Below are 71,555 nucleotides of genomic sequence, written 5' to 3'. Positions count from 1 at the left end.
GAATTTTGTAGTCCACGTTTAGTAGTGAGATGGGTCGCCAATTTTTGATTTCTTCCCTCTCCCCCTTCTTGTAGATAAGGGTGATGATGCCTTTCCTCATGGAGTCTGACATGCTGCCTGCCAGAAGCATACCCCCGTACACTTCCAGCAGGTCTGGGCCTATCCAGTCCCACAGAGCCGAGTACAACTCCGTTGCTTCCGGGCGTCTTACTCTCGAAGGAATGGACGGCCTTTGTCAGTTCGTCCAGAGTTAGCGGGTGATCCAGACTCTCCCGCTTGCTGTTGTCTAGAACCTCCGTGATAGACGACAAGAAGGACTGGGAGGCCTCGCTGTCTGTGGGCTTTGCGTCGTACAGTGCGGCATAAAAGGATTTGCAGATCCTCAGTATGTCGGGCTGTGAGGACGTGACCGAGCCGTCCTCTTCCTTCAGGCTGCTGATCACAGAGCTCTCTCTCTCTGCACCTTTTTGGAAGAAGAAAAGCGAGCAAGTCTCGTCCTGCTCCACGGAGCGGACTCTGGACCGGAAGATGATCTTGGAGGCCTCGGAGTGTAAGAGCGAGGCTTGCTGGTCCTTCACCCTGAGTTCCTCCCCGACATCGATTCTCATCGACTGCAGCAGGAGAAGATTCTGCATGCTTTTCTGGAGTCGGGATGTTTCCCTCTGCCTCTCTCTCGCCTTCTGAACACGAGGATGAAGAACCTTTTGATATTCGCCTTGATTGCTTCCCACCAGTGCATTGGGGAATCAAAGAGGGGCTTTACGGTTCTCCAACCTTTGTAATCCCTCTTCAGTTCCTCAATGTTTCCCGGGGTTAACAGTTTCATGTTCAGCTTCCATATCCCCCGGCCCACTCATCATCTTGTAGGAGACAGTTGGCCAGGAGGAGGCAGTGGTCAGAGAAGAACACCGGTGTGACCTTGGTGGATCTGACCTTGAGCGTCGGGGGCGCAAACAGGAAGTCTATCCTGGAACGGACGGAGCCGTCTGGTCTGGACCAGGTGTATTGACGCGCTGCTCCGTCTGCAGGGTTGCTGAAGACGTCGCACAGCTTGGCGTCTTTCACCGCTTCCATCAGGAGTTTGGACGTGGTGTCCAGTTTGCTGTCGGCTCTGCCGGATCGTCCAGCCGCATCGATGATGCAGTTGAAGTCACCGCCGAGAACGACCGGCATGGATGTTGCCAGCAGCACCGGGAGCTGCTGGAAGACGGCCAGCCGCTCGTTCTTCAGAGCCGGGGCGTACACATTGATCAGCCGGAGCGGAGCGTTTTTGTACATTACGTCTGCTACGAGGAGACGACCCCCCACCACCTCCTTCGGTGATGGTGAAGTTGCCTCCCCGCAGCAGAATCCCCAGGCCGGAGGCACGGCAATCGTCGCCTCCCGACCAGATCGACAGCCCGTGGGCCCAGCGCTGCGAGCATTGCCGGTAATTGCTGAGGTGCAGCAGGCCGCACTCCTGTAAGATCAGCAGGTCACTCTTGACCTTGGCCAGGTAGTCCAAGGTCGACACACATCGCGTAGTGCATTTAATGCTACGCACGTTAATGGATGCGACAGTTTAAAGTCTCACCCGACAGTCCGTTTGCTGTTTCCAGCTCTTGGCCGTGTCCCTGCATCCAGGTGATCTGTGCAAAGTGTTCCACGCTCCCTGAGCTGAGGTACGAGTTCTGTTCTGCCTCAGAGAGGGGGTCGTCGTTCCGCCGGGGTGACATCGGCGGCCTGGTGTCGGGTGAAGAGTCCGTGCGATCCTCGATCGGTTGGGGCTCCTCGTTGTTGCTGCCCCCGGTTTCCCGGAGCTGGTCTTCACTCTCTGCGGTGCTGCTCCCGGTGTCCCGGAGCTGGTGTGCGCTGGGCACTTCGCTGCTGCTGGCGTCCCGGAGCTGGAGGGCGCTGGAGGCGTTGTCGCTCCCAGTGTTCTGGAGCTGGCGGGTTGCGATCGCGTCGTTGTCGCCTTGGACGTTTTGACGCTTTTGGTGAGAAGCCTGACTTGCTTCGCGCCTGTCGTCCCTCCTCGTCAGACGCGGGATAGTCTCTGTAGTCCGACTGTGACTCTCGTCTTTTACCCCTGGTTGCAATGTCTGCAGGAGCTCGTTTCCTTTCCTCTGGCTTCTTCTTTCCGTTCATCCTGCTCACGAGCTGCCATTCTTCCTCTGCTGCCACCTCGCCCATGGACTCTGTCATCTGGTGGGGAGGCTCGGAGCTGGGTGTCGGGGTCTGGCAGTTTTCGGCTTGACCCTTTCCTCGCTCCTTGTCTTCCTGGGTCGGGGTCTTCTCTGAGGGGGTCACGGCCGGGCGAGGACTCTTGGCCTTCTTTGGGGCAACCTTGCTTGTTGCCCCCTCCTCCTCCTCCGCTGTGTTGCTCTTGGCCGCCTGCGCGTAGCTGAAGCTGCGTTTGGGGCAGGCCCTGTAGAGATGGCCATCCTCCCCGCACAGGTTGCAGCGCTTGCTCTCCAGACGGTTGCAGTGCAGGAGGCCGCCACGTGGCCGGATTTGCCGCAGGTGCGACAGACTCTGGGTTGCCCCACGTACATGATGTACCCTCGACTTCCTCCGATGGTGAAGCTGGAGGGAGGGTGGAGGATGTTGCCGTGGGCGTCCACTCTCAACGTTGCCGTGACCTCCCTCTTGCTGGTCCAGATCCCGAAACGGTCGTTGACGTCAACGCTGTTCTCCGCCCGGTTGATGTATCTGGCGAGGAACGTCAGCACGTCGACGACCGGGACGTGTGGGTTGTATATCGGACCAGTTCCGATTCCTGTGTGTTCGGAGGGTGAACAGCGGCTCCGCAGTGAGAATCGCCAGCGGTCCTTCGCTCCCCTTCTTGAACGCCTGAAGAAACTTCTGGCATCCAGCGATGGTCTTAAAGGTGACATCAAAGTATCCGCTTCGAGGGAAATCCTGCAGGCAGAAGATGTCCGTTGCTTCGAATCCACAGCACTTGAACAGAACTCATTTCACCAAAACGCACAATCCATCGGCGTTACTCTTTCAACTGTCTTTACCGTCACCCTGACTGTGTTTGGCGCACCATGGCCGAGTGCCCGGGTGCCCGTCACTGCCATTGCAGTATTGATGTAGTTCTATGCAAATTTAGGGGCGAAGCCAGCACACTAAACGACCAATCGCAGTAAAGTCCGCACTCTGTGAGCTCATTAGGTCGCAGCCAGCGTTCTGATCTGCTCAGATACAAACACACTTGATCTTAGCCAAAAGGCCGAGAAGCGATAACCGGTAAACTCCCGCTCCTGCTCCAGTCTTCCTCTGCCTCTCTCTACTTCTTCAATCTGTTGTCGGGTGACTGAGCTTAGGTGACTGTAAGGAGTTGCACAACACCAGGTTATAGTCCAACAGATTTATTTGGAATCACAAGCTTTCGGAGTTTTGCTCCTTCGTCAGGTGAAGTGAAGAGATGCATATAGGCACAGCATATATAGTCAGAGAACAGTGCCTGGTGATTACAGGTAATCTTTCTAACTGCCCTTTATCCCACCTCGGCAGAGAGATAATCACCGGATGGTCTTCAAACAGGTTAGTCAGGGAAACGTTACATCCAAGAATACTGAGGTGGGGTCACAAGGGGTCAAATGTAGCAGATGCTGGGGTTTGTATTAAAAACAAATAACTTTTTTGCTGGAAATCGCAGCAGGTCCGGCCGCATCTGTGCATGGAGAACAAGCCAACAACGACTTGAGTCTGAATGACTCTACGTCAGGTGGGGTTACATGTAGCGTGACACGAACCCATGATCCCGGTTGAGGCCGTCCTCATGGGTGCGGAACTTGGCTATCAATTTCTGCTCGACGATCTTGAAGGTCGCCTTGGAGAACGCTTACCCGAAGATCGGAGGCTGAATGTCCTTGACTGCTGAAGTGTTCCCCAACTGGGAGGGAACCCTCCTGCCTGGCGATTGTTGCGCGGTGTCCGTTCATCCGTTGTCGCAGTGTCTGCATGGTCTCGCCAATGTACCATGCTCCGGGGCATCCTTTCCTGCAACGTATGAGGTAGACAACGTTGGCCGAGTCACAGGATTATGAACCATGTACCTGGTGGGTGGTGTCCTCTCGTGTGATGGTGGTATCTGTGTCGATGATCTGGCATGTCTTGCAGAGGTTGCCGTGGCAGGGTTGTGTGGTGTCGTGGTCGCTGTTCTCCTGAAAGCTGGGTAATTTGCTGCGAACGATGGTCTGTTTGAGCTTAGGTGGCTGTTTGAAGGCGAGTAGTGGAGGCGTGGGGATGGCCTTAGCGAGGTGTTCGTCATCGATGACATGTTGAAGGCTGCGGAGAACATGGCGTAGTTTCTCCGCTCCGGGTGAGTACTGGACGACGAAGGGTACTCTGTTGGTTGTGTCCTGTTTGTCTTCTGAGGAGGTCGATGCGATTTTTCGCCGTGGCCCGTCGGAACTGTCGATCAACGGGTCGAGCATCATATCCCGTTCTTACGAGGGCGTCTTTCAGCGTCTGTCGGTGTCCATCGCGTTCCTCCTCGTCTGAGCAGATCCTGTGTATTCGCAGGGCCTGTCCATAGGGGATGGCCTCTTTGACGTGGTTAGGGTGGAAGCTGGAGAAGTGGAGAATCGTGAGGTTGTTCGTGGTCTTGCGGTGGAGTGAAGTGCTGAGGTGCCCGTCTTTGATGGAGATTCGTGTGTCCAAGAATGAAACCGATTCTGAGGAGTGGTCCATGGTGAGTTTGATGGTGGGATGGAACTTGTTGATGTTATCGTGTAGTCTCTTCAGTGATTCTTCGCCGTGGGTCCATAAGAAGAAAATGTCGTCGATGTATCTAGTGTATAGCATTGGTTGGAGGTCCTGTGCAGTGAAGAAGTCGTGCTCGAACTTGTGCATGAAAATGTTGGCGTATTGGGGTGCGACTTTGGTCCCCATGGCTGTTCCGTGTGTTTGGATAAAGAACTGGTTGTCGAAGGTGAAGACATTTTGATCCAGGATGAAGCGGATGAGTTGTAGGATGGCGTCTGGAGATTGGCTGTTGTTGGTGTTGAGTACTGAGGCTGTCGCAGCGATGCCGTCATCGTGGGGGATACTGGTGTAGAGTGCCGAGACGTCCATCGTGGTGGGGAGTGTTCCTGGTTCAACTGGTCCGTGGGTGCTGAGTTTTTGTGGGAAGTCTGTAGTGTCGCGACAGAAGCTGGGGGTTCCCTGTACGATGGGTTTCAGGATGCCCTTGACGTATCCAGAGAGGTTCTCACACAGGGTTCCATTGCCTGATACGATAGGACGTCCAGGTGTGTTGGCTTTGTGTATCTTTGGGAGGCAGTAGAAGTCTCCCACGCGGGGAGTACGTGGGATGAGAGTGCGTTGGATGCTTTGAAGGTCTGGATCGAAGGTCTTGATCAGTTTGTTGAGCTGGTGGGTGTGTTCTTTGGTCCGATCTGCGGGTAACTGTCTGTAGTGTTCCTGGTTGTCCAGTTGTCGGTATGCTTCTTTGCAATAGTCCGTTCTGTTCTGTATGACGATGGCTCCTCCTTTGTCCGCTGGTTTGATGACGATGTTGCGGTTGGTCTTGAGAGCATCGATGGCGTTGCGTTGTGCTCGGGTGACATTCTGGACTGTCTTGTGAGTGTGACTGATGAATCTGGCGTTGACGCATCTCCTGCCAGCTTGAGCATACATGTCAAGCTTAGGGCAGCGACCCTCCGGAGTGGTCCAATTTGACTCTTTGGTTGCTGTACCGCGGATCCCTCTGTCTGCTGTTCCGGATCGTTGATTGTCTCATTGGGTTCACTGCTGACATCTTGGGAATTGTGGAAGAATTCCCGGAGCCTTGTTCTCCTGATGAATTCCTCTGTGTCCGCCGCGAGACCGATGGGGTCCATTTTGGAGGTGGGGCAGAAATTGAGCCCTCGGCTGAGAATTTCGATTTCGTCTGGTTGAAGGGTGTGGTCGGACAAGTTGACGATGGACTTCCCTGTGGTTGCAACCGTGGTACCGGGGGAGGCTTGGTTGCTGCTGGTGGTGATGCCAAGTTTCTCAAGCTTCCTGCTCTTGGTTTCCATGTAGGCAGCGTAGTTCCGTTGCCTCGTCTGTTTGGCGGTGTCTCATAGCTAGTCTGCTGTGTCCTGAGCACAGGTTGAGATTATGGACTCTCTTGGTTTCGAGGTTGCGGCGTCTGCTGTAGAGCTGGTAACGAGATGGTTGCAGAGTGTGCGAGAGGTACGAAGGCAGAGTCTCTCAGCGTAGTCTGTGTTGTATGTCGACTTGAGTGGGTTCGTGATCTGTAGTCCTTTCGGGATCTTGTCTGCTTTCTTGCAGCTCTGTAGAAACTTGATGTCTGTGTCGATATGCGCGATCTTCTTGGAGATCCTCTCCACTTTGAGCCGGCAGTTTGTGGTGTCGATAGTGCCCATGATGTGGAGATGCCGGTGATGGACTGGGGTGGACAAATGTAAGGAGAGGCACAACACCCGGTTATAGTCCAACAGCTTTATTTGGAATCACAAGCTTTTGGAGCTTTGCTCCTTCGTCAGGTGAAGTGAAGAGATGCATATAGGCACAGCATATATAGTCAGAGAACAATGCCTGGTGATTACAGATAATCTTTCTCACTGCCCTTTATCACACCTCGGCAGAGGGATAATCACAGCAATGAAAGGAGTGAATGGTGTTCAAACAGGTTAGTCAGGAAAACAGTACATCCGAGAATACTGAGGTGGGGTCACAAGGGGTCAAATGTAGCAGATGCTGGGGTTTGTATTAAAAACAGATAACTTTTTTGCTGGAAATTGCAGCAGGTCCGGCCGCATCTGTGTATGGAGAACAAGTCAACTACGACTTGAGTCTGGATGACTCTACGTCAGGTGGGGTTACATGTAGCGTGACATGAACCCAAGATCCCGGTTGAGGCCGTCCTCATGGGTGCGGAACTTGGCCATCAATTTCTGCTCAACGATTTTGCGTTGTCGTGTGTCTCGAAGGCCGCCTTGGAGAACGCTTACCCGAAGATCGGAGGCTGAATGTCCTTGACTGCTGAAGTGTTCCCCAACTGGGAGGGAACCATCCATCACTTTTTGTTTCGTGCCTATGGTTTGGACCTCAAATAATGGCATTCCTTCCTGGTGTCCTATCATGGGGACTCCTATCACCATCCCTGCAGCAGTACTTCCACGGGGGCCCGTACATTCCTCGTTGAACCAGACCCTGCTGAGTTTCAGTAGTTCACAGTCACTGATAGCAGGAACATTCTGCTTTATCAGACCCCGGATTTGAGTATTGTTGATCCAAGTGGGTACTTCACGTTTTGCCAGCATTAAATTTTCTCTCCGCTGGTCCAGCATCCAATTGCCATATGTCATGCACAGTGTTTGTTGTTGGGTTCCGTTCGCCGCCTTTTTGGCTGTGTTAATAAGTTGATTAATAGTCCGTGCATGTCCTTCTAAGACCTTCACCTGTTGTGTTTGGATCCCTATACTTTCCTGTCCTGCCTGTGACTCTTGTCTTCGATTATTGTACAGTTCCTCCAATAACGTTTTGACTTGCTGGGTTAAGATTTTAACCTTGGAGTTCAAATTAGTTATATCTAGAGTATTTACAGTGGCCATTCCTGCTCCATTGACTGTCCCTGCATCATTCAGTAACCCTCTCTTCCTCCTTTCCCTAGCTGTCCTTGTTTCATTTCCCTGCTTCCCTCCTATCTCTCCCTTGAGCAACATTGAAGTCAAGTCCTGATACAATCTTTTGGTTCCCTCCGGGCACCAATCGGGTAATTGTACATCGATTGTATTCAGTACTGTAGGTATTAATTCATATTGTATATTATCATAAACGATTTTGGTCGTGTTTCTTAATATTACTCCTCCCTTGGGTCCCGGCCCATGTTCGGGGCACTCCCAAACGAACCGGGGTCGTAGGGATCGGGGTGGTGGTCTGAACAATGAGTGAGGTAGTTGGCTCGGGGGTAACAGGTGCCTGACACCTGAACCACTAGCTTTCCTTGGTGTTTACACGAGCACGTTGGTTTTAAGCTCTTCCGTGGATTACTGATTAGGTTTCTTACAGTTGAATTGCTGCTACATCCCACCATAATCTGTAAGGAGGTGCTTGTCTTGCTTATGTTGCAACACAGTTGTTTATCTATCTTAGTACAATTCATCTCATGCTCTGAACTAACAGGAGTTGCCCCCGATCAAACCCTGTGGGTGCCCCCTGTGTTCTGCGTAGCGATCCATACTATAGCCTTAACATCTTTTCCCGTACAAGCAATACACACAAAGTTCAGTTGCCGTCTCATAGCAGGTTTTTCCTTGGCTGCTACAACTGCACTCGTTGCCATTGGTAGGTGCATGGAAACCTGCATCGTTGTCTTGGGCACAGTTCTGACTGTTCCGTCCATCTGCGGTAATAGTTACATCTGAGTTCTCAGCGAGGATGATCCAGCCAAACACCAGACCACAGTGCCCCAGAAGGGCGGGTACTGGGATTTCCATGAGCAATAATCAGTTACCTAGAAAGATCAGGGTAGCAACTGCTCTTATTTACAGTTCTATCTTTTCTGATACCCGACGCAACCGTTTGGGTTGTCCTGGACTGGGCGGGGGCAGAGGACCACAGTCCTGTCTGTTCTCTGGTGCCCTCCCACATCATGGAATTGGTTAAATCGTTTCGGCCCTTTCCATCTTTGGGACGACACATTTTCCCTCTTTCAGCACCACACCTTGATGGAAAGTTAGACCTTTTCTATGGTGACTGTAGGGGTCAGGATAGGGTTTTCCCAACTGCATAGCCTTTAAGTCTAGACCTGTACCTTGACTTTCCTTTAGATCTATTACTGTTTTGGAGGATACCTTGACAGCCGAGAGAATTTCTGTTGGTATATTTGTACTCCCTGGTAGGGGGTCTCATGGGTAGCCATCAATGGCTCCTTGCTTTGCTGTCTCGTCATCCGTCTGGTTCCCTAGCGGAGTAGTTCTCACATGAGCTTTTAACCTTTTTGATTATATACTGCCCTTGGTTCGTCAAAGATAACCTTGAGGAGTGGGCCGGTTGTTAGTGGTTTTCCATCTGCCGAAGTAAAACCTCTGGCTTGCCAAATGGGCAAAAAGTCTGTCAAACTGTTGCAGGTGTAACTACTGTCCGAATGGATTTCCATCAGTGGAGGAAATGATTCGGGGTGCATTACTACGTAGGCAATGGCACTTAATTCGACTATTTGTGCTCCTTTGTGTCCTTCCAATTTTAGAGGGGTCCGTTCTAGAACTCTTTTCCCATCCTCAGTCATAGTTACCACCCCAAATCCAGTACATTGTTGTCCATTAACCACAGTTGATGAACCATCCACATAGACATGGGTTTTGATTTCCTGGTCACCATCCTGTATTTCCGGGTCGTCTGTTATGGTAGAAGGAACAAAAGTAAAAGTTTTCATGCAGCATACGCGCGCGTCATACGTCCCCATGGGTATTAACCAATCAACACAAGTTTCGCACATTCTTCAAATACATCGGTTTGCTGGGTCATAAGCCAAATTATATCTTCTCATGAAGTCAATACCAATTATTGCCGATTCCCCCCTGCATCTGTGGCACCGACATGCTTAAATTTGAAACTTCCTAATTGAATCTCCAATGGCTTAGTGATTGTAGCGGTCTGCCCATGACCGGTGAAGCCGCTTAGGAGAATGTCTTGATTAGTTAAGTCGTTGGGCGAGAGAGGGTGCTGGTTTCCCAGACACGTTCTGGATCCGCCTGTGTCCCATTAAAAATGTGGTATCGCGACCTCTTACGACACCTGAGACTATAAGCCGTCCATGATTGTCGCATCCTGCCTTGCTCACGACCTCCGAGGTTGGACTCCGTCATTGTTGGCCCCCGGGCTCGAGTGCCGGTTGCTCGTGGAAGGGTGCCATTCTCCCGGAGCATCCCACAGCGCCGGACCGGTTACTTTTTGCCAATGTTCCATCTTTCCACAGTTATAACAGGGTCCCCTTAGTGGTCCATATCCCCTATCTCCCTGGTTTGCTACCGGATACCTTGGAGATCCCTCAGTCCTCCATGTTGGCAGGTCATTTCTATCTGGGCCTGAGCGGAAAGTGCGGATATTATCTTTTGGTTGGGGAGAGGATTGATTTTGATCGTCCTGCCAAGCCCTGGTCACACGCCTTAAAATCCAGGCCTCGTTGAGTGTCGTCGGTAAGGGTCGAAGAGCTTACATGCCCTTTTACCGGAATCGGAGGCATGGGAAATGAGGGACTTAAACCAGTGGCACGAGGACCATCATCCAGATCGTCGCGGTTCAATGTTCCCATCAGGTTACAGAAAACCACCCACAAGCGTTCCGCATAAGCGCAGGGGTGTTCTTGGTCACCCTGTTTAAAGTTTGCTAGTTCCAGAACGGGATCCTTGCTGTTAACTCCTGCCGCCTCCTTAATGGCGATCCACATTTCAACTACGGTGCCCTGCCCTGTTCTCTGGGTTTGGGGCATGGTCCCAAACACAGTCACTAGTTTCCTCAGCTCTCCCTCATCCAGTCCCCGAGTCTCAGAGGCCTGGAGAACCGCGGCCTTCCATAATTCAAAATTAATCTTGCCATTGAACTTGGGTACGTTTTTGGCAATATCATTCAACTGGGAGAGAGTAAAAGGGGTGGAATAATTGATGGGTCCGTTGGGCACAGCGTCGACCGCTTGACCGTCTGTCCGTTCCTGTGTCCGAACAGTGACCATTGGGTTCATGGGTAGTGGGAGTGGCGGCTCCTCTGGGGCAGTAGGACCTTTATTATTTCTATAGGGTGGCGGGGGATCGTACCATGACTGGTCAGGGGGGCCGTCGTCCCCTTCTCCTGATCGGTCCCTCTCGTAGTTCTGGGCCGCCTTGGCCAGACTTGAGTAGTCGATACCCTCTCCGTTGGAGAAAGCGCATGTTATGCCTCTGTGTGAGGATAATTGTGACTTTAATACTTCTACTTCTTGACAGTGGGTATGATCCGTTTTATCGTATTTTTCCCACTGGTGAGACTGTGGTATGACCTTGAGGGCTGTTTTCAAATCCCGACATTTTCCCTCTAGGGCACAGCGGTCCCTTGTGGACTCGTCTAGTTGCTCCTGTATTCGGTGTAATTTTTGATTACTTGCTTCGACTGCAGTCGTACTAGAGGCCATGTGGAGAGTGTGCAATTTTTTATCACTACGTAATTCCTCATTTACCTTTTGCAAATTTTTAACCTGATTCCGCAGCTGGTCTAAATCAGACTGCCACTGGTTTTGCGTCTGACCCTGACTGTGTGTTAATGCTTGCTCACTTGTTAATTCGGAGTAACAGGTTGCCATCAGAAAATATTTAAATTCTTTTCATTTCGTTTTTCCCTTTTTATTATTGTGCTCAAAGAAGGTCTGACCTCCTTTGAAACTTGGACTGGCGATCGTCACCGGCCAGTCCTTTATATTTTCCTACCGTTAACTGGTTAAACTGTTCTTCCCAATCCTGAGAGGTCTTCCCTTTAGACGTGTCATGTTCCACCATAGTTACTGCTTTAAAACCTTATCCGACTCCAACGGATATTCCTTGTCCGACTCCAACACATACTGTCTGTCGCTTGTTCAGCCCCTTACTGTGGTATATTTTGTCCAAACCAAAGTTCTAAAGTCCCATCTTGGTCACCAATTGTTGCTCCGATTTCGCTAGATGTTCAAAAGATTGAACAAATAGGTTAGCAACCTTTCCTTTTAGGGTTCAAATGTAAGTTTGGGCTGAACAAACACACCAGCAACAGATTTCGCGTACAAAGATTTATCTTTAATAAATGCTTAACAAACACCGTTTGTAGTTTAAAGTACAATTCCAAAATATAAGACTCACAATTTATATTGATTTGGTCCGAGGTGATCAATCTCTGTCCAAACCTCTATGTAGAGTTTCTGTCCCCAGGTCCCTGCTGTCGAGTGTTGCTCCTCGGTTCTCGCTGCTATCTGGGGTTTTCCCTCCTGGTTTATACTATCCTATAATATGTCCCATCTCCTTGATTACACATTTGTTCCCTTTTCCTGTGCCCTGATGATTAGTTTATCCCATTCTACAACCTGTCCCATCTCCTTGATTAGTTTACATCTTACTTCATCCATTGACCCATTGTTTGTTAACTGGCATCTGTAGTGACCTCACCCGTGTCTGACAAGGTTACCTATGAGCCCTCTGTTTCAGAACATTACTGAACCTCTGCATTATTTATCCACTATCCCTTACACATGGTGACTCCTTCATTTTATTCAGTTTTACACTACTTCTTCCATTTCCACAGGGATGTTAGCTGACAATTGCAGTTTTCAGTTCTATTCGCAACGCCTCAGATAATGAAGCAGTCTGTGCCCGCATGCAGCAAGACCTGGACAACATCCAGGCTTGGGCTGATAAGTGGCAAGTAACATTTGCGTAAGGCAATGACCATCTCCAACAAGAGAGAGTCTAACCACCTCCCCATGACATTCAACGGCATTACCATCGCCGAATCCCCCACCATCAACATCCTGGGGGTCATCATTGACCAGAAACTTAACTGGACCAGCCACATAAATACTGTGGCTACAAGAGCAGGTCAGAGGCTGGGTATTCTGTGGCGAGTAACTGACCTCGTGACTCCCCAAAGCCTTTCCACCATCTACAAGGCACAAGTCAGGAGTGCGATGGAATACTCTCCACTTGCCTGGATGAGTGCAGCTCCAACAACACTCGAAGCTTGACACCATCCAAGACAAAGCAGCCCGCTTGATTGGCACTCCCTCCACCACCGGCGCACTGTGGCTGCAGTGTACACCATGCACAGGATGCACTGCAGCAACTCGCCAAGGCTTCTTCGACAGCACCTCCCAAACCCGTGACCTCTACCACATAGAAGGACTCCGGGAGTGCATGAAGGATCTGATGGGAGGGGCCCTTCTCACCACCAGCCAAGCTAGGTCTTGGTGCTTGTTTGAAAGCTCTGGCGATGAGGCGTTCTAGCGAATGACTTTGACAGTCTGCTCGGGGAACCAACCGACAGGATCCACCATCTCCTTTTCCCACAGGGTCTCGAGGACGTTACGTGCGGACCACTTGCTGATCGCCTTGTGGTCAAAGGTGTTTTTCTGCACAAACTTTTTCACCTGAGGACAGGTGGGGCGGAACGGTCCAACTGGACAGAGCGTTCCATGGCAGCGTGGCCAGGCCCATCCTTCTCAACACCGGGGACAGGTAGAACCTCAGCACGTAGTGACACTTTGGGCTCGATTTTAGCGTCGGGTTTCCTGTGCGTTATCGGCGGGGCGGGCTCCAAAATGTCAATTTCCACGTGCGGGAGCGGATCGCGCCGAGATCCCGGCCACTTCCGGGTGCCGCGCTGACGTGCGGGGCTGCGTGCGCAGGCCCCGCTGGTGGGAATCCCGCAGGCAATTAAAGCCAGCGGGGTTCCACTTGAGAGTACTTACCTTGCTTGTTGAGGTAATTAAATGAGCTGAATCAGCTGTCAAAACAGGAAGTGTGGGATTTTAGCTTCAAAGCAGTGTGTTTCACACACTGGGGGAAACAGGCTCCCTTCAACCGGTCGTGTTCCAGCCAGCAGCCTGTGGCAGCTGCCAAGGTGCACTCCACAGCGGGTGCGAGAGCCCTCACCCACGCAGGAGGCCACCGCGTCACGTAGGGCAACCCCTGCCCTCCACCACCCCCCGCCAAGCCAGAGGACAGACCGACGTGAAACCGCAGCCCCAGTGCGAGGAACCACCCACCTACCCTGCACAACCCCTCAGACCAACACCTGCCAGATGGGTGGTGCGTTGACATCCTCGGAGGACGAACAGCATGACCAGCCTCGCAGTCCATGCCGTCCGCCTCGGAGACGTGGAGCCCCCCAACACGGTGCTGTGGCACACCCACCTGCACAGCAGGAGGGAGGGCAACCACAGAGAGAGATGCATCGCAGGAGGCACTACCCTCCGCACAGGGTGTACAGACCGAGGCTCAGCTTCATGGCCCTCTCCGAGGAGCAGTGCATACGTCGGCTCAGAGTCAATCGCCAGGTAGTCGCCAACATCTGCAGCCTCCTTAACGACGAGCTGCTCCCTGATGGACCAAGCAGCATCTTCTTACCTGTTGCCGTCAAAGTCACCACTGCCCTCAACTTCTTCGCATCCGGATCCTTCCAGGGTGCCACCGGGGACATCACCGGGGTCTGTCAGTCCTCTGCACACAAGTGCATAAGGCAGGTCACCGATGGGTTGTTCCGCAGGGCCTCGCACTACATCAACTTCGCCATGGACGAGCGCAGCCAGATGGAGAGGGCGGTTGGATTCCATGCCATGGCTGGCTTCCCACGGGTACAGGGTGTAATCGACTGCACCCACATCGCAATACGGGCACCTCCGCATGAGCCAGGGCTGTTCATCAACAGGAAGGGGTATCACTCCATGAACGACCAGCTCATCTGTGACCACCGCCAGAGATTCCTACACGTGTGCGCCAGATACCCCGGCTGCTGCCACGATTCCTTCGTCCTCAGGGAGTCCACCGTCCCGCCCATCCTCCAGGCACCCAACGCCGGCAACGGCTGGCTCCTCGGCGACAAGGGGTATCCCCTACACACGTGGCTCATGACGCCTCTGAGGAACCCCATCACCGAGCCGGAGCGTCGGTACAATGACAGCCACACTGCTACCAGGTCTACAATTGAGCAGACCATAGGGCTGCTCAAGATGCGCTTCAGGTGCCTTGATCGTTCTGGGGGAGCGCTCCAATACACACCATTCAGAGTGGGACGAATCATAGTTGTCTGCTGTGCCCTGCACAACATGGCCCAACAGAGAGGGGTGCCGCTGGAGGAGGCCCCATCCACACCCGCCACCCACATTGGGGAGGGGGAGGAGCAGGAGCAGGAGCAGGAGGAGGAGGAGGACGCGGACGCGCCAGAGGATGGTGGACGACCCATGCGCCGAACCACGACTCACCGGGATGCTCGCCGGGCCAGGGAGGCACTCCTACGTCAACGGTTCTCCTAGATTCAGACAGTGCGAGGCGCTCGCATCTCCTCACCTGCACATGCGAGGGGCCATACCAGCCCCCTCCACTGAAGACTGTTGCCAGTACTCCTGCACCCACAGCAGTGTGCCCAATGGGCGGCAGCAGGTGTTCGTCGTCATGATGGGCCGCACGGAACGCACCTATTGCACAGGCCGCGGAAGAATGGACGAGAGGTGGCAGGAGTGGTGAGAATATATTGTTTAATATGTACAATGTGAGATAATATAAACAAAAAGTGTACAAATTAACAGACACCCTGGTGCATTCCCTTTGTGCTTATAACGCCTTTTGATTTCTTTTGCGGGAACCCCTACGTGGTGCTACCCCTGTGGCTCCAGCAGAGGTAGTGGCAGGTTGCTCCTGTTCTCGCCCTGACCGGGTAGATGCTTTTGGCGGATGGCCCCTGGGTTTCAGTGCCCGTGAGGGCACCTCCACGGACTGCTCCTCCTGCACCGGGGCAGGGGCAGACTCGGCCACCTGGAGAGGAGGCACCATTGCGGGTACTGGTTGAGAGGGGGGCAACGGGTGGGACGTGGGGGCGCCTTGAGAAGCGTCCCCGCTTCCATGTCCCCGGTCACCATCATCCCTCTCGTGGCCTCGGCCCACATCACCCCTTCCACCCTGCTGGACGGCAGTTTGGATTGCATGTCTGGGGCCTTGCAAGGCCACCCCTAGTGTATCCGTCAGCCTGTTTATGGCGGCGGAATGTTGCTCACCCTGAATCCGTACAGACGTTGTCAGGGCCTGCACGGACTCGATCTGGAGCTGTGCGTGACGCTCGAGGGAGGCTAGCCTGTCCTCCACCGCAGACAGTCCCGCACCTACCCGCGACACTGTGTCGCCGGTACCCTCCTGTGCCTGCGCCACCAATGCCCGCATGCAGGAGTTGGACTCCTCCATCGCCTGCGCAATTGTGGACAATGCGCGTGGCACCTCTCCCAGTACCTCAGCAATTAGCTGGTGTCCCTCGACGACTCTCCTTTTCACTGGTGGCCCCCTGGGTTCAGCATCTGGGTCCGGCTGAGGAGATGAGTGCTCCCACCGACGCGGACCCTCCGCGGCTGCCCCTGCCACCAGGGTCTGCTCATGCTCACTCGTGCGCGGTGACTCACTAAGTGCTACCCCAACTAGTTGGCGAGGGGGACCCACCGAGGTGCGTGTCTCTGCGCTGGTGGATGGTTGGCTCAGATGTGACGATGCACCCTCAGAGGCCACCATGTCCTCTGAGGAATCGCCCTCCTCAATCGCAGCGCTCGCAGACGGCCCTGCAAGAGAACAGAGGGCACTATGAGGCATGTGCACCAACGTTACGGTGCGCCTGATGGCAGGTGATGATACGGTCACTCGCGATCATGGGTGTTGAGTGTCAGCTTTCCCTTACCGGCCATTTCTGCAGCGACAGACTCGCCATCTGCGACCGACAGGCAATGTGGCGTGTGGGCAAGGTCGAGCGCCTCCACCTCTGCGTCGGTGAGCTCTACCACGTGCGGCGGGCCACCTCCGGTGCGGGCCCTTTCCCGATTGTTCTTGCTCCTCTTCTCCTGTCAAGGCAAAACACAGATGCGTGAGTGGGTGCGTATTGCATTGTGAGACGCATCGAGCATCGGTGTGGGTGGGTTGAGTGTGGCGCAGATGGATGGGAGGATGCGTGTGCCACATGCCCGTCCCATTGCATGGGGATTGGGTGTGTGGTAGTGTTCAGGTGGGGACAGGGACGGTGGGTACTTGCGGGCACGGCGAGGATGGTGAGTGAGTGGCTGTGAGGATTGCTGTGGTGGCTCTGCAGGAGGGGTTGTGATCTGTTTGGCGTGATGGTGGGGACGGGCTGTGGGAGGGTGCGTTGGTGTACTCACCTTGCCGGACCTAGTGAGGTCATTGAAGCACTTGTGGCACTGCTCCCATGTCCTTGGGGTGTTGGCCCTGCTGCTGACCGCCGCCGCCACCTCTGCCCATTCCTTCCTGGTGGCGGCGGCAGGGCACTTGCGTCCATCCGCAGGGAAGAGCGTGTCCCTCCTCCTCCTCACGCCCTCCAGCATCAGCTGCAGCGCAAGGTCGGAAAAACGTGGCGCAGCCTTTCCCCTCGGGTGAGCCATCATCACCAGCCTAATAATTGCAGCAGGAGGGGCTTTGGGAGACTGCCCCTTTAAGTGGAGCTCCTACATCGAGTCGACGGCACTGCGCATGCGCAGCCCGCCGGCACGCAGCTGGGGAGCGGAGAACCCGGAAGCAGGGCTTAAGCAGTTCAATTATCCCGCGATCGCGCGGGGGACGCACGCAATTAGCCGTCCGCGTTTTCCACGCTCCCGGAGGACCACCCGCTGGGAACCCGCAGGCCTGCTAAAATCGAGCCCTTTGTGTTTGCGTACCGAGGGTCTATGCACAGCTTGATGCAGCCGCGTACAAAGGTGGCCATCAGGATGAGGGCCACGTTGGGCACGTCTTTCCCCCCCTTTCTCTGGAGATTTGTACATCATGTCCCTGCGGACACGGTCCATGTTTGATCTCCAGATAAAGTGGAAGATGGCTCGGGTGACTGTCGCGGTGCAGGAGTGAGGTATGGGCCAGAATTGCGTCACGTACAGCAACACCGAGAGCACCTCGCACCTGATGACCAGGTTCTTGCCCGCGATCGAGAGGGATTGCCGATCCCAACTAATCTGTAACTTCTGCATGATCCTTATAAATACCACTGGTGGCAGGGCGGGGGGTGGGTCTCTCATGCTCTTTAAGTTTTGTTCAGCTGTGCTTTGGATGGAATGTGGAGTTCCAAAATAGAAGCATTCCTTTAAATCAGTGTCGTACACTGATTTGCGTCACAATCTCCCGACTCTGCATGCTGCTGACAGTCGTGCAAACCCCTTCACCAATATGGTGTTCCGCGCAATTCCTGTCGGAAGTGTTCGCACGCAGCTCGGACCCCATTTTTGAGGCTTAGTTGGCCGCGTATAGCACCTAAGAAAAAAAAAACGGGCACTTGCTGAACGGCTCAATTACACCCTCCCCCCTTCCCACCCCCCCGATGTGGACACGGTCCATCTCAGATCTCCAGATAAAGTGAAGGATGATTCAGGTAACTGTCACAGTGCAGGAGCTGCGTTGGCCATTGCGAGATTCCACTGATTGAGCTGGTTTGGGAAGGCTTTTCAAATTGTGCTCATTTTCTTAGGTGCAAAGGCACTAGTCGGCACATTAAGTTTTATCATGTCAAAATATTTAATATTCTAAGAAACGGACAACTGTATAACAATGAAACTATTAAATGGTACAGTATAGATTTTTTAAAAGTCATTTTAAATCAGGTTACCCACAGGTGGCATCCTTATTAAAAATGCTTATTTTTGATGGAAAACCCATTTTCAGCTGTATTAATAAAACTGCACCAGTTTACCACTCTTAAATACATCAAGGAATAGCTTTTAACAGTAAACTATTAAAACAAATGAGTTACTGTACCCGGTGCAATCAGAAAGTCTAGGCCAGTAGCTCCAAAATACAGCACAGCTCAGCCAGCATCTCCTGAGCAACCGCTGCCAGTGAGTGATTATAATCACAAAAAGAATAGAGGTGGGAATGTCTGCAGCTTACTCTACAGTTAGTCAAGCAGTTATCTTAGTGTTTACACCATTGTTTGGCCATGATGTGGAGATGCTGGTGATGGACTGGGGTGGACAAATGTAAGGAGTCGCACGACACCAGGTTATAGTCCAACAGCTTTATTTGGAATCACAAGCTTTCGGAGCTTTGCTCCTTCGTCAGGTGAAGTGAAGAGATGCATATAGGCACAGCATATATAGTCAGAGAACAATGCCTGGTGATTACAGATAATCTTTCTAACTGCCCTTTATCACACCTCGGCAGAGAGATAATCACAGCAATGAAAGGAGTGAATGGTGTCCAAACAGGTCAACCATTGTTTGGGCAATTGCTAGAGATGAGATCTCTTTTAAAACTTTTCCCTTAAAGATTATTTTCGTTAAAAATTTTAGAAATTTTTCAACCCCAACCCACAGTTGTTCACAACCTAAACTTGGTAACAAAACTCCATCCATGCACAGCACAGTGACTGCCAGCCTGTGCTCATTTCCTCTTTCCTTTCTTTGTAGTTTGAAATAACGATAAAATCAGTCCGTGTGCAGCTGCCAAGGTAAGTGGGGAGGGAGGGCAGAAGGAAACCTCCATGGAGAGGTGTGACGTGATGCTCTCGGAAGGGAACAGGCTTATCCTAGCTGCTAGAAAAGTGAAAACTACCCATACTGTTTTTAAAAAAAAAGTCTGTCACAAAACTTTTGACTTGAACTACAAAATAGCGAGCTTACCTGAGCGTGTCTCACAGCCTTTGCCCTCTGACCCTTTATCTCTCCCAGCTGGTATTTTTTTTTTGCCTTTTCAGTGTTACGTCCTGGTTTCTTGTGCTTCCAGACTCCTGGCAATACGCTTGGCCGGCCTCGACTTGAGTGCTCTGTGACAGATCAGCGCTCTGTATTCTTTCTACCATCAGTCGTGGTTTTTAAAGCAGAAACATTTAACTCGTTCAAACAAACGAACATACGAATTAAGAGCAGGAGTAGGCCATTCGGCCCCTCGAGCCTGCTCTGCCATTTGATAAGATCATGGCTGATCTCAACCCTACTTTCCCGTCTACCTGCTATAACCTTTGACTCCCTTGTTAATTTCAATCATCTCTTGCCTGCGTCAAATCCAGGTAGAACCTAAAATGGTGCTGTTTCATCCACTCCCAGCACTGTGTGTCTTGTCTTTTCCTCAGTTTGGTTGTGAGTGGGTATTGTTGTCTCCAGCCCTCCTGCTGACACAGACAGGTCTCGGGTACAGAGATGGGCCAACACCATGACCCCTCCCCCGACTCCAGCCCATTAAACAAAAGCAGACATCAGGCCCATCAACCGAGCAGAAATAAAAGATCAGCTTCTGACCACATGTCTGCTCCACCACCAAATCCGCCTACTTCCGCCTCCATAACATCGCCCGTGTCCGCCTCTGCCTCAGTTAATCTGCTGCTGAAACCTTCATCCATGCCTTTGTTACCTCTTAGACTACTCCAATGCTCTCCAGGACTTTCACTTCCCGTAAGCTGGAGCTCATCCAAAACTCTGCTGCCTGTTTCCTAACTCGCAATGAGTCCCGTTCACTCGTCACACCTGTGGCCTACATTCGCTCCCGTTCCGGCAAGGCCTCGATTTTAAAATTCTCATCCTTGTTTTCGAATCCCCTCCATGGCCTCACCGCACCCTTCTGCCCACCCCCCCCTCCCCCCACCTCTGTAACCTCCTCCGGCACTACATCCCTTCAAGATCTCTGGGCTCCTCCAATTCTGGCCTCTTGTGCATCACCGATTTTAATCGCTCAACAATTGGTGGCCGTGCCTTCAGCTGCCCAGGCCCTAAGCTCTGGAATTCCCTCCCTAAATCTCTCCTCCTTTTAAGACTATCCTTAAAACCTATCTCTTTGATCAAGCTTTTGGTCACCTATCCTAATATCTCCTTATGTGGCTCGGTGTCAAATTTTGTTTGATAATCGCTCCTGTGAAGCACCTTGGGTCATTTTACTACATTAAAGGTGATATATAAATAGTTGTTGCTGTATCGGGTCTTGTGCGGCCTAACCTGCGACCCTTAAAGTGACTGCAGGAGGCTGCACAAGAAATGATAATGTGTAGCAGTTCCTTCACCGACATGCTGCCCGTTTTGGGCACAATTCCAAATTCTCACCCAAAATCTTCAAAATACAACGGCCTAAATTTCCGATTGTAATGTCGACATTAACCTATTAAAACAAATCAGTTACTGCTTCTGGTGTGATGATGAAGCTCAGGCCTTCTCCAAAATACAGTCCCTTCAACACAGCACAGCTCAGCCAGCATCTCCTGAGCAACCACTGCCAGTGAATGATTGTAATCACACAGACAATAGAGGTGGGAATGTCTGCAGCTTACTCTACAGTTGATGGTAGTCATGATGTGGAGATGCCGGTGATGGACTGGGGTTGACAATTGTAAACAATTTTACAACACCAAGTTATAGTCCAGCAATTTTATTTTAAATTCACAAGCTTTCGGAGGCTTCCTCCTTCCTCAGGTAAATGTTTTCACTTTCTCTGAAGGAGGAAGCCTCCGAAAGCTTGTGAATTTAAAATAAAATTGCTGGACTGTAACTTGGTGTTGTAAAATTGTTTTCAATACTCTACAGTTAGTCAAGCAGTTATCTTAAAGTGTTTACACCATTGTTCGGGCAATTGCTAGAGATGAGATTTCTTTTAAAACTTTTTCCCCTCCTTCTTAAAGATTATTTTCTTCAAAATTTCATGAATTTTTCAACCCCAACCCACAGTTGTTCACAACCTAAACTTGGTAACAAAACTCCGTCCATGCACAGCACAGTGACTGCCAGCCTGTGCTCATTTCCCCTCTCCTTTTTATCGTCATTTCAAACTACAATCAGTCCGTGCGCAGCTGCCAAGGTAAGTGGCGAGGGAGGGCAGAAGGAAACTTCCATGGAGAGGTGTGACGTGATGCTCTGGGAAGGGAACAGGCTTATCCTAGCCGCTAGAAAAGTGAAAACTACCCATACTGCTAAAAAAAAAGTCTGTCACAAAACTTTTGACTTGAACTACAAAATAGTGAGCTTACCTGAGCGTGTCTCACAGCCTTTGCCCTCTGACCCTTTATCTCAATCGGCTGGTATCCTCTTTTTTTTGCCTTTTCAGTGTTACGTCCCGCTTTCTTGTGCTTACTGTAGCTTCCAGAGTCTTCCTGGCAATACGCTTGGCCGGCCTCTACTTGTGAGTGCTCTGTGACAGATCATTCTTTCTGCCATCAGTCGTGGTTTCTGAAGCAGAAACGTTTAACTCGTTCAATCATCTCTTGCCTGCGTCAAATCCAGGTAGAACCTAAAATGCTGCTGTTTCATCCACTCCCAGCACTGCGTGTCTTGTCTTTCCCTCAGTTTGGGTGTGAGTGGGTATTGTTGTCTCCGGCCCCCCTGCTGAGACAGACAGGTTTCAGGTACAGAGATGGGCCAACACCATGACCCCTCCCCCCGACTCCAGCCCATCAAACAAAAACAGACATCAGGCCCATCAACTGGTCAGAGAACTAAATCTGGCATCACAATGGGCCACAAAAAAATCTTAAGATGGGCAGACAGATCAGAGCAGGAGGAAGTTTACAAATTATAATTTCTTGGCTTTTGCTTAAGATCAAGTGTAACATTCTTAATAAATTACCATGTGATGTCCCCTATCTGGGGGCCTAATATTAAATTTTGCAACACAGAGATGAACTAAGGATTTGCTCCACATTGCAGTGGCTGCAGGAAAGTTTCACTCTCCCCCCGCCCTCCTTCAGGGGAAACCTCGAAGTAACAGATTATTGAAATCTTAGACCGCGATGCCTTTGAGTAACTCACAATTATGGAGGGAGTCACTCACACCCTCTCCTCTCTCTCCAGCTCCTTCTTTGCTAGTGATCGTTAGTTAAGCATTTTTTTAAATTTCAAAATATACTTTATTTCATAAAATTTAAGGATACACACAGTTCAATGTAAAAATTACAATTCCAAGCAATACAGTTCAAAACAATACAATACAGATCATATACAATATGATCCCAATATTACAATTCAAAACACAGCACATATCTTGTAATATATGCTGTACAATACGAGGTGGGGCAGCCTTACACGGTGGTCTTTCCCCATAGAGCTTTTGCGTAGGGCGTACCTCGCTTCAGTGTGTCCCACAGCACATACTTCCAGGTGGGCATGGGGCACTGATGGGCATGGGGGCACCGGTGGGAGTTGGTGGCGGGTGTAAGTCATGGGGGGGTTGTTAGGATCGGGGGCCATCGCAGGGGTCCGTGATCTTTGTGGGGGGGGGGAATCGGGGGTCATGGGGGGGGGGGTCAGCGATCGATTTTGGGGGGGATCGTGGGGGTCTGCGATCATTGGATCAGAGGTCATCGCGGGGGTCTGCGATCGATTGGTGGGGTCAGCGATCGTTGTGGGGAGGAGTCGGAGATTTGGGGAGTGTCCGCGATCGTTGGGAGATTGTTGCAAGTAGGCTTGTTGGGTCTGGGGGAAGTACTCCTGCTTCTCCGGGCCCACAAGCTGTGCCAGAAAGGCACTTACCTGCAGTTTCGGGCCTCCTCTCACGTGGCGTGAAGGGGGGGAAGGCTCGGGAATCCCGGCCCTCATGGGTTGAAATTGCAAAATCTTCAAAAATGGAGGCCCGCAGACTTCTTGAAAGGTTTTAGAGACCAACCCACCTCCTGGCAGCGGGTTGGTCACCCGCCCCTCGTTCCATCCAGGTGAAAACAGGAAATGGGCAGGTCTGAAATGGTTGCAATTTTCAATGCCCCTCCCCGCCCCCAATTCACCCGTTTTTCAATGTTAAAATTGTGCCCTTGGCATTTGCGTACTGGAGCTCTACACACATCCAGAGGCAGCCACATACAAAGATGGCCATCAGGATCAGGACGGCATTGCGGATACCCTTCCCTCCCCATGTCTGGGGCCCTGTACATGGTGTACCTACGGGATTAATTAAGCAGTGATGCTCCACAGTGTTGCTCATGGATATGGAAGTGAAGGCCTTTCTTCTCCCTTCCCTACAATTGTGTCCCCTCATTCACTTTAACAGCAACTGGTGTTAACGTTTATTAAATACATCCACTTTTTTTAACATGCACCATTTTAAAAAAATATTATTTTTATGTTTATATATTCACTTGCCCAATTTATTATAATTTACTTCATATTCTTTTCTGACTTGGCCATTCGTCACTTCCCTTCAGCGTCACTGGTTCACTAAAATATTTAGATAAGGGTCCTACACTTGTTGGGCACCTTTCGGAGATTGGGCTGCCCCATTGCCTGACTCGCCACATAATAAACTAGCTCAGCAGTTTGTGGCACTAGGAGGGTGCACGGGGAGGAGGGTGCACGGGACAGGACAGCCAGAGTAAGGACAGTGCAACTTATAGCCAGTGCTTTCAATAAAGTCACTTCACACCTGCCTGCTCTCTCCCTACACCCTCACAAAGTCCCTCACTGTCAAAGACTTGCCAAGTTTCTTCGTCAGAGAAGTCCACATTTCCCCTGCCATCATCCAAGGGCTTCTACTAGTCTTGAAGGACAGCTCCACACATCACCTTATCTTAACCGCACAGAAGGTCGAATGGGCTGAATGGGCCACTCCTATGTCCCTAAGCCCCACATAAAGTGAAAGCACATGCAGAAATGAATTCAGAATTCTATGTGCAGAAGCCAGGTTTCCTTTACAAAACAACACATTCTCTTTAAAAAGTGCCAAAAATTCCAATCACCCTGTTCGCAACTACTTCTCAACACCATGTCCACCCTTTCCACCGGGTAAGTTACTACTTCGTATTCTAATTTACCACTCCTACGACCTTCTGTGCGGTTAAGATAAGGTGATGTGTGGAGCTGTCCTTCAAGACTAGTAGAAGCCCTTGTGCCAGGCAATGGGAGTGGCCAGAACGGTGTTAAGGAAAAAAAAAGTGCTTGAGTGTTTGCAGAGCTTGTCCTTGGCAAATGTAATTCCCCCGACACTTTTTCTCTCAGCATCTGGGTATGATGGGCAAGGAGCTGAATGGAGCTTTATGATTGGTAGAACATGGATATTGGCAACTGTGACTTGACTTACCATGGCTGCTTTTGTAAAGTCATTGAACTTCTTCAGCCTCTGTGTGGCTGTTCCTGGGGTGGTGCAGGTTGCTGACTGACTGACTGCCACCTCCCTCCAGACAGCTTGTACCATCTTATCTGGCTTTCTGGCCCTGACTTTAGCCAACAATGCCTCCAGAGATGCATCAGACAATTTGGGGGCCCTTGCACCTGCTGAGACTATGTGCAGCCTGCTAGCGAGCTTGCACGCAATGTCGCAGAACATGGAGGAATGCAGCTCCAACTTAGGTCCATGCCCGCGTGAAACTTCGACACATCAGTCAGCTCCATGAACGCAACAGTGGCGCCCACCATGATGGAGCCTCTGCTGGCAGCTGTCATGGAAGCTCAGACGGCTGCCATTTTGGCTTTGGGGACCTCCAGAGCATCCCATCACTCCTGCGCTCTGTTCCCAGTGCACAGCTGGAGGGATGCTGAGGAGAGTGGCCTTGGTTCCATGAGAGGTACCTGCTGTCCTCTCTCTCACCCCACTCAAAGGACTCGTGCGAAGTAGCACAAGTGGCACCTGCAGTTGCAGGGACATCTTCTGACCTTCCAGGAGCAGGTAATGAGCCAGTTATGTCCTCAGAGAGCCACCAGCCAGCCACCTCATTTAAGAAGCAACACTTAGAATCATAGAAGTTTACAACATGGAAACAGGCCCTTCGGCCCAACATGTCCATGTCGCCCAGTTTATACCACTAAGCTAGTCCCAATTGCCTGCAATTGGCCCATATCCCTCTATAGATTCATAGAAGTTTGGATAATGATTAACGGACTCTCACCACATGAAAGTAGATAAATCGCCAGGCCTGGATGAAATGTATCCCGGCTACTAAAAGAAACAAGGGAAGTAATAGCGGAGGCTCTGACCATCATTTTCCAATCCTCCCTGGCTACAGGCGTGGTGCCGGAGGATTGGAGGACTGCTAACATTGTATCATTGTTTAAAAAGGGAGAATTATAGGCCAGTCAGTCTAACCTCGGTGGTGGGCAAATTATTGGAATCGATTCTGAGGGACAGCATAAAGCATCATTTAGAAAGGCGCGGATTAATCAAGGACAGTCAGCATGGACTTGTTAAGGGAAGGTCGTGTTTTGACTAACTTGATTGAATTTTTTGAGCAGGTAACAAGGAGGGTCGATGAGGGTAACGCGTTTGATGTAGTCTACATGGATTTTAGCAAGGCTTTTGACAAGGTCCCACATGGCAGACTGGTCAAAAAAGTACAAGCCCATGGGATCCAAGGGAAAGTGGCAAGTTGAATCCAAAATTCGCTCAGTGGCAGGAAGCAAAGGGTGATGGTCGACGGGTGTTTTTGCGACTGGAAGGCTGTTTCCAATGGGGTTCCACAAGTCTCAGTACCAGGCCCCTTGCTTTTTGTGGTATATATTAATGATCTGGACTTGAATGTGGGGGGCTTGATCAAGAAGTTTGCAGATGATACAAAAATTGGCTGTGTGGTTGATAGTGAGGAGGAAAGCTGTAGACTGCAGGAAGATATCAATGGACTGGTCAGGTGGGCAGAAAAGTGGCAAATGGAATTCAATCCAGAGAAGTGTGAGGTAATGCATTTGGGGAGGGCAAACAAGGCAAGAGAATACACAATAAATGGGAGGATACTGAGAGGTGTAGAGGAACAAAGGGACCTTGGAGTGCATGTCCACAGATCCCTGAAGGTAGCAGGACAGGTAGATAAGGTGGTTAAAAAGGCATACGGGATACTTTCCTTTATTAGCTAAGGCATAGAATATGCTAGAACTGTATAAAACATTAGTTAGGCTACAGCTTGAGTACTGCACACAGTTCTGGTCACCACATTACAGGAAAGATGTGATTGCACTAGAGAGGGTACAGAGGAGATTTACGAGGATGTTGCCAGGACTGGAGAATTTTAGCTATGAGGAAAGATTGGATAGGCTGGGGTTGTTTTCTTTGGAACAAAGGATGCTGAGGGGAGATTTAATTGAGATATATAAAATTATGACCGGACTGGAGTGGATAGGGAGGACCTATTTCCCTTAGCAGAGGGGTCGGTGACCAGGGGGCATAGATTTAAAGTAATTGGTAGAAGGATTAGACGGGGAACTGAGGAGAATTTTTTTCACCGAGTGCTGGGCGTCTGGAACTCACCGCCTGAAAGGGTGGTAGAGGCAGAAACCCTCAACTCATTTAAAAAGTGCTTGGATGTACACTGGAAGTGCCGTAACCTACAGGGCTACGGACCAAGTATTGGAAAGTGGGATAAAGCTGGATAGCTCGTTTTCGGCTGGCACGGGCACGATGGGCCGAATGGCCTCCTTCCGTGCTGTAATTTTCTATGATCAAAGGGAAGCACCAGAGCAAGAATCACTAGCCCACACGTGAAGCACATATCTTGCCATGAATAAATTGGTCACGTTTGGTCTATAATTCGGTGTTGGGAGTTCCTTCATGGTGATGGAGAGTTGGCGCGGGGACTGACTCCATGCGTCCCTTCAAGAAGGCGCTGGATGCATTTTTGGAAAACTGCATTATCACGTCCGAAGGAATGAAAATTTTGGGTGATAACCGTGCGCTTATGGCCTTCTGACGTTTGCCTTTGAGCAGTCGGAGAGGAAGTTTTGACAGATGTTTCCTGGATTGGCTGGAGGTGAGTCCAGTAAGAAGGGGGGCGAGCGCATATTTGCCTGATGGCCTTTCCTCATCCTGAGTACACAGCAACATTACGGCTAGTGACTGCCTGTTACAAACACGCGGTCTACTTTCTCACTAACCCCCTCAGAATTACCATCTTCAATCTGTGAGATGACGTCTCTGCCCACCAGGCTGTCAGGGAATTAAGGACCTGCCCATTTCCTCAAAGGACACAGACATATCTGTCCACCACCTTCACTACCCCTGAGATGAGGGCTAGCCAGCTGCAAAAAACGAATGGGGTCTCGAAGATGAGGAGCAATGAAAGCAATCACACAAGATGTGTCGCAGCATCAGCATCGGTGTCGCCAATGTCCAACAGCTCCACAAAATCACGAGCAGCACAAATTCAGACTCCAGTGATTGCCCCTGTGAAATGCAGAGGCAGGAGTGGACACCTGTCGTTGGGAGAAATTCTGGCAGAAGAAGATTCTTGTCCACTCAACCCAGTATTACAGTGCTGTGAGTTAGGACTTTGTACGCAGCTTGCTATCAAGTGACCCGAGACTGACATCTTGTGGACCAACGTCGAACTGCAACAGGGAAAAGGAAGAAAGGGAGTGGTACTCAGCGAGCCAGGAGAAAAAAAAATACTACTGGGAAAGCATCAGCATTCTTAGTAATAATGCATACTCCAAGAATCTGTTTTTCATTTTTAATATCTCCCCAAAGGGAGCTGCACTGATCCTGGAAGCATGCAATACCAGGTCGATGCGTGGAGTGGACGGAGCAAGCCCCTGTTCCATCTCCCCGTTCCAAAAATCAATTTATTATTTGGTCTCCAGATAGGGGATGCATCAGATATTAAACTGATAAGATACTACACTTTTTTAAATTTCAAAAATATACTTTATCCATAGAATCTGCAAGGTACATACAGTACAATCCAAATATCACAATTCAAACAATACAATACTGATCATACATGATAAATACAGCCCATGTCACTCTAGGATGCCTCATGGCACTTACAAGCGTGCAGTCTTTGGTACAGATTACATTTATATTACATCATTCAATATTTGTCGTTACACATTCAGCCCGAGAGGGTTTTACTCAGGTTCTAGCCCCTCGGTATACAACGGCGGGAAGGCTCTAAACGGTAGCCTTTCCCCACAGTCTTTGTGGTGGCCGCACCCAGCTTCAGTGCGTCCCTGAGCACGTAGTCCTGGATCTTGGAATGTGCAAGTCTGCAACACTCGGTCGAGGACAGCTCCTTGCACTGGAAGACCAGCAAGTTTCGGGCAGACCAAAGGGCGTCTTTCACCGAGTTGATGGTCTTCCAGCAGCAGTTGATGTCTGTCTCGGTGTGCGTCCCCGGGAACAGCCCGTAGAGCAGAGAGTCCTGTGTTACAGAACTGCTCGGGATGAACCTGGATAGATACCACTGCATCTCTCTCCAGACCTTCCTTGCAAAGGCACATTCCAGAAGGAGATGGCTGACTGTCTCATCCCCACTGCAGTCTCCTCGGGGGCAGGGACTCCTGTGTAAGGGTGAGAGAAAGAATCTAGTTGGAAAGTGAGTTTGTTGGTATGGGGGTGATGGGGGTGTAGTGCATGGTGCGTAGGAGATGCCACTTGACAGTTGACCTCACTCACCTTGACCACTCACGTCAAAGCATTGAACTTCTTCCTGCACTGCATCCATGTTCATGATGCTGTGCGCCTGGCATTGACTTCATCCCCCGCTGCCTCCCACTGCCCTTTGGATATATGTCTTGAGGGCCTCTTGTCCCGCCCCCCCTGCGGATATACGATGTCCCTCCTTCTGTCCACCTCTTGCACCAAGGCCTCTAGTTCATCAGCAGAGAACCTTGGTGCATGGACTCTCGCAGGCCTGGTACCAACTCAGATCGGCAGATTGATGAGGCCTGGCGTGCAGATTGGAGGATGTGGGATTTAGTAGTGCGCAACCTTTATTCAATGTTTTAACATGACTCATCAGTGTGTAAACATAGGGATGGGACCAGCATCTGTGTTTTACGTGTGCGATGTCTGATCTCTGTTCAGACACTGTGCAGACAGTAGACTGTTATTTTCAGCAAATAACAGGTACCAGCTACCTTTAAGAGATTTCTAAGAAACATCCTCCCTTTAAGTGATTGAGCTCCCCCTGGTGGTGGAAAGTGCAGATTGCATTGATTCCATGTGCAAGGCCCAGAATGGAACCCTGATTGCAGGTGAGTCCTGCCTGCGCGGGGTAATAGCACGTCACGCTACCCGCGCCCAAAAACGGCCCTTATCCAATTTTTACCCGCTATGTGTTTGAATTGTAATATGAGATCACTTTGTGTAGGATCTGTAGTGTTCTTGGTTTGAAATGTACTAGTTTGGAATTGTGATATTTACTTTGAACTGTGTGTACCTTTAAATTCTATGAAATAAAGTATATTTTGAAATTTTAAAAAATGTCAGTGGTGAAATGGAGGAGCAAGTTTTGGCGTTCGCACTCGCGCAATGAAACGCGGAAACCGGAACTTTCTGCTTCTGGTTCGCCAGCGATATGACAGTTTTGAATTAAAGGGATATCGCACGCTGCAATCAGGACAATCATTGAAAAAGTGCAAACATGCTCATCTGCCCAGCTGGAAATATCGCCACAAAACAGGTACACTTAAAAATACCAAGTCTAAACTAAGTTTTAACAGCGCAGTAAGTCTTAATAACTGCCAAACAACTAAAAATTAACTTTTAAAAATGTGAAGTCTCATTACTCCTTATTTTAATAGTTTCTGGTCATTAAAAAATGTTTTTTTAAATTAAATTTTATTTTTACTTCAATTAGTTCTTACCCTCTTTTTTTGCTGCCTATAACTGTTTTTACAATGGTTTTAATGTTGTACCTTTCACTTCCTGGCTTTAACCTTCCAGACCTGCAGAGAGTGCTGATGCAAAAATGCTGATCTGATCGATCGAGGGGAGGGATCGCTCCTCTCGCTTCTCCCAGGGTCCTGGCTTCGCTTGAACTGGCGCTGGGCTCTTCTCCGCTTCCAATGCGAGGAAGTGCCCGAAGAAAAGACCGCGGTAAGTTATTGGGTGAGTGTAATTCTATGGAGCGACGAGTCTCGTTGGCTCGCCACTCTGAGCAACTTCTGCCCCAGTAAAATTTTAGTCCCACGGGGCTGGACAACGATGAGATGCAACCGAGGAAAATAGTAACTTTAACGATATAGAATCATTGGAAAGGTTACAGCACGGAAGGAGGCCATTCGGCCCATCGATTCCGCGTCCGCTGAATGCAAGAGCCATCCACTAGTCCTACTCCCCCCACCCTTTCCCCTTGAACACTGTCGAGAGATTGAGGAGGGCAAGGAGGTATAATGTCCCACGGTCGCAGTCCTGAATGTCATTCCTGATTTTTGTCATGGCGGTCGTCGGAATTTTTTGTTTTTTCCCTATTTTGTTGAGTTCTGTGTCGACGGTCGCTCCTGTGAGCAGACCTCACATCCCACCCCCTAACATCTGAACTGCACCTTGACTTCCATCCAAAAGAAAATCAAGCACAATGGAACTGGGACCGGTGACTTGCCACCAGCCCGTTTTGCAATCCTGGTGAAAACCAATTTCACCCCTTCTGTCTTCAACTGGAGCTCATCAGAAAGACCAGAGTGCTTCTAGGCCTGTGTTATAGACCACTGAAGGAAGCACAATATTTCTAAACAGATTAAAAATTAAGAAAAAGTATTTACTTGCTCCAAAGAAAGGAGCGAACTTTCAAATCACTGGCGATGCGTTGACATTCCAGCTTCTCCCAACAGATGTCTCATCAGATGATGCTGGCATGCCTGCAGCTCCACAGGAATTCAACAGGGGGCAACAGTCCACCTGATTGTATCCCAGGATAGGGGATATGATGTGGGAGTTTGGCATTATATAAGAAGAAAGACATATTTCAAATGAATTAGTACCCGAGCACAACGCCAATGCTGTTGCATTAAGTTACGTTACCCATTGCCAGGATTTTTTTTCTTTCAAAATATACTTTATTTCATGAACTGTGCGTACCTTTAAATTTTAAGTGAAATGAGACAATTACAAGCAAGGGTTCAAAGCAATTCAGTGCAGATTGTATACACTACGATCTCATTATAATTTTAAAACTCAGTACATTTCTTCTAATACATTCTGGACATTACCAGGTGGGGTGCCCTTACACGGCCTTTCCCCATGGAGCCTTTGCATAGGCCGCACCTCGCTTCAGTGCGTCCCACAGCACGTACTCCTGAACCTTGGGGTGTGCCAGTCGGCAACACTCGGTCGTGGGCAGCTCCTTCAGCTGGAAGACCAGCAGGTTTCGGGTGGATCAAATGGGCCTCCTTCACCGAGTTGATGGTCTTCCAGCAGCAGGTGAGATCTGTCTCGGTGTGCGTCTCGCGGAACAGCCCGTAGAGCACAGCGTCCTGTGTTACTGAACTGTTAGAGATGAACTGGGATAGATATGAACGCATCTCTCCCCACACCACCTACATGAAGGAGCAGCCCATTAGGAGGTGGCCGACAGTCCCCTCCCCGCCACAGCCTCGAGGGCAGCTTGCGATGGCGCGGAGATTCTGTGCGCACTGGGAGGGCCCTTCTCACCGCCGTCCAGGCTTACATCCTGGTGCCTGTTGGTCAGTTCTGGTGACGAGACATTCTGCCAAATGGCCTCGACCGTCTGGTTGGGGAACTGCCCGGTCGGATCCACTCTCTCCTTTCCTTGCAGAACGTTCCGTGTCGACCACTGTCTGACGGCCTTGTGGTCGAAGGGGTTCCTCCTCAGGAACTTCTCCACCTGGGACAGGTGGAGGGGGGGGGGAACGGTCCAGTTGGACGGGACGTCCTGTGTCTGCTCGGCCAGCGTGGCCAGACCCAGCCTTCTCAGTGTGTTGGACAGGTAGAAACTCAGCACGTGGTGACACTTGGTGTTTGCGTACTGGGACTCTACACACATCCTGAGGCAGCCACACACAAAAGGTGGCCATCAGGATCAGGACGGCATTGGGGAAGCAAGAGAAAGTCTGTTGGAAGGTGATCCCTCTGGGGCAACTGCTTCCTTGCGATTAGAGTCCCCTCAGGCCTCTACGGCCTTGGGGGGGACCATCCCAGCCACCCACCTCTCGAGATCATCTCACTCGGGGAGCACTAGATTAGGAGCACAAGCAAGTTAGCTAGCAAAAAGGGTAGTCATGATTGATTGGAATTTTTGACACTTTTGAGAAAGTACAGGCCTAGAATTTCCTCCAAATGAGTTAAAAATATTTTTTAAAAATCTGTGCCTGCAGGTGGTCTGTAGAGGGGGTTACAGACAGGTTTCCTGGGCCTGCTATTTTAAATTGCCATTGGTGCAGTTATTGGTATAAAACAGGTTTAAGCAGCTGAACTACCTGGAAACATCTGTGCAGCCTTTAAAATGATAATTCAGCAGCAGACTGGGGTACAAACCGGTAAGAGAGGAACAAGTGCTGGGCTGTTCCACTTCACTATCTAATAACCTCACGGCATGTTTTAGCAATGTTTTTATTATACTAATGCAGGATTATGACCACTCGAGCATAATCTGTGCCCAGAGGACAGCAGGACATGGCACCAAGCCAGAGAAGAACAACATACAACTCTAGTAATTGACACCTCCAAGTCTTCCTTGAGGAAATTGAAGGCAGCGGGCACCGACTCCTGGGTGTGAGTGCCACCGAGCCACCCAGAAATGCCACTTGTGCTCCCTAGAGGGAGGTGGCACTAGTACTTAGTGCCAACTCCCTCACCCCCTAGAGTGCAGACCGCTGCTGCAAATAGTTCAGCGACTTCACCAGGGCTAGCAAGGTAACTCTCTCCTTTTCTGCCTTGTCCACCAGCACACTCTTCACCCCCTTAAAGCAAGACTTGCACAGCTAACCCTTCACAGTGTGCTTTAAGGGTGTCTCCAGTGGTACCTTGCATTATGATTGCAGAGCTTCCCGAACACCAATTATTTGTATGAACAACCTCTTCCTCCACTTTAACAGTCTCATAGCCCCATTTTGAACTCTCTCGTGCCATTTGGCGCACACTCAACTGCTAGACTTACCGTCATTTTCTCTGCTTGCAGGACGAATTGGCACACAACGCCCACCAATAGCAGGGCACCAGAGGGGCATCCCCAGCTTTAAACCCCTCACCCTCCTCGTGGAGAAGGCCCTAGAGTTAGTGGGCACTCATCCAGCTTTTGACGTGGGAGAAGGTGAAGCCAGCAGCATTTTGCCGGCCAGGTTAGTGACTGAGCACCTGTACTGCCGCCCTGATGTCCCTCAGAAGCACCACACAGACAGAACCTTCCACCCACTTTATTTGTTTGCTTAATCCCAAGGGGATAATGCTCCCCCATTCTTCTACCTTCTGTTCCTACAGATCCACCACAGAAATGAAAGGCACACATGGAGGAAGGTGAGGATAGGGAGGATGAGCTGCGGAGTTCTTTTTCTCCCTCATCGTGTACAGCGGTGATGCTGAGGATGAGGTTCCAGCCCACCCACCAATTGCAGCTGCGTCACCTCTGCCCTGAACCCTCTCCAATTTACCACCTGTGGCACTTGTTTCTTGTTTCGCAGGAACGAGCTCAGAGACTTTCACCTGGGGGGGGGGGAGGGGTGGAGAATTATATAGTGGTAGTGAGGATGTGGCACCAGGTGATTCTTAGAGCATGAGGGAACCGGAGGTTTGGGGAGAGGATGAGGACGTGCCACCTTCCCATCGGAGGCTGCCAATGGCTTTGCACTCGTGGAACCCGGAACTCACCTGAGAAGAATATTTGAGGAACATCATGCCTTGGTGGAGCGAGATGGGGCTAGAAATTCTGGTTTGTAGCGCCCGTTTTTCAGGTGTTACGCAGCCTCCGAAGGTCCCAAAATGGTGTCCAGAATGCGCGCGCACGCTTCTAGTGTGACGTGCGCCGGACGCCAGCTTGGTAAAGGCGTTTGTGCACACGCAGATAACAAACACCGGCACCATATAAAGTAAGGAGAATGTGTTAGATCAGTGCAAAATGCTGATTTAAAGGGATAGACACTCACCTGGCAGGGGAGAGTCCGTGATCCAGAAGGCAGATCTCCCAGGACGAGGCCAGACGAGTAGAATCAGCTATAACCCATTGGAGCTTTGCTGACGTAGAGGTGGGATCCTAATGCTGGCCGGGGACCGGTCTGACACCTTTTTCCAGTAGGGTGAAAACTATCTTTTTTGCAGCGGACATGGCGGCCAGAGCTTCCTGGGCACGGGGTGCGCAACACCCGTCAGGCTGACCTCAAGGACGGGCGAAGGACCCTCGCCATGGCAGCTGAACATCTTCATGAGGAAGGTTCTTCTCGAAGCCTGTGGATTCGCGGCCGTGGACATCTTCTGCCTGCAGGACTTACCGAGGAGCGGATACTTTGACGTGAGCTTCAGGGTCACGATGCCTGAAGATGCTCCAGGCCTTCAAGGAGAAGGGGAAGGGGAAGGAAGCCCCATTGTTGCTCCTCACCGTGGAGCCGCTCTTTGCGTTCCCGCAGGATAAGGATCAGAAGCTAACGGTCCATATGTTCAACCCGCATGTGCCCCTCATGGATATGCTGATGTTCCTCAAGAGATACGTGGACAGAGCGGATCAGAGCATAAACATCGAGGACATGTACGGGATCTGGATGAGCAAGAGGAGAGCATCAAGGCGACGTCGAGGGCAGAAGCCGATGGAAACATCATTTATCTCCCATCAAGTTTTGCGATTGGGACGAGCGGTATGTGGTGTACCGGGGCAGCCCAGAGTGTGTCGATCCTGCGGCAAACCCGGGCACGAGGTGGCCTCCTGCAAGGCGGTGATCTACAGGAAGGAAGGCAACCAGACACTGGACTTATCAGGAGGCCAAGTGCTGCAACCTGTGCGGAGAGGCTGGTCAGCTGTATCAAGACCTTCCCAAACCTCAGACACAGCTATGCACAGGCAGCAAGAGGTGAGGTTACACAGGAGAAGAGAGCAGCAGTCGTAGCTGCCCCAAAGGAGGCCAGACCCCTCCCCATCTTGCCGTGGACCCTCGTGAAAGAGCCAAAGAGCAGGATGGGAGATTCGAGGAAACCAACTAGTCCCGAGACTTCCCCTGAGAACGCAGCGTCGATGGAAAGTGACTCGGGCGGAAGAAGGATGGATGACACAGGGAAAGAAAAAGAGGAATTCCTTAAGACCAGAGGTACGAACGCCAAAGGTGCTGCCAGCATCATGAGGGGCTTAGAGTCCCTACGGACAACAGCGACCACTCCTCGGCTGATGAACAAGGAAAAGGGGGGAAACCCCACCTTCATCAAAGGAAGCGGCAAAACGCGACGGTGACCAGTGACACCGATATCGTGCTCCAGCTCCAGGAACTTGGGAGCAGCAACACCCAGCTCTGAGGCACCGGGAGCAACGACCCGCCCAGCGCACTCCATCTCCGAGACGCGGGAGTAGCCACACGGAGAGCGAGGTTCCCCCAACTCTGGGTAGCCGGGAGAAGCAACGCAGAGAGCGCGGTCCCCCAACTCCGGGAAACCGGGAGAAACAACACTGAGAGCGAGGTCCCCCAACTCTGGGAAACCGGGAGAAACAACACTGAGAGCGAGGTCCCCCAACTCCGGGAAACCGAGAGAAACAACACTGAGAGCGAGGTCCCCCAACTCCGGGAAACCGGGAGAAACAACACTGAGAGCGAGGTCCCCCAACTCCGGGAAACCGGGAGAAACAACACTGAGAGCGAGGTCCCCCAACTCTGGGAAACCAGGAGCAGCACGACAGTGGCGGAGAGCGAATCACCAGTGATGGCCGAGGAGCTGGACCTAACGGCCGCGTATCTCACGGACACACCACCCCACGAGACCCCGCCGTCTATCTCCCAGCGTGGACTCTTCCCCCAACGGAGGACAGGCTTCCTTCCTCAGCCCAAGGACCGTCCAGAAGCTCCTGCACACCACACAAATGCAGAATCTGGACCAAGAGTTGGAAATGGACAATAACGTAGAACCTGGACTGATGCAACTGTAAGACTTAATGATTGTCCTTTTTGTGTTTTTGAAATGGGTGTTGCAAAGTTACTCAAGCTCTGCAAAACATGTAACTGGTTTAAAAAAAGTTTTTATTAGATAGCTTTTTGGCAACCAAAGGTATTAAGGGATATGGGCCAAAGGCAGGTATATGGAGTTAGATCACAGATCAGCCATGATCTTATCAAATGGCGGAGCAGGCACGAGGGGCTGAATGGCCTACTCCTGTTCCTATGTTCCTATTCCTCTCCCTGATTGGAAGGGGCAGATACACACTTCCATCTAGTTGGCAAACTGTTGGCAATATGGAAATCGATGAGGCAAGTGAACAGAAGGAAAAACCTTTTTTAAAAAAAGTGATCTTTTAAAATTAAAACTTCATATCAATAGTTAATATTTATACTTTTTAGACACAGCCAGTCTGATTTCATGATGGGAGGGAAAACGAGACATAAACATGAGTTTATTGTAAATAAGTCAATTATGCTCTCATATTTAGTTTCAGAATTTGAATTGGTATATTTCCCTAGCAGGCTGCAACAGATTAAAAAAGACCTGTCAGATTATAAAGCTGAAATAAGAGAAGCACTGAGAATGTACAGATCTTACAAACAACAGCTGACAGGAAATGGCACACTTGTTTTGGGTGGGTTATTGCACCAGTTCCGTTATAAAGTGGAATTTGTGATGAAGATGAACACAAATCAAAAAAAGACAGGCTTCGACATACAACGCAGATGTTTGATCTACTCAGCTGGCGTCTTCGTTTCAGCAGCTCTGATGTTGGCTTATGTAGCAGCAGTTGCTTTGCACCATGTCCTTGCACTGAAAGCAGAAATCTCCTCTATGAGAGAGGAGCTGGAGACATACAAATTCCAACTAGATCGTTTGGAAGCCCTGGCAAAAGTAACCAACTTTAGCAGTTCAGTAAATCAGGTTAGTGAATTTCTCAAGAAAAAACTGTACAACGAGGAGAAATCAAAAGATGATATGGTGAAATTTAGAGGGAGCAGATCACTTCCTGAACAAGTTCAGCAGTCCTGCGTGCAACTGATTGCCACAAACGACCAAAGGCCAGTTGTAAGAGCAAATAATTGTCAAAAATGTACACCTGGAAGGCCACAGCGAAGCTGCCGAGTTGAACAAAGATCTGTTTCAAATCAGAACTGTATGGGGGAGACACCTGTCCCATGGATTCTCAGTTTGAAAAAAGGAAGTGCTCTTGACAAAAAAGAGAATAAGATCTCTGTGAAAGAAGCTGGTTACTTTCTGGTATACAGTCAGGTGTGGTATAAAGATAATACTTTCACAATGGGACATTTTATAAGAAGGAGAAAGGCCAGTGTTGTGGGTAATGAGCCTCACACCGTAATCTTATTTCGGTGTGTCCAAAACATGCCTGCCTGCTGTCCAAATAATTCGTGCTTTACTGCTGGTATTGCAAAACTTGAAATGGGAGATGAACTTGAGCTTGTAATACCACGAATACAAGCACAAATTGCGTTAAATGGCGATGGGACATTCTTTGGAGCAATAAAACTGATATAAATGTTGTCCAAAGCATTAGAAGCAAAGTGCCTCTAAATTTAAAGAAAAAGCCCCATTAATATTAATTCCTTGGTTTTCTGAGGTGGACAAATGGCTGTAAATCATTTTTGTTTCAGAAAGTCAAACCAATTTTGTCTGTGCAAACAGGAAAATGAAAGGAACAACTGAAAATAGAATTGTTACTCAGGTTTTCATAATATTTAAGTTGTGCATGAAAAAAAAGAAGAAAAAATCTGTCTTTATCGGTAAAAGGCAGGCTAAAGTAAAACTGAGAGTAGATATGAGTGGAGTCATCCTGCATTGCATCCCCTCCTGATTTGCATTTGGAGGCAGTCGATGCGTGAGATATGAAGGCCAGCTCAGAATATGTCAAACCTGCAGGAAGCCAAGACACATGGCAGCATCCTGCGTCTTTGTGGTTTGCAGAAACAACAAGCAGGGAGGACATTTTACTGAGGACCATAAGGAAGCTAAGTGCTGCAACTTGTATACAGATCCTGCCCGGAACAAAGCATCTCTTACATGCAGGCTGAGACAAGCACTAAAGGAAGACGTCGACTGAGGTTCAACATAACCAAGTGAGGCCATTGCTACCAGTGACAAGCAGCAATATAAACCCAAGGAGGAAAATATATGAGGATGAAGCTACCAGTGACAACATAATGAGCTGACAGAGCACAACACCCAGCCCAAGCTTCCCACCACCGAAGCAGATGGAGTTCATGGAGGTGGAACCAGCAGAGGATTATACTGGAGAATGGTAAGTGGTAAGCAGTAAGGATACAAAGCATAAGTCCAGTGGGAAAGAAAAATCCGCAGACCACAAGGTACGGACCAAGTGCATTAGATGAATGGGGTCTAATCAGGAAAATGTTAGCTCCTCCTCTGAAGATGAAGAGGAGTTGAGAGAAAATCCTAGGAAAGGCAGCCCAGCCTCTGTATCAAGACAACCAGCTTCCTGGGAAACAAAGAGCAGAAAAAGTGAAGACTCCAAAGAATCCAGCACAAAAAAAGAAGACAACACCAACTCTCAGGGCCCGCCCATGCTCAGCAGAGCAGGCAATGCTGCCGACATCATCACAACCAACAACTTATTTCTTAGCTCAGGAACCTTAAAATTCTTCCTGCAGACTGCAGGGAGGGACATTGAAGACTGGGACTACTGATAGTAGCATTAATTAATGTGCTTGGCATTTTAAAAGGCTTTGCCGTTTGTTTCAACCATGACATATCTTGCCAAGATCACGGTTAAAGAAGAAAGAACTTGCATTTACAAAGTGCCTTTCACATCCTCTGCCAATGAAGTACATATGAAGTGTGGCTACTGTTGTAATATAGGAGAAAACATGGCAGACAATGCGCGTGGTCATCTTCGAAACATAGAACGTAGAAAAATTTATGGCACAGAAGGAGGCCGTTCGGCCCTTCGTGTCTGTGACGGTTGAAAAAGAGAGCTACCCAGCCTAATCCCACTTTCCAGCACTTGGTCTGTAGCCCTGTAGGTTATGTCACTTCAAGTGCACATCCAAGTGCTTTTTAAATGTGATGAGGTTCTGCCTCTACCACTCTTTCAGGTAGTGAGTTTCAGACCCCTACCACCATCTGGGTGAGAAATATTTTCCTCAGCTCCCCTCTAATCCTTCTACCAATTACTTTAAACTGATGCCCCCTGGTTATATACCTCTCCACTAAGGGAAATAGGTCCTTCCTGTCCACTCTTATCTAGGCCCCTCATAATTTTATACACCTCAATTAAATCACCCCTCAGCCTCCTCACTTCCAAAGAAAACAACCCCCGCCTATCTAATCTTTCCTCATAGCTAAAATTCTCTAGTCCTGGCAACATCCTTGTAAATCTCCTCTGTACCCTCTCTAGTGCAATCACATCTTTCCTGTAATGTGGTGACCAGAACTGTACACAGTACTCAAGCTGTGGCCTAACTTGTGTTTTATACAGTTCTAGCATAACCTCCTTGCTCTTATTTTCTATGCCTCGGCTAATAAAGAAAAGCATTCCATTTGCCTTTTTAACCACCTTATCTGCCCGTCTTGCTATCTTCAGGGATCTGTGGACATGCACTCCAAGGTCTCTCTCTTTCTCTACACCTCTCTGTATCCTCCCATTTATTGTGTATTCCTTTGCCTTGTTTGACCTCCCCAAATGCATTACCTCACACTTCTCTGGATTGAATTCCATTTGCCACTTTTCTGCCCACCTGACCAGTCTGTTGATTGAAAGAGCACTCCTTTTAGGCTGATTGATGGATATGGGCTGGGTCTAAAGAATGGCAGATTACTCCTCTTCCAGCAACTGCTACTGCTGTTGGATGTGTGCAGGACAATCGTTCTGAGGTGACTTCAACTACACGATCAGCAGAGCCCACAGCAAACTAGTCGTCACATTCGAACTCTTGACGGACACGGTTAAAGATGCAACTCTGCAGACAGAGCACTGCGTAGATACACCTGGCCAAAGCCAGAAGGGTCCATCCCTTCCAGAATAAACTTCCTGTTTGTTTCCCAAGAACAGTTTCCTAGTCCTCCTTACGCTCCCAGAGGTTTTACATGATAGAATCTGGAACGTCCTTTAGACCTAGATGAACTGACAAAAGCTATTAGGTTCTTCGAGATGAAGAAAACTCCATGAAGCAATAGATTATCGGCTGAGTTTTTATTTGGATCTGTGGGATAACTTCTGCCCAGACCTGTTGGAAGTGTACAATGGTATCCTTCTATCTGGAACCATGTCCGAATCCATGAGGAAAAGCATCATCAAGAAACATTAAAAATTGGCGGCCCATCTCACTGCTTAATAACAAAATCCTGTCCAAGGTCGTTGCAAATTGGGTCAAGTCTGCACTCAAGCTGGCGATCCACTTAGATCACTCTGCTTGGAAGGAGGATCTCCGACAGCCCTGTGCTGCTCAAGGATATGGTCATCTACGTACAGGACAGGAAGGTGGACATTTGTTTAATCAGCCTTGGCCAAGAGAGATGGTCTTTGATAGGGTATTGCACACGTACGTGCTCAATATACTTTCCAGAATGGGGCTTAGCGAGAACATCCACAGTTGAATCGAAGTGTTCTACTGACATCACTAGTACAAGTCCCTTGTTAAGTCAGGAATGAAGCAAGCAATAGAGGGGTGACCATCTCAGGCAGCAGGAACACTCAGGTAATGGTCTCCCTGTACATGGATTACATTGACATCTTCTGCTTGGATCCGCTGTTGGTCTGCAGATTGTTGCATTTTTGCAACCAGTTTTTTTTAAAAATACACTTTATTCATAAAATTTGCAAAAATACATACAATACAGTTGTCATATCACATTTCAAATGTACACAATTACAGATTATACAATTTGCAGGTTACATAAAGTACAATTCAGATATGAGTCCAACAATACAGTTACACCGTATATAATTACAGATCATGACACTCTAGGGTGCCTCATTGCATTACAATCAATACAGCTTATTGATTACAGATTCATTACAGGTACATTACATTTCATTACATCAATTTGAATTTTACATTCTGCCCGAGGGGTTTTTCCCTGATTGCAGCCCCTCGGTTTACAATGGTGGGAAGGCTCTAAACGGTTGCCTTTCCCCACAGAGCCTTTGCGGCGGCCGCACCCATCCTCAGTGCGTCCCTCAGCACGTAGTCCTGGACCTTGGAATGTGCCAGTCTGCAACACTCAGTCGAGGACAGCTCCGTGCTCTGGAAGACCAGTAAGTTTCGGGCAGACCAAAGGGCGTCTTTCACCGAGTTGATGGTCTTCCAGCAGCAGCTGATGTCCGTCTCAGCGTGCGTCCCCGGGAACAGCCCGTAGAGCACAGAGTCCTGTGTTACAGAACTGCTCGGGACGAACCCGGACAGATACCACTGCATCTCTCTCCAGACCTTCTTTGCAAAGGCACATTCCAGAAGGAGATGGGTGACGGTCTCATCCCCACCACAGCCTCCTCGGGGACAGCGTGCGGTGGCTGAGACTCCGGGAGTGCATGAAGGATCTGACAGGAAGGGCCCTTCTCACCACCAGCCAAGCTAGGTCATGGTGCTTGTTTGAAAGCTCTGGCGTTCTGCTTTAGGAGCCAGAGTGAACTGCTGTAAAAGTGAGATCATGTTCTTCAGTAACTGGGCTGAGCACTCCTCCATCCCCCTCATAGTCAGGCTGGATTACCTGACAGTTGTAGGCATAAGGTTCGGAGGAGCTGGAGTATGCACCAAGGGCAAGGGAGGAGCAAATTAATACTGTTAGGAAAAAGCTGGGTATGTGGGAGCAACACACCTTGTCAATCACTGGTTAAAACCCTGTGATAAGATGTGAGGTGTTGTCAGTGTTACTGTACTGGCACAGATCTGTCCCATGCCCTGCGCCTGCACCACTGCAATCACCCAGGCAATCTTCTGTTTTATCTGTAGATTTATAAGAGCCATTGGGGTAAATTTTCATCTTCACCCTATGGGCAGTGATCTGGCAGAGTATCACCTGCCCATTATAGATCCTGCCTGATTTTCATGCCATTGATTTCAATGCAATGAAAATTGAATGTGTTCCATAACAGGCAGGCGATCCACTCCACGTGGTAACGGTGAGACTTTACCCCATTATCTTTAAATCTCTAAATAAAGGGTGGCAAAATGTACCAAATTTCGCCCCGGTCCTGTTAGCGATCTTTGTGTTCAGCTGCATCAAGCTTTGTACAGATCCTCAACACGTGAATACCAAGGGGTGAATTTTGACTTTTACCACTAGGTGGAAAGCGGGCAGTAGGGGAATGGCTGCCTGTTCTACACCTGGCCCGATTTAGGTTTCCATTGACTTCAATGGAATTGAAAATCAGTGGGGCCTAATTCAACGGGACCTAAATCAGTGGGGCCGATCCGCTGCCTCTCATTTTCCGCCCAGCGGTAAAAGTCAAAATTCACCCCCCAAGTGTCACTGTGCTGAGGTTCTATTTGCTGCCGAGGTTGACAAAGATAGGTCTGACCACATGGCTGAGGAACACTCCATTTGAGTTGGACTGTACCGTACCATCTGTCATTTGTCAAGAAACTTTTGCTGAAGAACACTTATGAACACATGTCAATCAGACAGTGGTCCATTTTTTAACATCGTTGAGGTCCTCTAAAAGAAGGAGGTTGTGGGTCCTTTCCCTGAGTGCATGGCCAAAGTCATTTGGCAGAATGTCTCCTCAACAGGTCTGTTAAACAAACACCAAGATGTTGCTTGGCTGGTGCTGAAAAGGACCCTTCCTGCCTTGTTCTTGAGATGGCTGCAGTGGTGAAGAGACTGTTTCCTACCCTACCACCTCTTGGAATGTGCATTAGTAAAGAAAATCTGGAAATAAATGTGTTTTTTATCAAGGCTCATCCCAAGCAGCTCCATGACACAGGACTTTGTGCTCGGTAATATTTCACCAACACGCACACTGAAACATCCTTTGATCTGCCTGAAACTTGCTGGTTTTCCACAGCAAGGACCATTTGAGACTGGGTGTTTCAGACATGGACGTTCCATTGTATAGGACCACATGCTGAAGGATGCTGTCACATGCTGCTGTCACAAGGGCAATCTGGGGAACAGCCACAGTCTAATGCCCTCCTATTACTGGCTATAAATTTAATTGTGCATTTGGAAACCTACATGTAAATATAACATCTTTTCTAATTAATTTACATCGAAACCAGATGTATTAGTGTGAACACTACCTGAAATTATCTATCTCAAAAGGTGACTTGTGAATTATGACATGACTTTATACTGTACAGAAAGTTTTTTGGACTGTGTATATATTTGTTTAATCAAATGAATAAAACTTACATTTGAAAAAAATCTGTTCTTATCAGTTTAATATCTGAAACGTCCCCTATCTGGGGACCAAATATTAAATTGATTTTTTGAACAGATCATCCACTGAGAGCCATGGTGGGTGACCTCAAGCATCTCTAGGCCTTGAGGGCCCAGCTGCAGACTGCTGTGTCTCAGCATCAGCTGGAGCAATCTGGGCCAGCTGGCTGTGTGGGCCCAATAAAGGCACTGGATCACAGGCTGGCAGGGGAGCAGGCGTGCTGCCACCCTGAGATTGGACAGTATGGGCCTCTCCCATGGAGCCAATGTCATTGTCATGTGGCTGCGTCTCTGCACTCCCTCTGCTCTGCGTGAGAGCAGTGTAAAGGGGTATAGTGATGCTCCTGAGGCCCGTACTCACGGTCTCCTTCATGGATTGAAAGCCTACGGAGATGCTAGAACCCAAAACCAAGATGGCAGCCGTCTGAACGCCCGGCGAAGCTGTTAGAACTGTCACCAGAAGCTCCATCACTGTGGGCCCCACTGCAGTGTTCATAGAGCCGACCGTTTGCTACATGATTGCCTGCATGGACAACCCCACACAAGCTAGAGCTGAACTGCTCCATGCTATGTGCCATTGTGCGCAAGCTTGCTGGCAGGCTGCCCAGTGCACTTAAAAGGTCCTGGTGTATTGGGATCAGGCTTTGAATGTAGGCTATGCTCTCAAGATCTTCATCTTCTAACATACTCGTAGTGCCAGCCTCTGAGCTGGTGCTTCATAAAGTAAGCTCAAGTGACATAGTGTCATCTTCTGTGCTAATTTCTGTCAGCTCCTCATCCTTTGGGCGCTCTACACTTTGTTGACCTGAAAAGGAAGAGAGTGACCAGGATTAGCATTTAGTGTGAAGGATAAGCAGAGACGGATGAGTGGCTACTGGAAGAAGTTACACTTTGTCACGCTCAGCGTGTGAGAAGAGAGAGAGTGTAAGATAGCCAAGAACCCTGCAGGATGTGTTCTCCAGCCTGGCGACTCACAACGCCCCTGACGCGACCCATCCCCACGATGTCCATGACTTGCTCCTCGAGTTTGGAGAGCACCTGAATGGACGCTCTGCCTTCTCCTGTCCTTCATTCCTCTCTGCTATTGTTTGCTAGTTTTACCTTTAAGAAAGAAGGGAGAGTGTTAGTGGTGACCTAGTGAGATGGTTTGAGGATGTCAAGGTCGATCAGTGGAGCTGGTAAGTGAAGAGGTAAAGGCAGTAATTGTGAGGAGGATAGGAGGTGCAGATTCTGGCATTAGGAGCAGAGGTGGAGTGAAGTGTGCTGCAGTGAATGGAGGAGAGTGCTGGTACTCAGGGGAAGGATAGGGTGGTAGATGCCGGGGCAACAGGTAGTGCAGGGTTATGCAGGTGAGATTGGAGTTAGGAGTCTTACCGTAGCAATCCTACATTGCTGCTGGCTCTGGCACCCTCTGCCACCTGTGCCCACTGCTGCTGAGCAACTTGGCAGGATACCTTTCTGCTGCTCGGCGGGATGAGGGCGTTCCTCCTCCTGCCAACCTCCTCCACCAGGACCTTCATTGCAGCGTCACTTTGTCACCAATTTGTCTCCTGAATGACCAGACACTCTTAACAGTGCAGCCATTGTTTGGGATCTGTGCAAAACAACTGCCTATCCTGCATTTAAATCAGCTATGATTGGCCTGTGGGATAGCCAACCCAGCATGGGGCTGTCCGGGTGAACTACTCCCTTTCAAGCAAGATTCTGCTCAAAACAGGTGTTAAAATCGCTGATGCTCAACTCTTATTCGTAGAAAAAGTGGCCGCAGGATCCTGACCCATGTCACTCCTTCACAGTGCTACCAGAGCCCAGAACCACCTTCCCAGTGCAACAAGACCCAACCACCTCTCTGCTAAATACCGAGGCCCCACAATTCTGCTCAGTAAGATCTGCTGGTGGAGGAGTGGTGCTGCAGAACTTCCCAAATGGAGAGGTCCAAATCCAGTCCCCTATTGCAGGGATGGTATCATTTATATACGGCCACATCAGGACAGTAATGGTGTTAGAGGAGGGTTCTTATTTATAATTTACTCCTCAAATCAATAAGGTTCTTATACATTGAATATTAGGTATCACAGATTTATTAAGTATACAGCAAATGTAATAGTACATAAACATGCACTTACAAGCTAATACAATCAGGCCTAATGACAGATGATTGGGAGTTCAAGCAGTTCTGAGCTCAGTATCTTAGGCCTTTGCAAATTCAAATACTTATCACAAATCCCCAAATTTTATACCCGAATATATATTCTGCATTATATAAAAGTTAAAATACAAGAAGAAAGAAAGACTTGCAATTATATAATGCCTTTTATGACCGCAGGAAGTCCCAAAGAGCTTTCCAACCAATTAAGTACTTTTGAAGTATAATCACTGTTGTAATTAGAACCTCCATTTAAGGATCTTTTAATTGACATCCGTTATCAATAACTTTCATTTTCCTTGGCGTAACAAGTGCTTTTTTCCATTGGCTGGTACAACTCCTCTCTTTTGTTATCTTATCAATAATTTCACTCTTGTTACATATAATTGCTATTCCACCAAGTGAAACTTTTAATTATAAGTCTGTCTTTGATTCGAAACCATTTCATACCGGTCAATCTCCAATTTAAAAAGATGATGTATACCCAGATGTTTTCTTTTACAGAACTAACTTTTTCCTGCACTTATTATCAATGGATTGCAAGTTCTCTGAAATATATGAATCATTATGTACTGGCATGTCTTTTAGTTAGGCTTACTGGAGTGACTAAACTGACCCTTGCTTCAAGGTTTGTCTTAATTCAACGGTTGAGCGGTCACTGCATTTAAATTGACTTATACTTCTCCGCTTAACAGGCAAAAGGTAAAGGTTAATATTGCTACAATATAAAGAGACATCAATAGCAGTATAACGTTAGCAGATTTCAGGCCAGTCTGATTAACCCTTTCCTTACTAGGGCATTTCAGTAGCACGCAGGCAGAATGCTGGGATGGTGCCATGCCTCTCCGACAGAGCAGCGAAGGCCTGGGAAGTACCCAACAGAAATTCAAGTTCTGGTCCCATCTGGGATCAATTATCTGGGCATCAACAACTGAGTGGTCTTTCCCTAAGGTCTCAGACCAGCTCTCAGCTGGCATTGGTTCCCCTGAGACTTTATATGGGTGTACTGGGGTAGCCTGGAAACTCCCTCCAGACATGGCCCTGTGACGTGCCCGTACCCTCCCCACCAGAAAATGGCAAAAGAATATACAGGACAAAATCCCGGTGCAATTGGGTTCCATCCTAATCTCCGGCCCCTCTCCAGGAGTTTTGCCAAGTTTCCTTCTTGGTCCCAATCAAAATTTCAGGGCCCAGGTACCTACCTCCAGTAGGTGCATCTTGTATATCACCTTGCTGTGTATGCTCAGTTTTAAAAGCAGTAAGGATTAAAATTAAATACACAGGTAGCAGGTGCAGAGGAGATACTAGAATGGTACCAGGGATGAGAGTCTTCGGTTATGTGGAGACACTGGAGAAGCTGGGGTTGTTCTCCTTCGAGCGGAGAAGATTAAGGGGAGATTTAATAGAGGTGTTCAAAATTATGAAGGGCTTTGATAGAGTACATAGGGAGAAACTGTTGGCACTGACGGGAGGGTCGGTAACCAGAGGGGAGATGAGGAGAACATTTTTTACCCAGCGAGTTGTTAGGATCTGGAACACGCTGCCTGAAAGGGCGGTGGAAGCAGATTCAATAGTAAGCTTCAAAAGGGAATTGGATAAATACTTGAAAAGGAAAAGATTGCAGGGCTACGGGGTAAGAGCAAGGGAGTGGGACTAATTGGATGGATCTTTCAAAGAGCCGACACAGGCACGATGGGCCGAATGGCCTCCTTCTGTGCTGTATGATTCTACGAGGTAACGGAATATTGGACATTACTGTGGAATGTGACCCTAAGTATCAGGAAAAATCCCAGAATACCATGTAACGAAAATAGAATTTGACTTATTCAGTCACTGTAAATTAGTTGGCCCCGAGCTATGCCTTACATGGGATAACACCCCTAATGTTGTAAAAAAATCATATAATGAGCGGATGGCAGTGAAATCTTTTGGGGGGGGGGTCAGACTCCACCCCGCCTTCATTTTCATGCGGCAGATGTAGGACAGTGCGGAAGGGAAACTAGCTCCAGTGGTAGGCCCTTACCGCCCAACTTTCCAGCCAAGAAATCAGCAATAATAGAATTAAACTTTTCTGCTACACTTTTACATTGATCATCAAACAGGAGCTCCAGGTATTTATCCTTGATTTCTTTTAAATTGAAATAAGGGTAATATATATAAACAGACTGGCCTGCTTCATTGTCTGTCAGCCTGATGCTTAGAAGGAAAGAAGTCAGCACAATGACTGAACTCAACTGTTTCTTTACAGCAGACCCTAACTCTTTCATGGTATTGCTGTGTATTTTAGCTGCCTTGAGCACCTCATTCGGGTCTCTAACCCCCAAGGTAATCATGTCAGAAAGCATTTGCAGGTGAAAGCAGGCACTTTTCAGCCAGCTGTGGAAGTTCTGAACAGTTGCATTTTCGGGAAGTTGAAGCATAGGGTTGCTAATCCTCGTGAGCTGATTGAACAGATCCCTCTCATATACTTTAGCTTCTTCACAAAGCTTCTCGTGGCTGGTTTCAAATATCTTGCAGCGATTCACGTAGGAAATCGTTATGTTACAGATTTCCTGCTCTTTTTCCTCATTGAGCACTTTGCGGATTGCCGCAATGATTTTGCTGCTGGTGTCTTCAGAGGCACCTGAAAGCACGTCTGAAGCAAGACTACCAACTAAAAGTGCTGCTCCTAATCCAGCCGTAGCAGGAATTGCAGTGGCAAGGGGTAACATTTTTGTTAACATAAACTTAGCACCGAATTCGAAACCTGCTGACGCTGCTTTTTTAAGAAGTGCCTTTGTGCACTTCCAGCTAATTCTGACCTTTTTATATCCTCCCTTATTCTTCATCTTCTGATACAGCTTTTGTGCAGTTTCTTTTGGCTGAGGTACTGAAGCATTGTTGCCCATGTTTTTCTTTAAATCAGGTTTTATCCTGTATCAAATAGAATTCAGGATACAGTAAATCCCACAGTGGATCAAAGCCTTGGTATCAAAAGTTTGAAGTCTCTCGGATTGAATGGTTCCTGATGGATGCCTGAAACACAAGCAGCAAGAATTTGTTAAGTTTGTTCTCGTTGCGTGAGCCATGACAAGTGCTGGCAGGTTATTCAAAATTAGGCAGCAGCCAGTAGCTGTGAACCTAGACAGCAAGTATTAGTGGGCTATTTGACCAAGGGAGCATCACAGCTGAGCCCAATCCTGTCTTCACCAAGGGTTGCTGGATAGTGATTAGGAGTGGGAATCCTGGCCAGATTTTCTCCCCTCTGCAGCCCAGGGTGTTGAGGCCACAGGGGCTGAGATCCGCCAAGTCAGCATGGAACCAATGCTTTCTTAGCCTACCAACATATTTTGGATGGTCCCATTTGAGAAACATGGGTGGGGGTGGGGAGGGGTTGGCGACAATTTTAACTTTTGGCGAATGTGTAAAATGGGCGATATTGGATTAGCCGCCCGTTATGCATCTCTCCCCATTTTTGTTTCCCATTGTGGCCGATCTGATATTGCCCGTTTTATACTATCGGCAAAAGTTAAAATAAATAAAGCCGTGGGTCCAAAACAACAACAACTTGCATTTATATAGGGCCTTTAACGTAGTAAAACGTCCTAAAGTGCTTCACAGGAGCGATTATCAAACAAAATTTGACACCGAGCCACATAAGGTGATATTAGGACAGGTGACCAAAAGCTTGGTCAAAGAGGTAGGTTTTAAGGAGCGTCTTAAAAGAGGCAGAGAGAGGCGGAGAGGTTTAGGGAGGGAATTCCAGAGCTTAAGGCCTAAGCAGCTGAAGGCACGGCCGCCAATGGTGGGATGATGGAAATCGAGGATGGACAAGAGGCCAGAATTGGAGGAGCGCAGAGATCTCTGAGGGTTGTAGGGCTGGAGGAGGTTACAGAGATAGGGAGGGGCGAGGCCATGGAGGGATTTAAACATAAGGATGAGAATTTTAAATTCGAGGCCTTGCCGGACCGGAAACCGATGTAGGTCGGCAAGCACAGGGGTGATGGGTGAGCGGGACTTGGTGCGAGTTAGGATTTGGGCAGCTTTTGGATGAGCAGAAGTTTCTGGACGGTGGAAGGTGGGAGGCCGACCAGGAGAGCATTGGAATAGTCACACCTGGAGGGAACAAAGGCGTGGATGAGGGTTTCAGCAGCTGGTGGGCTGAGGCTGGGGTGGAGACGGGCAATTTTACAGATGTGGAAGTAGGCAGTTTTGGTGATAGAGAGGATGTGAGGTCAGAAGCTCAGCTCAGGGTTAAATTGGATGCCGAGGTTGCGAACGGTCTGGTTCAGCCTGAGACAGCGGCCAGGGAGAGGGATGGAGTCGGTGGCTAGGGAATGCAGTTTTTTGTGGGGACTGAACACAATGGTTTTGGTCTTCCTAATATTTAACTAGAGGAAATTTTTACTCAGTGGAGGGGTCGTGAAGTGGTGGTGAGGTAGCGCTGGATGTCATGAGTGTACATGTGGAATCTGACATATTTTCGAATAATATCGCCGAGGGGCAGCATATAGATGAGAAATGGAAGGGGGCCAAGGGTAGATCCCTAGGGGATTCCTGAGGTAATGGTGTGGCAGTGGGAAGAGAAGCCATTGCAGGAGATTCTCCAGGCTACAACTGAACGGATAGGAATGGAACCAGGCGAGGGCAGTCCCACCCAGCTGGACAATGGAGGAGGGATAGTGCACTGCGGCCACAGTCGTGCCAGGATATAATTTATGATTTTGATAAGTGCCGTTTCAGTGCTGTGGCAGGGGCGGAAACCTGATTGGAGAGGTTCAAACATGGAGTTGCGGGAAAGGTGGGCATGGATTTGGGAGGCGGCAACACATTCAAGGAGTTTGGAGAGGAAAGGGAGGTTGGAGATGGGGCAGTAGTTTACAAGGACAGAGGGGTCAAAGGTGGATTTTTTGAGAAGGGGGGTGATGATGGCTGATTTGAAAGGAAAGGAGGACAGTACCAGAGGAGAGGGAACCGTTAACAATATCAGCTAGCATGGGGGCCAGGAAAGGAAGTTGGGTGGTCAGCAGTTTGGTGGGAATAGGGTCAAGGGAGCAGGAGGTAGGTCTCATAGACAGGATCAGCTCGGAGAGGGCATGAGTGGAGATAGGAGAGAAACAAGAAAGATGCAAGTTCAGGGATAGGGCAGGGGGAACCTTGGGGAAATTTGGTTTGGTGGGCTAGGGGAAGGGAGGGAAGCAGTAAAGGCAGCTGAACAGATGGTCTCAATCTTAGTAACAAAGAAGTCCAGGAACTCCTTGCACATGTTGTTGGAGGTGAGAATGGAGGGGGCAGGGGTTTGGGGTTTAAGGAGATTGTAGTGGAGAAGAGAAGCCGTGGTTTATCTTTGCATTCCAGGATGATCCTGGAATAGTGAGCAGTTTTGGCAGAGGAGAGCAGGACCTGATAGTGCTTTATGTGGTCCAGCCAGATCTGGCTAAACCAATTATCCATCATAAACGTTCAAGTCTGCGTCCCAAGAAGATGATTAGGAGACTCTGTGTTTGAGGTGCAAACATTTAGGAAAATAACAAGCACAACAGCCAAATGGGCAGACACCAGGATGTCTCCGCTTATGCTCCAAGGCAATCCCCCACCTTGAGAGAGGAATAAGAGGTTTTGAGACAGGTGCTTGCCAATCCCTGAGGAAGCTTTTCATGTTCTGCCAGAGACAAGTGTGTCTCTTGGACCTTATTTGGGATCTAGAAAAGTTCTTTCTCTTTGCTTCTCTTCCTTGAATGCAGACTTTGACATTGATGGACTCCTTTCTTACCCAATATTTAAAAAGCCCAACAAGAGAGGAAGGACTGCTGGATCTAATAATGGGAAATGAAACAGAACAGATAAGAGAAGTAAGTGTAGGGGAACATCTAGGCAATAGCGATCACAACATAATAAGATTTAAGATAAAGATTGAGAAGGACGTAAATGAGACAAATACCAAAGTAATAAATTGGAAAAAAAGCTGATGAGAATGGAATAAACTGGAAAAATTTACTGATAAACAAAGAAATAGAACAGCAGTGGGAAACATTTAAAACAGTGATCAATAGAATCCAGCAGAAATATATCCCACTAAAAAGCAAGAACAAACTAGCCAGTAATGATACACCATGGATAAATAAAGAAACAAGGGCAAAATTGAAATTAAAGAAAAAGGCATACGCTAAGTACGTAGACAACAAAGGAGAGGATGAAGAAAGGTTAGGAAAGAAGTTAAAAAAAAACAATTAGGAAGGCAAAGTGAAAGGACAAAATTAAATTATCAAGGAATATAAAAAGAAATAGTAAAGTATTCTACAGACACATAAATAACAAAAATCAGGATAGGGATAGGGCCACTAAGGGATACACACAATAAACTGAGAGGTAATGATAGCAAAATGGCAGAAATATTGAATAGTTACTTTGCCCCAGTATTTACCAGAGAGACTAACATGGTGGGCATGACATTAGAAGAAGAGATCAAAAAAGATATAAGGTAGAAAGGGAGGGAGATAATTGATAAATTAATCAAACTTAGAGAAGATAAAGCCCCTGGTCCGGATGGATTGCATCCGCGCATATTAAAAGAAGTTAGGGAAGAGATAGCAGAGGCATTATTACATATATATAGAAAATCATTGGAAAAGGGAATAGTGCCAGAGGACTGGTGGACAGCTAATGTAATGCCTATATTTAAAAAGGGAGATAGAACCAGTCCAGGGAACTATATTAGCTTAATGTTGGTGGTAGGAAAGATAATGGAATCTTTACTCAAAGATATAACAGAAAAACATCTAGAATCCAAAAATATAATAAAGAATAGTCAGCAAGGATTTCAAAAGGGAAGGTCATGCTTGACCAACCTTATTGAATTCTTTGAAGAATTAACAGAAAGGGTAGACAAGGGCAATGTAGTAGATGTAATATATTTGAATTTCCAAAAGGCCTTCGATAAGGTACCGCATTGTAAACTCATGAATAAGGTCAAAGCGTGTGGAGTCAGGGGACAGGTAACAGAATGGATAGCAAGCTGCCTACAAAACAGCAAATGGAGAGTAGGGGTTACGGGTAGCTACTCAGACAGGCTAAAGGTGGGAAGTGGTGTTCCACAGGGATCGGTGCTGGGACCACTGTTGTTCACCATTTACATGAACGATTTGGACTCGGGAATCGGAAGTACAACTTCAAAATTTGCAGACGACACCAAATTGGGGGGTATAATTAATACGACAAAATACAGGAAGACATTAATAAACTTGCAGAATGGGCATGTAATTGGCAAATTAATTTCAATATAGATAAGTTTGAGGTATTACGCTTTGGTAGGAAGAATAAGGGGGCCGCATACTGCTTGGATAATGAGTCTACCAATGGGGTAGAGGAGCAGATGGATCTGGGGGTACAGATACACAGATCACTAGAAGTAGCCATGCAGATTAATAAGGCCATAAAAAAAGCAAACAAAGCACTGGGGTTCATTTCTAGAGGGATAGAATTGAAAAGCAGAGAAGTTATGTTAAACTGGTGTAGAACCTTGGTTAGACCACACTTGCAGTACTATGAACAGTTCTGGTCTCCATATTATAAAAAGGATATAGAGGCACTGGAGAAGGTACAAAAAAGATTTACTAGGTTGATACCAGAACTGAGAGGTTATACCTATCAGGAAAGATTGAACAGGCTGGGGCTCTTTTCCCTAGAAAAGTGAAGACTGAGGGGTGACCTGATAGAGGTCTTTAAGATTATGAAAGGGTTTGATAGGGTAGACGTAGAGAAGATGTTTCCACTTGTGGGGGAGACCAAAACTAGGGGCTATAAATATGATAGTCACTAATAAATCCGATAGGAAATTCAGGAGAAACTTCTTTATCCAGAGAATGGTGAGAATGTGGAACTCGCTACCACAAGGAGTAGTTGAGGCGAAAAGAATAAATGCTTTTAAGGGGAAGCTGGATAAACATATGAGGGAGAAAGGAATAGAGTTAGATGAAGTAGGGAGGGAGGAGGTTCATGTGGAATATAAACACCGGCATGCACCAGTTGGGCCGAATGGCCTGTTTCTGTGCCGTATATTCTATGTAATTCCTCCTTACCTCTCTCTTTTTTCCTCTGTCTCCCTTTAATTTTCTCCTCTGTAATCCATTTGCACTGTCTTTCTTTGTTTTGTGTGGCCTCCAATCTCACAATTCCACTCTTTAAACAACTGCCCGTGTGCAACGACTTCCGCACAAACAAGGTCAAAGCTCAAATTTCTTAAAGCGTTAACTGCAGATTACAGGAAATTGAAATGCATCAGTTCTTGCTACACATTTTCCAGCTATTTTTACATTAATTTCAGTGCTCTGTAACCTATGTAAAGAGAGCTGATACCAGAGTACTTGGAGATGGGACAAGGAGAATGGGTTCTACTTGAAGTGATAATACCAAACAGAAAATGCTTGAAATACACAGCCGGTCAGTTTACATTTCAAGGAGAAAAGACATGGGAAACATTTAAAGTGGGACTCTCCCTCATTTCTGTCCAATATAAGGTACCGCGGGCAGGAAAGTGGACATGAATTTAGATTTGAGGTTAGGTTCAGATCAGCCATGATCTTATTAAATGGCGGAGCAGGCTCGAAGGGCCGATTGGCCTACTCCTGCTCCTATTTCTTATGTTCTTAAAAGTTTTAATAGGGGTACTCAACCCTAGGCTCACTTGCACCAGAATTGCTGCATACTTGTGAAAAAAGAATTTAATGCACACACTTATCTTTCGTATGGAGACTCCTCAATGCAGTAAACGTAGACGAAAATGAAACTATTTTGATTCAGGAAATTCAAACAGGGCAGAGCATTCTTTAACGATTCCTTTGTTCAATTTAAAACAGAAAACAAAATGCTGGAGACACTCAGCAGGTCAGGCAGCAGCCGTCAAGAAAACATGAGACAGTTGACGTTTCAGGTATAAAACCGTTCCTCAGAACCGAAAGATATTACAGATGGACAACATTTAAGAAGGTGCAGAACAATAGGAAAGAGGGGGAAAAAAGACACCGGATGGAGGAAGTACATGTAAATTGCTTTTACCGGATGGAAAGTTTGGGAGCCTTTTTGTCTCCTGTGCATATCACTTCTGCCCTTTAACCATTTAGTGCCTTGGGACATTTTCCTGCATTAAAGGCATTATATAAATGCAAGTTGCTCCTGTTATTCCTGATCCCCACCGCAGCACTATGTCTTTTGCTCAATGTGTGGTCTTTTTGTCTTGTGTGCAGCAAGGTGGCTGATTGAGTGAATGCTATCTCCCATGTCCATAGGTCATAGAAGCAGAAGAGGAAAGAATTCTGACACCCAGTGCTAAAGTACGTTTGCTTCATTTTACAGTGTTGACCTAGAGCACATCTTAACAGCGCTTAGGAACATAGGAACAGGAGTAGGACATTCGGCCCCTCGAGCCTGTTCTGCCATTTAATTAGATCATGGCTGATCTGTACCTTAACTCCATTTACCTGCCTTTGTTCCATTGCTCTTGATACCCTCTCCAAGGCCAATATATCCTTCACTTCACTGCCAGCTGGGTGGAGCATCACAGAGGACCCATGCGTTCTTGTGCGCTCCAAGTGCAAAGGCATGGCCATGTTCTGGCATGACAGTCTGCATTTGCCCATGGCAAGTAACAAACGTCATCACCCTGTTAGTGTAAAATACATGCATGCTGCATGTTCACAGACTCACTTAAGATGGCTGATTGGCTGGGCAGTTGGGTTTGAATTTCTTCTGATCCTCTGCTTGCCAGAGGAAGCTGTGCATAACATACCATTGGGCACACAAATCAAAGGAGGTTCATTATGTCAAAGTCTGTTGACTCCTTAAGTGGGAGGAGCACTAGAAATCCCGGGTATGGGGGCAATAGAGGGAGTGAGAAAGGTGAGGTTGGAGGCCTTCGCCAAGCGCATGGCTAGTATAATTCTTTGTTTTTCGTTCTTAATTTCCTTACTCACTCACTCACTCCCTCACATACAGGCCTACACTGCAGCTTGACACAGTGGGATGTTTTGCCATGTAAAGCTCTGTTTCAAGGATCATTTAAACAAATGTTCTGTTCCTCCCAAGAGGAAGCACACTACAGACATTCTATAAAACAATCCTTGATTGTGCGCTGCACCCCCTCCAAGGCCAGTATACCAATCAGTAGAATTATACCAGGGCTTAAAGGCTTAAATTATGAGGCCTGGTAGCATAAAACTGTTGTATTCCCTTGAACTCAGAAGGTTGAGGGGTGATCTAATCGAGGTGTTTAAAATGATTAAGGGATTCGATAGGGTGGAAGCTACTTTCTCTGGTGGGGGAAACCAGAACAAAGGGAGCATAATCTTAAAGTTGGAGCTAAGCCATTTAGGAGTGAGAACAGGAAACACTTTTTTATACAAAGGGAAGTGGAAATCTGGAACTTGCTTTTCCCAAAAGCCTGTCGATGCTGGGGGTCAATTGAAATTTTCACAACTGAGATCGATAGATTTTTGTTAGGTAAGGGTATCAAGAGATATGGAACAAAGGCAGGTAAATAGAGTTAAGGTACAGATCAGCCATGATCTAATTGAATGGCAGAACAGGCTCGAGGGGCTGAATGGCCGACTATATTCCTATGAATTGATAGGTGATTGGCAAAAGAACCAGAGGCGACATGAGAAAAGATTTTTTTTCGCAGAGAGTTGTTATGATCTGGAATGCGCTGCCTGAAAGGGTGCTGGAAGCAGATTTAATATTAACTTTCAAAAGGGAATTGGATAAATACTTGAAGGGAAAAAAATAACAGGGCTATGGGGAAAGAGCAGGGGAGTGGGACTAATTGGATAGCTCTTTCAAAGATCTGGCACAGGCACGATGGGCTGTATCATACTATGATACTATGAATTCTGTAAAGCTGAAACTCAGACATAGGACATGTACCTCCCGATATTACCAGGATTCCCAGTGCCTGCTTGGGCTGAGATTGTACATTAGTGCATCGATTAAGATGCTGTGGGTCTTGCTAAAATACGATAATGAGCAAGGGAGACCCTCGGAAGGACTCCACTGTTCTTGTCATGACCTGGAGAGTAACAAAAAAGAAAGGGGTGTAACAGAGAGAGTGCAAAGTGTAAAATTCGGAAAATAGTTTGAAATAGTCAATCCAGATCTGATCATTGATGGACAGGCTATTTGATCGCCACATGCACCCATAGCTTGAACTGTTGCCACAGAAGTCTGGTGCCATATTGGAGATGGCTATGTCTTCATCTTCCAAACAATTGGGTTGGGTTACAGACAAGTATATCATGAGGTGGAAATTGGGTTGGATAGTGTCATCCTGTCCATTACCATCTCATTTGAATGTCCCCACCCAAAAATAGGTGGTGTCACCGCTATCGAAATTGGGCAGGTGACATAACAGATCACGCCACACTTTCTGCTACTGCCTTCCTGTTAAAGTCCGAAATTGGGCAGAATGCATGGGAAATCTAGGTCCTGGTGTCCTTTGGCTCTTCAAAAAGGACAAACTAATATTTTGCAGAATTTAGGGTAATTTTGTGCTGTACAAAGTAGGAACTGAGCTGCACCTAATTTCTTTCATTTATGTCTCCTACAGCTGCTTCCTATAGCTGCCTTTCAATCTATCAATTTCAGCTGGATTAAAACCTCGGCCCAGAGCTGAAAGGCCAGTGCTGTGACCAACTGTGTTAACCAATCCCCTAAACTTTCTAGTGCATAAAGATGACTAAATAGGAATATGTGACCAACCCCAGAGCAATTGCAAGGCTATGGGAAAAGAATGGAGGAATGGGACTAACTGGATTGCTCTTACAAAGAGCCAGCACAGGCTCAATGGGCTGAATGGCCTCCTTCTGTGCTGTAACGATTCTATGATTCTATTCTATTATACCTTGTGGCATCAGGGTACTTCTCACTGATGCTCTACTGTTTCACTAACAGCAGATGTTGGTGTTGCACGATTAATAATCTATTTACTCAATATCTGTATCTCTAAAGAGAGGGAAAGAAAGAGAAAGAACCTGCATTTATATAGAGCTGTTGACGTCCCCAAGACGTCTCAAAGTTCTTTACTGCAATGAATTACATTTGAAAGGTAGTCACTGTTGTTTCGCAGGCAAACATAGCAGCCAAGTTGCACACAAGATCTCACAAACAGCAATGAGGTAAATGACCAATTAATCTGTCTTGGTGACATTCATTGAAGGATGAATGTTGGCCAAGATATCGGGAGAACTTCCCTGCTGTTCTTCAAAAAAAGGTGCAAGAGGATTTTTTTGTCCACCTGAACAGACATTCAGGGGCCTTGGTTTAATATCTCTTCCAAAAGCGGCAGGCCTAAGAATGCAGCACTCCCACAGTTCTGTACTGAATTATCAGCCTAGATTGGGTGCTTTAAATCGTAGAGTGGGGCATCAACTCATAGCTTCCTGACTCTAAGGTGAGAAATACATAGCAATACATAGAAGTTACAACACAAAGACAGCCCATTTTGCCCAACCAGTCTGTGTCAATGTTTACCCTCCACACAAGCAAATAGTTCGAATCATATTTACCAACACTGTTCCCACATCCCTTCAGCCTCTTTTCCTTCATGCATCTAGCCAATCTTGAATGTTGACATAGTTTCTGCTTCAACCACTAACCCTGCAAATGAATTCCAAAGTGTCACAACTCTCTGGGTAATGTAGTTTCTCCAGCTCTCTGTTCTAAGTGTGATGGAATACTCTCCATTTGCCTGGATGAGTGCAGCTCCAACAACACTCAAGTAACCCGACACCATCCAGGACAAAACAGCCCGCTTGATTGGCACCCCATTCACACCCTAAACATTCACTCCCTTCACCACCGGCGCACCGTGGCTGCAGTGGGTACCATCCACAAGATGCACTGCCGCAACTCGCCAAGGTTTCTTCCACAGCACCTCCCAAACCTGCGACCTCTACCATCTAGAAGGACATCAGCAGCAGAAGCATGGGAACACCACCATCTGCACGTTCCCCTCCAAGTCACACACCATCCCAACTTGGAAATATATCGCCGTTCCTTCATCATCGCTGGGTCAAAATCCTGGAACTCCCTACCTAACAGCACTGTGGGAGAACCTTCACCACACGGACTGCAGCGGTTCAAGAAGACGGCTCACCACCACTTTCTCAAGGGCAATTAGGGATGGGCAATAAATGCTGGCCTTGCCAGCGACGCCCACATCCCATGAATGAATAAAAGAAAAAAATTCTCTTACATTTGATCTTGTATCTATGGTCCCTCGTTTTTAACCCCTCAACTACTGGAAACAGTTTGCTTCCAGCTACCCTGTCCTATCCTTTTGTAATTTTAAACACTAAATGCTAATAACTGAGCCAAATTGATACCTCAGTGTAGGGAAAGCAAATCTGGAACAGTACTTCAAACTATATTGCGACAAGGAATGGAGGTTCAAACTGGTGAAAGGGAAATTTAGGACTGGTGTCAGGAAATTAACTAAATAGTCTGTGATTGTTCTTGCACAGATGGGATCAAGGAAATGCCACCTATTGAAGACAAATAGCCACGGTTGAGCAGTGGAGACCGATCGATATTCTGGAGATTTCCTTGATTACCTTTGGGGATCAGGGTTTATATGAAGCTTTCACTCAGGGAGATTAATTAAGGGGGCGATAGTCCATTATTACGTAGACTGTAGATGGCCTGCAGAGGCAGTGGGTTTCATAGGTCCAATGACTTTGTCAAGTAGAATAAAGTAGTGGACAGGGGAATGTCAATGAATGTTATTTATATGGACTTCCAGAAGGCATTTGATAAGGTCCCACATAAGAGACTGTTAGCTAAGATAGAAGCCCATGGAATCAAAGGAAAAGTACGGACTTGGTTAGGAGGTTGGCTGAGCGAAAGGCAACAAAGAGTAGGGATAATGGGAAGGTACTCACATTGGCAGGATGTGACGAGTGGAGTCCCGCAGGGATCTGTCTTGGGGCCTCAATTATTCACAATATTTATTAACGACTTAGATGAAGGCATAGAAAGTCTCATATCTAAGTTTGCTGATGACACAAAGATTGGTGGCATTGTAAGCAGTGGAGATGAAAACATAAAATTACAAAGGGATATTGATAGATTAGGTGAATGGGCAAAACTGTGGCAGATGGAATTCAATGTAGGCAAATGTGAAGTCATCCACTTTGGATCAAAATAGGATAGAACAGGGTACTTTCTAAATGGTAAAAAGTTAAAAACAGTGGATGTCCAAAGGGACTTAGGGGTTCAGGTACATAGATCATTGAAGTGTCATGAACAGGTGCAGAAAATAATCAAGAAGGCTAATGGAATGCTGGCCTTTATATCTAGAGGACTAGAGTACAAGGGGGCAGAAGTTATGCTGCAGCTATACAAAACCCTGGTTAGACCGCACCGGGAGTACTGTCAGCAGTTCTGGGCTCGGAAGGACATATTGGCCTTGGAGGGAGTGCAGCATAGGTTTACTAGAATGAAACCCGGACATCAAGGGTTAAGTTACGAGGAGAGATTACACAAATTGGGGTTGTATTCTCTAGAGTTTAGGTTAAGGGGTGATCTGATCGAAGTTTATAAGATATTAAGGGGAACAGATAGGGTGGATAGAGAGAAACTATTTCCACTGGTTGGGGATTCTAGGAGTAGGGGGCACAGTCTAAAAATTAAGCCAGACCTTTCAGGAGTGAGATTAGAAAACACTTCTTCACACAAAGGGTGGTAGAAGTTTGGAACTCTCTTCCACAAATGGCAATTGATGCTAGCTCAATTGCTAAATTTTTGGCAACCAAAGGTATTAAGGGATATGGGCCAAAGGCAGGTATATGGAGTTAGATCACAGATCAGCCATGATCTTATCAAATGGCGGAGCAGGCTCAAGGGGCTGAATGGCCAACTCCTGTTCCTATGTCATGTTCCATGATTTCTTTACATTATTAATGCTCTCACTGGCCCTAGATTAACAAATATCTTGCAAGAATGGGAGGAAAGCATCATGACCTGATATATAGAGTAGCATTAGTATCCTTGGAGTAATTACCAGAAACTGAGCAATCTACTTTTTCAATAGCAACAACTTAATTCCAGTGATAATCCTCAATTATAGAAAGACATTTCAGGGCAAAAACAATATTTCTTTTTATAGCTGTGAATTACTTGCCAAGTCAGAGAGAAAAGATTTGGGAGGGGGTGGGAAGACAAAGTCGAAGAGAAGAATATTGAAGAGGCTTTAGAAAGCAAGGATGAAGATGGTAAAATGCAGGGATTTAGAGAGAGCCCTTGAGGACAGGGGTCAGTACCTGGTGTAGGAGGGCTGGCTGGTGTACATAAGGATGCATGGCTGCAGAAGATCACCGAGGTAGGGTAGGAAAAGGAGGAACGTGAAAGTGAGGATGAGGATCTTGAAATTAATTTGCCAGAGCACAGGGCTCCGTTGGAGTTTGGAAAGAATGGGGATGATGTGAATGCAGGATTGTGCAGCTGTGGACATGAACTCCAGTATTACGAATGGTTGTAATTTAGGGGGTGGAGACACAGCATGATAGGAGACCACTGGAGAAATCAAGGTGATAAAGGCAAGGACTAGAGTTTCCAACAGCAGTGGGAGCAGTGTTGGAGAGGCAGACAGTGTTATTGTGGATGAGGGAGCTGAACTTGAAATTGAGCAGTATTCTGGGGTTCTGCACTAGAGATGGCAGTGAAGGTGAGAGGTGTGTAGGTGCTGTCTGGAGCTGAAGAGGAGCACTTCAGTTTTGTGACATTAAACTGGAGACAATTTTGATTCATTCAATTTTAACCTTACCTGCTCTTCTGAGCAGGCAACGAGGACACCCACCCGAAGCTACCAGGGACCTTCTTTAAATATCCAGATCGAGGTCCGATGACTCTTTCTCTCCAGGTGAAGATGGTGGGAAGAGGACCTGGGACCGGAAGAATCCATTTAAGGGATACTTTTGTTTACTTGCCTTGTGGGGCCAGGAGGAGCAGGTGATTGCGGACATGGGAGGAGAAACCAATGAATCTACTTGTTTAACAGATCAAAGCAGAACTTGGAGGCAGCAGTGCCATAGAAGTAAACTGCAGAGGAGAAATGTTGGAGGAGGATGGAGTTGCTGGTGTGAATGGCAGCTGAGAGGTTGGACAGGATAATGAGACACAACGAGTCCATGGTGAAAATCATACAGGATGTTTTTTTGTGACTTTGACTGGTGCAGTCTCGATGCTGTGGGAAGGTTGGAAGCCAGATTAAAGGGTCTTGAACAGGGAGAGGTGGGAGTGTTGGGAATATAGTTGCAAGACAACAATGCATTCTAAAACTTTGGAAAGAAAGGGAAGGTTGAAAGTAGGGCAGGAGGCTGAAGAGAATAGAGAATATTGTTTTTTTGTGAGGAGTGGGGTGATAACAGTAGTTCTGAGGAGATGGAAACAGTGCAGAAATTAGAAATGTCTATGATTCCGGCAAGCATGGAGCTGATGAAGAAAGGTTTGGTAGTCAGGAGCTGGGACTCCAGAGAACGGAGGGAGCAGGTGATACACTTTGTGGACAAGGTGAAGCTAATGAGAGGAGATTGAGGCAAAACATGCTAAGTATGGAATGATGAAGGATTGGTCAAGAGGATGGGGCCAAAGGGCAGGGAGGGAAGAGTTCAGAAGAGGCTGTGCAGATGGCCTTAATCTTGAACAAATAAGTCCATAGGTTCCTCACATAGAGTCCAAGAAGAGGATGACGGGTGGAAGGAGCTCAGAGGAGGTGGCAGATGCTGGAGAAGCACCTGGAACTGTTCTCCAGGGTGATCCCAGTAAGCAACTTTGGTTGTGGAAAGAGAGCAATGGTATAGGTATGCTGCTGAAGTCAGACCTGTTAGTGGACTGTTAAGCTGGTTACTTGCCATGAGTTTGAGTCTGCAAATTTAAGGCCGCAGAGGTGGTTTTTATACTGGGGAATGATGGGTGTGCTAGGCCATCCAGGCTCAATGGGGTTGAGACTATTGAAGCTGGAGGTGAGACAATTGTAGCGGATTGCTGGAGGCATTGATGTCATCGTGAGTGGCAGGCCAGAGGAGTGGGGTGGGGGGGAGAGGAAATAGGAATTTGACAGGAGTTGAGAGGTTGTCTTTTCCAGAGATGGGGAACTTGGAGTGGAAGGCTTTGGGGCAGAGGATTGAGTAGAAGAATGAAGAAGAAGAATTGGTCTGAGAGCCCTTTCAGTGATATATGCCTTGGAGATCTTGAGGCCACATGCGATGAAGAATGGGGTGGCTACATGCATGGGTGGGGGAGTCGAAATAGAGATTGAAAGGAATGAGTGGGGCAAGGAAGTCCGCAGAAAGTTAGAGAATGAGGAGTCACTTGGAGCACATACTGAGGTTAGATAGATGTAAAGAATCTTACAACACCAGGTTATAGTCCAACAATTTGTTGGACTATAACCTGGTGTTGTAAGATTCTTTACATTTGTCAACCCCAGTCCATCACCGGCATCTCCACATCGAGGTTAGATAGGAGGAAGGAGATAACGGTGAGGAAATTCCTAGGGGCTTTTGGGGGGGAGGAGTAGGATTTTCAACCAAAGAACCGAGGATGAGGTGTTCAAAAATGGAGAAGGAACTGGAGGAATGAGGGGGTAGACCAAGTGACATCTAGATACGAGTGCCATATCGCCAATGAGGCATTTTGAGTGGTGGGCCTGGTGAACTGTGCAGCCAGGCCTCGGGGAGACCTCTGTGAAAAAAAGAGTCTCCATCAATGAGCCAGGTTTCAGTCAGACCAGGATGTCATTGCAGTCCTTCAAGAGGAGATTGTGAATAGGAGGGCCTTATTCACGAAAGAAAACATTTTGCAGGAGAATGAGGAGGGGGAGAGTGTTGGTTTGTGAGAGAAAACTGGACACAAGCGAAGACTTTCTATGTATGATTGCCAACTTTGGCTGGAGGCATTCCTGGAGGTTCGAGCAAATGATGTTCTGACCACATGACACCTGACCATGTGATGCCTGGTCACATGACATCCGATCACGTGACATCTGCAAATATAATTGCATTTACCTTTTAAAGGTTGGGACCCCTGTAGTTGAGTGTCTTTGCTTGTGGTTACATGCCAGCAGCTGATGTGTGAGAAGTTCCAGGAATCAGGAGGCCGCCCATGAGCAGGCGAATAAGGGAAACCAAGGGCGGGAAAGAGGTGAAACCGAAGGTGGGGGAGCGATTGGCAGAGGGGAATCCAGAAGTAGGAGGAACTTTGATTCCACCAGTAACTAGTAGCAACTCACTGAAATTGCACCGATAACTAATAGTAATACTGGTAACATTTAGATTCCCCTCATAACCAACATTAATACAATAACTCACTAATAGTCTGTATGCAACTGGTAGTAATAGATGTAACTCTGCAACATCCTACCTGTAACTAGTAGTAATCCTATAACTCGCTGATATTAACCCTGTAATCCCAGCGGGTAGGCAATCCTACTTCTGAGGAGTCAAACAGTGTGAGACAAGAAGAGGGGAGGAGGTTTGTGAGATCTGGCCCAGTTAGGAAGGTAGATAGTGAAGCTGCTGGAAGAGGGGGATAAAGCATTTTGGATGTCTTCTGGAGTAGACCCAGAAGAGTGTGCTGCGATGGGCATGGTACCGGTTTTCCGGATTGAGGCAGAGGGAAGCTGTAAGCCAGTCCAGGAGGGGCAAGAGCAGGGGTGGCAGAGGAAAAGGATCTCAGAGGGGAATAGCAGCAGCTGGAAAGAAAGTGGATGTGGAAGCAAGTTATCAGGGAGAGTCAGTGGGCTCTGAGGGGCAGAGACGTAGGGGTGAGAGGCAGGAGCTGGGTAGTTGGAGGGGGAGGAGAGCAACATAGGAAGAGTAGCAAGCCATTCAGCCCCTTGAGGCTGCTCCACCATTCAATTAGATCATGCCTGATCGGCACTTTAACTGCATTTGGCCTTTGCTCCATATCCCTTGATAGCTTTGAGTGAAAAAGTGCTTCTTGATTTCGCTCCTTAATGGCCTAGCTCCAATTTTAAGATTATGACCCTTTGTTCTTGATTCCCCCACCAAATGAAAGAGGTTCTCTGTATCTACCCTATCAAATCCTTTCAACATTTTAAACACCTCGATCTGATCACCCCTCAATCTTGTCCTCATAATTTAACCCTCTAAGCCCCGGTATTATTCTGGTGAATCTGTGCTGTACGGTCTCCAAGGCATTATGTCCTTCCTGAGGAGCGGTGCCCAAAACTGAACGCAGTATTCCAGATGGGGTCTGACCAAGGCTCTGTACAACTGAGCCTTTGTGTTCAAGCCCCCTTCAGACTTGGCTCAGTGGGTAGCACTGTACACTCTGAGTTCGATGGACATGGGTTCAAATCCTATTCCAGAGACTTGAGCACATAATCCAGGCTGACACTCCAGTGCTGCATTGAGGGAGTGCTGCACTGTCGGAGGTGCCGTCTTTCGGATGAGACGATAAACTAAGGCCCTGTCTGCACTCTCAGGTCGATGTAAAAGATCCCACGGCACTATTTCAAAGAAGAGCATTGCTGTTTGTGGGATCTTGCTGTGCACAAATTGGCTGCTGTATTTCCTACATTACAACAGTGACTACACTTCAAGATTGCCTGTAAAGAGCTTTGGGATGTCCTGAGGTCGTGAAAGGTGCTATATAAATGCAAGTCTTTTTTTCTTTATTCCATTACCCTTTTTGATGTCTTCATGTACCTGTCTGCTAGCTTTTACTGATTTGTATGCTGGCACTCCCAAATCCTTTCGCTCCTTTACAGTTCCTAGTTTCTCATCATTTTGAAAATATTCCGACTTATCTTTCTTGGGTTCAAAGTGGGTGACCTCACACTTGCCCACATTAAACTCCATTTGTCATAGTTTTGCCCACTCCCTTAATCTCTCTATGCACCATTGCAACTTCCTGCTCCCATCTGCACCATTTACTGCCCCTCTTAACACCAGGAGAAGGTGGGTATGGAGGCAGAGAAGCTTCGGTTGGGTCAGTAACCATCAGGCACATGCAGTGAAGCAGGAGAAACAATGTTCAAATCCTAGAGAATGCCTGAGTAGAACTTCAGCAGCGTTCAGGGTGAAGATTGAATGCAGACCATTAGATGCATTCTTCAAAAATGGCAGGCAGAGTCTAGGGCCTGCCTGATGGAGGGGGAAGGGGTCTGTGAGCCTGTCTGGCAGTCGGAGGACCCTGGGGGAGGGAGATCTGCAGTCAGCATGGAGGATGGAGCGTTCTGCATTTGCCTGGAAGTTGGAAAGTCTGTTGACAGAGTCTGGACAGCAGAGCAAGAGCAAGAGTAGAAGCAGCAAATAGTCAGACAGCAGCAGCTCCTGATTGGTAAAAGTGCATGCGTGTGGACATCGGGTGCGAACAGAATTGGACACAGCGATACGCCCTCCACAGTCGAATAACTCACTGGTGTTTACTGTCAAGGCTTACACGTGATTAACTTGGACAAGGTATCAGAGGACAGCTGCGAGTGGAAATGGAGCTCAGAAAGGATAGTCGATGCCTTCAGGAGAGGAGAGAATGGGAAAAAAGAAAGAAATTAAAAATGAAAAGGAATCGATCGGGTTCTAAGAACAGATGGAGTGACTCTGCCGTGAGGGATCCAGACAGGCGATGAGTCCGTGCAACTACTTGACTGAAGAGCTGAGCTTTAATTCTCATTTTGAGATTCTCCGAGTCCCAGGAGGTCACAGAGGTCACTGGCTTAACTTTCTTCTCATTGGGGGGTGGGGGGGAACTCCCTTGCCAGGTTGAAGCAGGTCTACAGACAGAGGGGGTTCCTCCAAGATAAGTCTAAAACTTCCTTTTGTGGGCCAGGGGGGGCATTTGTGCATCGGTGGGCTCCTCAAGAAAAGTTACAGCCTCCTCTGTCCAGACTCCCGCTTCTTGAGAGGAACCAGGATTTTTCTTTCCATTAATGAAAGTTCTCTAGAATGTGTCTTCTCCCTCCGTGACACCAAACTGCACTTTTAGATTGTGCTTTACTTGGCGACCAAACACTCTCTTTGAGAAGCACTAAACATCTGGGCCTGAAGTAAGTTTTTCTCCTGGCGAAGTCATTAATACTCTGTAACTAAACTATTTTTGTTTTTTTCCCCCTTTTTGTTCTTCCTCTCCTGAAGCCATTGACAGATGCCTGATTGGAAGAGCACAACTGCCTGGTCTTTAGTGTGCTGACCCTGCATGTGTTTCTGGGCTCATTCTCAGTGACGTAATGTGGACAAGCTCCTGGAGTTGAAAAACCTGTGACTGGGAAGTGGCCCATTGATATTCAGGAAATCTGGTGCTGCTGCAGGATTTGAGGGCTTGCAGCGGCTTAAAGGCCTGAGGCAAATTAAAGCTTGAATTTCAAGACAGCAGACTTGTTTATTGAAAGAATGTCTGGACAGCGTTCAGCAGCCCAAAGAATGACCTGTTTCTCCAATGGGGCCATTGAAATTCTACATGGAGAGTCGGAGGAAGTGTCAACATCTGGAAAGGAGTGCTGAAAGAAGTTGAGTGACTTTACCAAGTCAGCTCGTGTTTTAAGCTAACACAGTGTACTAAGCATGTATAGCACTTACAGTACCCTCCCCTCGAGCTGTCTTAAAGTGACATTCAGTGCTTATCATGAATATCACAGCAGAGTACACGTGCCACCCCAGCATTCACCTGGAAGTATTCCTTCACTCACATCTTTATGTGCATTCAACTCAAAATAATCAAAATAGGGGCTTGTATTCAAAACTTGGGCGCGCACTGCAACCGGTTTTCTGAACGTTACTTTAAATGGTATGAAAATTGGAGCGCTAAGGTGCCAACCTTGGCTCAGTGGTAACACTGAGTCAGAAGGTTCTGGGTTTAAGCCCCTCGCCACCACTTGAGCACATAATATTGGCTGACACTTCAAAGCCATGAAACAGGCCCTGTTTTATAGTTCGTATTGATTCATTCAAATGCAAACGAGTGATTTTTTTTTAGTAAAATAACATTTTGGGATACAGTATATGAGTAATTTGAGACATGACGTGGTAAGTGTAACATGCTTGGGAGGAATGGGTGACTTTGGACCTATGGTTACCTAATCTCTCCATCATTGGGGTTTTCCTCACCTCATGTCTGGGTCTGTTGTGAACCATTTGATAGAGAATGATTGTTATGATTAGTCAACAACTCCATTATCGTTGTATCATGCGACTACCAGGATGGTAGAAAGTGAACTAGATGGACTTTGGTCTTTTTTCTTCCAGCAATTCCTATATTCCTATAAAAGATCCAATGGCACTATTTGGAGAACAGGGTAGTTCTCCTGGACACCTGGCCAACATTTATGGCTCAACCAACATCACCAAAAACATATTATCTGGTGATTTATTTACAGGATTTTGTTGTGTACAAAGTAGATGCTATGTTTGCCTAGCGAACAACAGGGGCTTAATTTCCTCAGCAGTTCCATAACTCCAGTGGGAGAATGGTGGAGATTTGGGGGTCAATTTTAACCTTAGCGGAAATTGGATTTGATGGGCAGTTAAAAACAAACAGGTTACTTTTTCGTAATTTGACTCTTTTGTGCCAGTTCTGATTTTACCCTATAGGGTTCTGCAGGTGGATGAGGCATCCACCTAAGCAGACAGGAACGTCATGAATTCATGCAAATCGAGGTCATGTTACATCCTAAACACCCACTTAGCACTCCAGCCATGACAATTTTCTATCCCAGCGTCTTCAATCATCCTAATATTTAACTGATGGAAATTGCAGCTCATCCAAGACTAGACAAGCAGTCTGACAACACAGAGGCAATGGAGGAATTGAGAGAGGTGGTGGAGAGGCCGTCATCATACATGTGGAAGCTTGACTCCATGTCTTCCAATGATGTCATCAAGGGCCAGCTCAACCGGCCCAACTACATAAACGCCTTGGCTCCTAGAGCAGGTCAGAGGCTGGGTATTCTGCGGCGAGTGTCTCACCTCCTCACTCCCCAAAGCCTTTCCACCATCTACAAGGCACAAGTCAGGAGTGTGATAGAATACTCTCTACTTTCCTAGATGGGTGCAGCTGCAACAACACTCAAGAAGCTCGACACCATCCAGGACAAAGCAGTCGGCTTGATTGGTATCCCATCAATCACCTTAAACACCCACCATGGCTGCAGTGTGTCGCCAACGCTTCTTTGGCAGTACCTCCCAAACCCATGACCTCCAGCGCCTGGAAGGACAAGGGCAATAGGTACATGAGAACACCATCACCTCCAAGTTCCCCTCCAAGTACACACCATCCCAAAATGGACATATATCTCCATTCCTTCATTGTCACTGGGTCAAAATTCTGGAACTCCTGACTTAACAGAGTTGTAGGAGACCTTCATCACAAGGACCATAGCGATTCAAGAAGACGTCCCACCATCACCTGCTCAAGGGGAACTAGGAATGGGCAATAAATGCCGGCCTTGCTAGTAACGCCCATATCCCGAGAATTAATATTAAAAAAAAAATGAGGAAAAGGAGATATGTGGAAGCGGGAGGAGAAGCCATGGCTGGAGGTACTCTGGGTACAATTGGATAAGAAAGAGTGCAACCAAGTGAGGAGAGTCCCACTGAGCTGGACAAAGGAGGAGAGGCACAGGAGAAGGATGTGTGATCGACCGGGTCAAAGGCTTTATAGCGATTGAAGAGTACAAGGGACGGTTAGTGCACCAGGCTCATAGTCACAGAGGATATCATTTGTGACTTTGATTATTACCATTTCAGTGCTGCGGCAGGGGCAGAAACCTGATTGGAGATATTCAAAGATGGAGTTGCGGGAAAGATAGGCACGGATTTGGGAGGTTTAACATGTTCAAGGACTTTGGAGAGGGAAGGAAGGTTGGGGATGGCGTAGTAGTTTGCAAGAGCAGTGAGGTCAAGGGTGGGTTTTTTGAGGAGGGTGATGATGGTCGTTCTCAAAGGCAGGGGGACAGTACCTGAGGCGAGGAAACCATTTACAATGTCAGCTTGCATGAGGGCCAGAAAGAGGAATTGGGTGTTCAGCAATTTAGCAGGAATAGGGTCAAGTGAGCAGGAGGTGGGTTTTGTGGACATGATGAGCTCAGAGAGGGCATGAGGGGAGATAGGAGAGAAACTAATGAAAGATTCAGGTTCAGGGCTAACGCAGAGCAAGGGGAAAGGGCTGGGAGCCGCAGGGGTAGCTGAATAGATTGGCATTATCTTAGTGACAACAGCCATATCACAGTGTTCATGAGGGAAATAACAACTGTGCTTTGGACGTCTATTCTTGGGGGCTCTGCTGCAACTACCCATGGAGTCGCAACTGGATTTGTGGTAGCCCACAGGCTTCCCAATCCCTCCTGCATTACTGAACAGGTCTCTGAGCAACATTTCTGTAGATTATGTGACATTCCATGAAGTGAGCTCTGATCATTCTAAAGGACTGCACAAAGTGAATGTTCATTAATGAGGCAGCCCTCTTACGGTAAGAATCCGTGGACCATACAGCAGGGTAATGGCCTGAACCTCTGTTCAGGTTCTTCCAATGCCTTTGCAATCACCTCCACTTGCTCCTTCTTATTTGTGCCTTCCCCGCCCCTGACCTTCTCTTCTGACTCTCCAGAGGTGGTTTTATCTGGGCTGGTGCGTCGGTGCTCAGAAGTGTGTGACAGTTGCGTGTGAGATGACCCACGCGTGTGAGATGACCCAGCTTCCTGCTTATCTATGGTGACAGCCACCTCACTTTGGGAGGCTCCTACATAAAGAGAAAAGGAACAATGCCAATACACTGAGCGCCATGCTGATGCTGGACAGGTATGTCTGCGTCTTATTGAGTGAGTTTGATGGAGATCAAAAAGAAGAATCAAAGAGGAAATTTGGCTTGTTGGGCTGTCGCCAAGCTTCCAGCTCTCCCTGGAATTGTTGTGATTCCTGTGATTTGCAGGGTTATCTCCTCATGCCAGTTCAGAACTTGGAGGTTGGCGGGGCCAACATCAGTCCATTTTGTCCCTCTGCGCTTGTGTGCAGCTTCTCCTTTGAAAACAGACTAAAGATGTGCTTTCAGCGTTTTGAAGAGCAGAGTGGCACTCCAGAATCCAGCCTGCCTCACACCTTTGTAAATGGATGACTCAATAGCATGCAGCAACTTTTAGGTGGCATTTTGACTTGGTGCCACAACATGCAACAGTTATGTGTGACATTAGAAGTATTTTGACAGCCACCAAGTTCGATCTGAAGCACTATTGGATGTGGAAGTGCAGCTGTGAAAGGTTATGTGAGTGCTTCGCATGCTCACTGGCTGATGTTGCACCATATTGAGGGCATAGTGCCATGGCATGCATGCTTCAGGCATAGACTTCATTTGAGGGGTCAAATATTGAAGCCTTACCTCGACACTCTTCCTCAGCATCTTTCCCTCATCCGCTGCCACAACCCATGGATTTTGGAGACAGTATTCATTCAATCAGTCACCGCCTGTCATGCTCCTTGCGCACTGTGGTGCAGGGAATGCTCCTCAACCCTAAACATGCCACCTGCTAACAAGACGACGCAACCATCATTATTGACCGTAGTAGTTCTGCCCACATGCCTTTCACAACTCCAAAGCTGCTCTTCAGTGCTGCTAAAGCAGCCAGCTATGTTGAAATGAACCACACATTAAGAGGC

General features: G+C 47.9%; 2 protein-coding genes and 2 pseudogenes across 3 annotated transcripts; 2 read left to right on the top strand and 2 right to left on the bottom strand.

Moving 5' to 3' along the window:
* Positions 1-28,039: 28,039 nt before the first annotated feature.
* LOC137305796 (U2 spliceosomal RNA) lies at positions 28,040-28,215 on the bottom strand (annotated as a pseudogene).
* Positions 28,216-36,187: 7,972 nt separating this feature from the next.
* LOC137305694 (tumor necrosis factor ligand superfamily member 13B-like) lies at positions 36,188-55,054 on the top strand. Its single transcript, XM_067974605.1, has 2 exons — positions 36,188-38,676; positions 54,756-55,054. Exon 1 carries the CDS (start codon positions 36,798-36,800, stop codon positions 37,914-37,916), a length of 1,119 nt encoding a protein of 372 aa, XP_067830706.1. The 5' UTR covers positions 36,188-36,797; the 3' UTR covers positions 37,917-38,676; positions 54,756-55,054.
* Positions 43,740-43,843, top strand: LOC137305783 (U2 spliceosomal RNA; annotated as a pseudogene).
* On the bottom strand, positions 45,841-54,910 carry LOC137305695 (uncharacterized). 2 transcript variants are annotated; one of them, XM_067974607.1, is made up of 3 exons: positions 54,634-54,910; positions 53,979-54,150; positions 45,841-48,936 (listed from the first exon to the last, which is right to left on the bottom strand). In XM_067974607.1, the coding sequence occupies exon 3, from the start codon at positions 48,807-48,809 to the stop codon at positions 47,886-47,888; it is 924 nt and encodes a 307-aa protein (XP_067830708.1). In that variant the 5' UTR covers positions 48,810-48,936; positions 53,979-54,150; positions 54,634-54,910; the 3' UTR covers positions 45,841-47,885. The 2 variants fall into 2 exon arrangements, with proteins under 2 accessions (XP_067830708.1, XP_067830707.1); XM_067974606.1 differs by having other exon boundaries at positions 53,979-54,910.
* Positions 55,055-71,555: the final 16,501 nt, after the last annotated feature.

Source organism: Heptranchias perlo, chromosome 40 (genome assembly GCF_035084215.1).
Source record: "Heptranchias perlo isolate sHepPer1 chromosome 40, sHepPer1.hap1, whole genome shotgun sequence".
Taxonomy (NCBI): Eukaryota; Metazoa; Chordata; class Chondrichthyes; order Hexanchiformes; family Hexanchidae; genus Heptranchias; species Heptranchias perlo.
This window is presented reverse-complemented; position numbering and strand designations above follow the sequence as displayed.

What these genes read in the sequence shown, in the direction of transcription:
- LOC137305695 (XM_067974606.1), bottom strand. Translation starts at nt 48,809, where the DNA reads ATGGGCAACAATGCTTCAGTACCTCAGCCAAAAGAAACTGCACAAAAG.
- LOC137305694 (XM_067974605.1), top strand. Translation starts at nt 36,798, where the DNA reads ATGATGGGAGGGAAAACGAGACATAAACATGAGTTTATTGTAAATAAG.